General features: G+C 33.5%; 8 protein-coding genes across 16 annotated transcripts in view; 5 read left to right on the top strand and 3 right to left on the bottom strand.

Moving 5' to 3' along the window:
- Positions 1-7345: 7345 nt before the first annotated feature.
- On the bottom strand, positions 7346-13640 carry LOC108202944 (uncharacterized). Of its 8 annotated transcripts, XR_010287685.1 has the most exons (10): positions 13424-13639; positions 12924-13079; positions 12637-12765; positions 12427-12507; positions 12186-12255; positions 10787-10918; positions 10538-10588; positions 10369-10444; positions 8278-9858; positions 7346-7691 (listed from the first exon to the last, which is right to left on the bottom strand). XR_010287685.1 is itself a non-coding variant. In XM_064084679.1 (6 exons), exons 1-4 carry the CDS (start codon positions 12466-12468, stop codon positions 10280-10282), a joined length of 390 nt encoding a protein of 129 aa, XP_063940749.1. In that variant the 5' UTR covers positions 12469-12507; the 3' UTR covers positions 7346-7691; positions 8278-8368; positions 9678-10279. The 8 variants fall into 8 exon arrangements, 3 of the variants coding, with proteins under 3 accessions (XP_063940749.1, XP_063940750.1, XP_063940748.1); XR_010287683.1 differs by having other exon boundaries at positions 12186-12262; positions 12924-13640; XR_010287681.1 differs by having other exon boundaries at positions 12924-13640.
- A 769-nt stretch (positions 13641-14409) lies between these two features.
- LOC108202358 (uncharacterized) lies at positions 14410-15560 on the top strand. Of its 2 annotated transcripts, XM_064085024.1 has the most exons (3): positions 14410-14700; positions 14787-15042; positions 15137-15560. In XM_064085024.1, exons 2-3 carry the CDS (start codon positions 14929-14931, stop codon positions 15368-15370), a joined length of 348 nt encoding a protein of 115 aa, XP_063941094.1. In that variant the 5' UTR covers positions 14410-14700; positions 14787-14928; the 3' UTR covers positions 15371-15560. The 2 variants fall into 2 exon arrangements, with proteins under 2 accessions (XP_063941094.1, XP_017226228.1); XM_017370739.2 differs by having other exon boundaries at positions 14410-15042.
- A 3679-nt stretch (positions 15561-19239) lies between these two features.
- On the bottom strand, positions 19240-22255 carry LOC108200181 (uncharacterized). The gene is made up of 3 exons (XM_017368235.2): positions 21473-22255; positions 20372-20719; positions 19240-20290 (listed from the first exon to the last, which is right to left on the bottom strand). The coding sequence occupies exons 1-3, from the start codon at positions 21932-21934 to the stop codon at positions 19676-19678; spliced, it is 1425 nt and encodes a 474-aa protein (XP_017223724.1). The 5' UTR covers positions 21935-22255; the 3' UTR covers positions 19240-19675.
- Positions 22256-27868: 5613 nt separating this feature from the next.
- On the top strand, positions 27869-30688 carry LOC108201026 (uncharacterized). The gene has a single exon (XM_017369312.1). It carries the CDS (start codon positions 27869-27871, stop codon positions 30686-30688), a length of 2820 nt encoding a protein of 939 aa, XP_017224801.1.
- A 12466-nt stretch (positions 30689-43154) lies between these two features.
- On the top strand, positions 43155-44249 carry LOC108201988 (peamaclein). The gene is made up of 2 exons (XM_017370339.2): positions 43155-43395; positions 43874-44249. The coding sequence occupies exons 1-2, from the start codon at positions 43311-43313 to the stop codon at positions 44056-44058; spliced, it is 270 nt and encodes an 89-aa protein (XP_017225828.1). The 5' UTR covers positions 43155-43310; the 3' UTR covers positions 44059-44249.
- Positions 44250-44818: 569 nt separating this feature from the next.
- Positions 44819-47958, top strand: LOC108200436 (thioredoxin domain-containing protein 9 homolog). Its single transcript, XM_017368586.2, has 4 exons — positions 44819-45024; positions 45412-45687; positions 47315-47473; positions 47559-47958. Exons 1-4 carry the CDS (start codon positions 45001-45003, stop codon positions 47736-47738), a joined length of 639 nt encoding a protein of 212 aa, XP_017224075.1. The 5' UTR covers positions 44819-45000; the 3' UTR covers positions 47739-47958.
- A 779-nt stretch (positions 47959-48737) lies between these two features.
- Positions 48738-55271, bottom strand: LOC108202792 (uncharacterized). Its single transcript, XM_017371331.2, has 6 exons — positions 54979-55271; positions 52671-52876; positions 51939-52218; positions 50579-50686; positions 49836-50083; positions 48738-49038 (listed from the first exon to the last, which is right to left on the bottom strand). Exons 1-6 carry the CDS (start codon positions 55180-55182, stop codon positions 48915-48917), a joined length of 1170 nt encoding a protein of 389 aa, XP_017226820.1. The 5' UTR covers positions 55183-55271; the 3' UTR covers positions 48738-48914.
- A 5569-nt stretch (positions 55272-60840) lies between these two features.
- The window catches only part of LOC108202866 (pathogenesis-related homeodomain protein), an 8161-nt gene continuing 3274 nt past the window's right edge, over positions 60841-65727 (top strand). The window contains exons 1-6 of the mRNA XM_017371441.2: positions 60841-61010; positions 62643-63790; positions 63921-64086; positions 64203-64326; positions 64440-64552; positions 64635-65141. Coding sequence (XP_017226930.1) covers positions 62721-63790; positions 63921-64086; positions 64203-64326; positions 64440-64552; positions 64635-65141 — 1980 coding nt within the window. The 5' untranslated portion in view covers positions 60841-61010; positions 62643-62720. The remainder of the gene's footprint in view (positions 61011-62642; positions 63791-63920; positions 64087-64202; positions 64327-64439; positions 64553-64634; positions 65142-65727) is intronic.

Genomic DNA, 65727 nt, shown 5'->3' with positions numbered 1-65727 from the left:
TACATGTCAAGCAATGAAAAAAACTTTAAGAAATGAGAGGAAAGGAGGGAGTATTTGAGCTAAATTTAATATGGTTTGCAGTAATATATCTTTTTATATTTTTAAATTATGTTTTTACATTACATGTAACTATCAATTAAAAATTTGTGAAATAAGAAGAAAACGAACAGAGTAGAATGGTAGGAGTAATATACATTTTTTTTTGACTAATATGGCTTATAGCCTTACAAAGTGAGTATCTGTTCGAAGATATTCTCGGGGTGAGCCAGAGTCGAACCCATGACCTGGGACGACAGAGGATAAACCCTTAACCACTGGGCTATCCGATCGTGCTCAGGAGTAATATACATTTTTATTGTTCGTAAAACCGCTCCTCTAGCATGGATGTGTTCACGAAGTTGGTATGCAAAGTTAAAGAGTTATTCCGGAGAAAAACAAGTTGACAAGAAAATGGGAATTAAAGGAGTAAAAGTCATAATAAACTACTCACTCGGTTTTTTAATGTAGGATGTTTGACTTTTTGACACGCACTTTTTGATCGGATAGATTGGATAGTCAAAAGTATTATTTTGAAATATTTTTTTTCTGAATAAAATTATATAATGAAAATTTTAATTCCCAAAAAAAAATCAATTAAAAATAATAATTTTTACCATCCGGTGAAAGCCAAGTCAAAGTGTCACATAAAAAAACAGAGGAAGTCATTTTTATAAGAAAGAGTCGGGTTCGATTTTTGGAGGGTCAATTAGACCTAATATATTAGATAATTCAAAAAGGTAATAAAATTATATTATCCAAAAACTTAAATATGAAAGTTTCTAATTTGAAAGTATTAAAAATTTATATCAAAAATTAATATCTAAATATAAAAAAAGGTTTATTAATAGTAAAATATATATATATATTTATATCGCCGGTTAAATCGGAACCCACGAAAGCCTATAAATCATGTGGGGCATGCACAGTCTTCAAACTCGCTTCCAAATTTCACCACATACTCACTCTACAACTACAAGTAGAGGTGGCCAAACGAACGAGTTCAAACGGATCGATTCGTCTCGGCTCGCCTTTTAACTCGTTGAATACCGGTACGCCGCGAGACGAGTTAAAACTCGCCTCATCTCGTTAAGCTATACGAGACGATCACGAGCCTGGGTTTGAGAAAACGCGAACGTCTCGTCTCGGCTCAAACGTATCGGCTCGTCTCGGAGACGTCTCGCCCGCCTCGTACGAGCTCGTCTCGTCTCGCACGAGCTCGCCTCGTCTCGCCGTGCAGAGATTTACACCTTCATTTTCACCTTTTCATTCATATTATATACTAAAAATCATGCTTTAATTCTTTCATCTCAACATAACACATTTACTGTATATTAACACATTTTTTTATTTATCAAATCTTAAGTATATGATAAACTATCACTTTTACTTATCAGATTTTAAGTATATGATAGATAGCGTATATCTGAATATTTAATTATCTATTAGGCAGACAAAAAATATTATTTATTATTTTTGAAAAAAGAATCACCAAAAAACTACATGTGTGTATCTTTTGTATTTTCCATCCAGACTTCCAGAATGATCTAGGGCCATTCATAATGCTGTGACTAGGTAGCTACTAGTCTACTACAACTTCGCCCGTGCAGACTCGCCTCGTGCAGTCTCGCTTCGTAGCCAATTTAAATGTAATTTTTTATTTTTATTTTGTTTTGAATGTAAATGCGGTTTGTTCCGTTTTTTTGGAGAGGAGTCCTCTCAAATCAGTTGTAATTTTTTTTTAATTAATAAAATAAATAGAGGTACTGTCCTTTTTTTTTTATTCCATAATAAATTAATAAACATAATAAAAATGCACGGCTAAGCTACTGACTAAGCTACTGGAAACAAAAAAAACAAGTAAAAAGGCCCCTGGCCCACTACCCCTAGTCCCCTAGCCACTGCCAGTACTACTGTTGTCCAACTCGCAAACAAACAAACATCCACCACTAGTTCGCAGACAAGCTCGCAGAGCTCGCAGACCAACTCGAAAAAATATCATAACTCGTCCAACTCGCCAAACTCGCGAGTTGGACACGAGTTTAATAATTTGAGATTCGTCTCGGCTCGTCTCGTCTCGCTAGCCTTAAACAAGACGTCCGCGAGTTCACTTTTCATGAACTCGTCTCGCCTCCGACTCGTCTCGTCTCGTCACGGGGCACCCGTTTGGCCACCACTAACTACAAGTAGTGCAACATGGATGAACTCGCATTGGGTCTCAAGTTCAATCCGTCAAAAAAAGAAATTCACAAGTATCTCCGCAGTAAGGCCAAGGGAAAAGAAGAGAAAGTGGATCTCCGCTTGATCGAGGACTTGAGGCGGATCCTTGTAGGGGCAAGAGGTGTCAGTCGACCCTCTTAAATTTTTCTCTAATTTTATATAATTACATAATGTCGTGCAACGGTAAAAAAATACATAATCTAAATACTAAAATTTCGTTTTTAATGTTATCATTCCGATATCCATAATTCTAATCAAGATGGACATGATTTTTTTATGTTGTGAAACAGTAAAGAATTACATAATATGAATATTCAAAAAAATTTATGTTTATTCTGATTAATCATCGTACAAAACCCACTGGAGATGCTTTATGGAGACACAATTTTTTAGAGGTACTGATCTATGCACAACCTAGATTTATTTATCCACACACTACTCCCAGGTTTATACCAAATAAAGCCTCATTTGTTAACGGGTGAATGAAAGGATGATAGAATATATTTTTATATATATTCTATATGATTTTATTCTCATATTTAATTATATTTTGCACTGATTCGGATATTTATTTAATATATTTTCATGTTTTATTGTAAGAAATAAAGAATTCCAAGTTGAGAAGGATTTGGAGATAAATTAGCTATTTTGGAGCTAATTTCTATTAAAATTCGAATTTATTGGTTTCTACCCGATTTCTGCACTGTTTGGGCCATATCTTGAGTTCCAGATGTCGGATTTGGACGATCTTACAGCCCACGCGAAGCTCTTGGAATTTCCTTTAATTCAGAAGTGTTCCAGTAAGCAAAGTCCAACTGGAAAAACCCGAAAACAGAGCAGCAAATTCAGTGACGAATTTTGGGAGAGAATCCTTGTTGATTTTGGACTTCTATTTTGTATATTGATTTAAAATATTAGAAAGATTTTATTATAGAAATAGGATCAGATTTTATTATTAGAAGATTATCATTAGAATAGACATTAGGGACATACGCTACTCTTACCGAGGGTTAGGTTTTTCTTCATCTCTTCATACTTTGTTCTAAGCATTTTTTTTATAATGCTTTATTTTCATTAATTGTTTAATGGGTAATGTGTAATTCTAATCTATATGTCTTGATGTTTGATCTGTGTAATTGGCCAATATTATAGATTGGTTATATGCAAATAGGAGTACAAGATCGAGAGATGTATTTACTAGAGGCACACATAAGATTAGCGGGACTGAAATTGAGTGCGAGAGCATCAATGGATTCCTGAGAGTGTTAATGCTTGAGAGAGATTAACAATTGCTCTAATTACATGACTTGTTGAATTATTATATGAATAGCTAGTTTTGGTGTAAGCATGGTGCACTTGAATTGTCCTAGACTTTAGTTAATTAATACAAATCATCTTTATATATTGCATTATTTAATTAGTAAAAAATCTTAAATATTCATTTGTCTTGTGAAACAATTTGCAATAGTCCGATTAAGATTCTTGAAACTTGTCTCCCTGTGGATTCGACCCGTACTTGCTAGTATCCGTTTACGATAGACACCGTGCACTTGCGGTAGATATAAATTTACACATCAAAGGATATGGACTGGACCAATTCTTTTTGAGCGTTCATGCTATTTGTTTCACCTTGTGAAAGTCTGGACGAGAGAAAAAAAAACTCTGGACGACAGCAGCTTAAAATTCCATATGAATGGTCCATACAGCCTCTCCAACTAATTACATATGTGATATCTTCTCGCCTCTCAGTGTGGGTTTTTTATTTTAAGTTTTAAACTTTAATATTAAACTTGTGATTCTCTCAAAAAAAACTTGTGATTATTAATAAATATTTAATAATATAATATACATATAGATTATTAATCCTGTATGGATATTTTAAAATATTATATGATACTAGCCTATAACCCGTGCGAAGCACGGGCTACCATATTATTTTAATTTTATTATTTAGAAGCTTAATATCATTTTATTAATGTTTATTATTAATTAAATAAAATAGTATTAAATTATATTAACCGATGGGTTATATTTACTTTTGAAAGTTTGTCTTGTACAATATTTTTCTATATTATATAATATTAGTATAAAACAATCAATAACGTGTGGATGTGTTGAGAAATAAATTTTGCATTAGTTGTGTGACTGTATTTTTATGGCACAAAACATAAAAATCGCGCGAAATATTATAAATATTTTAGGACTCAATTTTTTTTTTGAAAATTAGGATTATATATACATATATAATATATCACATGTGGTTAATTTTTTATTCAAAATTTGGTCATGAATATTTTTAATACAGTTTTTCTTTTGAAATTAAATACTTTACGAATCAGAAATATCTGACATTTGGAAAATTTGAAATTAGATATTCTTGAAAAAAAATAATGGTTCAATAAAAAATTATGAAAAATGAATATGAAATAATTAATATGACTTTTCTTTTTTCTAATAGAAATTATGAAAATACTTTTAAAACAATTAATTAAAAAAGGAGCCAACATTCCTTGTAAATAATTCATTTATCTATACAACATTGAAAGTTTTCTAACAACATTGCACGGCAAGAACTTGTAAAATTAAATTGTAGTTGGAGATAAAAAAAACCATCTCTTTTCATCATGCCTTAATAAACCTATTCACACTACAATTTTCTTTATAAATCACACATTACATCTTGCAAGAGGTTGTCAAAATGACCAACGGCCGTATACACAACCATAAAATTAAGCAACTGCACTTAGGAGCTAGATAGATGATCCCGGGTACCCACATGAAAGAATTGCAGCTTTAGGTGTCAGCTTTATCCCTGAGATGGTCAAAAGATAGCAAGCTTGTCTAAATTTCTCAAACCCATGCTTCTTAAGCAGCCTCTGAAAGATAAAGTCATCAAAAAAGTAAGATTGTAAAACAAAGAATAACAGTTAATACTAAAACGCAGAAGTATATTCTCCATCGCGGATGACAAAAGGACCCAGGGCTTTAAAATGCCATTAGGTGGCTGACGTTATCTTAAACTAAAATTGTTTTGAAGACCACTCTCCCAATCTGAACAAATAGTAAAAGCAGCAAGCAATCCATTCAAACTGATGCTTATTCTAGATAATCGGAATTTTCATAAGCACAAATGTACTTAATAGTGAACTAATTATTCCAAGGATTAGACTGATTCAACCGGAAATAATAGTTATATCATAATCACACCTCATTTTTTGCTAAGCATAATCAAACTTTTTGACATCAACAAATCAATATTTGTCATTCCTCTTGCTCCATAACTCCAATTTAGTCTTTCTTCTCCAGCTTCTTAAAAAAACAAAAGCTTAATAAAAGAACACCCAAGATCGCATAAACTTCAAAGTAACTTAGATATGCTCTATAAATTAGCAAAAAAATAAAATTTCAATATTCTTTACATACTTTGTGCATATACAGAAACAATTTATGGTCTTTCACTACCCTAATAAAAAAGAATCTTATAGTTCACAAACTTTTTGAGGGAAAATTAAAAGTCTATTTTGTTCCCCAATTTAAATCCTTTTATGGCTGAAAAATTAAAAAGCAGATTTCACAATTCAAATCAAACAATTTTAACTGTAAAAGCATGCTATAGTTAGGCATTTTTCACATTTCACTACCATTTACCAAGTATAAAAGCAGAGAAATATTTCACAATATTGCGGATTCAACAACCTAACTAAACCACGAGTATGTTTGTCCGCTCCGCATGAGCCTATAAAAATTTATCTTTTAAAATTTATATGTTTACTTAATTTTGTATTTGATTAATAAAGAAAAAAAATGTTTTTTCGATTTTGTAAATGATAAGTTTTTAATATATTTTTTTTGTTTGTTGTTAATCGTGCGTATTTAAATACAAATGTAACGTACAAATTATTTTTATAGTTAGTGTAACAATATTACTCTTCAAAAGTAATGTGTCTTTAAGTGTAAATTAAGTTGTACTGTTGTAACTATGTCATTTTTAAAATATTAAATTTTGATCTAATTATAATGAATTGAATTGTGTAATTTAATTTATAAATATGTTAGTAAAAATAAGACGAAAATAAAAGATTATATTTATTTACTAAAAAAAAAGATTATATTTATAAATCTTTTGAAGGAAGACAAATTAGTGCAAATATAATATAAAATTTGTAAGATTTAATAAACTTAATTTAATTAAAAAAAAAATTTGTTCCGTTGATATCCAATATGGACATAGATCATTTAATACCAATTCGATAATGATATATATATATATATATATATATATATATATATATATATAAAAAGAGAGAGAGGGGGGATTTACTTTATATAAAGTTTTTAATTTTAAAAGTAAAATTAAAATTTGTATGAGTGGAGAGAAATTTATTTATTTTTAAATTAGTAAAATTATCTGTACGGATCCGTTATATTGACTTTGTATTTTTATGGTGCCTCCCACCTAATTATACTTTATTTAAAATCAAAGAACAGTAACCATTACATCTCCATTTTTTGTTTCTTCTTGCACAACCATTTGTTTTCCTCTCGGGCACAAAGCTTAGTATGTTTGTCCGCTATGCATTTATTTACTCTCTTTTTTTCACTACTTGATTTTATATTTTAAAATATGTGATCTATTAATATTTTATATATGTGTGTGTAAGTACATGAAAGAAATTAGTAGCTGTAAATAATTTTTTTTACAAAATTCTATAATATCCTGTGAGTTTTAAAATACAAAGAATTAAAAGAAATAGTTTTAAAAATGTTAGAATTATTTTGATTGCTTTATTTAATATAACCTATTTCTAAAATATAATTTAATAATCTTGATATTTAATGGTAATATAGTTTAATAATCTTCATAGTTAATGATATAATTTAAGTTTTTCAATTTCTTTGCCCAACTCGTTCTGATATTTTACATAGTTTGATGTATATAATATATCCTTCAGAGGACTTTCGTAATGCGTGGACTTGAAAATTAGAACCAATTAAAATTATAAGAAAGCAATACAAATAGCCAAGAATTAACAAAAACATATATCTCAAAATGGCTTCATTTTCTAAGATATCTATGTGATACGTGGACTTGAAAATTAGAACCAATTAAAATTATAAGAAAACAATACAAATAGCCAAGAATTAACAAAAACATATATCTTAAACTGGCTTTATCTTTTTAGATACCTATTTCACATATTCATCTCACTAATATTGAAGACTAATTTTCTAACATCCAGAAATAAAATCACAGATAAAATAATAAAGACTACTTCCACACCATGATTCTGCTTTCGTTTGGCACCTTTGCTTCTTTATGTTTCAAGGACACGGTCTTCATTCTCTGAACCATGTACTCCAACTCATCTGGTTTTCCCTTTGAATAAAGAGGTGTGTAGTTTGAGGGCGATGCCCATTGCACCATAAAAGGGTACCTGTATTACAATTTAAGCGTCAGCAATCAGATGTCTTATGTCTGCCAGTTCAATCAAGCAAATCAGGGTGGAGATGCATAGCAAATTGAGTACAAATGCCATATTCATTAGCTGCTAGACTTGATTATGAACTTCATAATTTTATATTTTAATATGTAAGCTCTCTGAGTTATTGTGCTGTCCTGTTGTAGCCTGTGTAGTCTTATGGCTCTTTTATTGTCAGTGCTTTTGTGTTTATTTTCAATGTTGAAGTTGGTTTTTCTCTCGTGGGGTATGCCCCTTGATTTGTAACTTTCTGGTTCAGTTTTAATATATTTTATTTAGTAAAAAAAAACATATAGCATAGAAGAGTGTGTAAGTCATTAATTTAAGTACACTTCAAACAATTTGACAACATCACATTAGCTTTAAAAGCTATAAACTCAGCACAAATGCTAGGGATGCTTTCGTTTAGATAAAGTTAATTATTTACGAAAACTCAGCATTTTTAATGTGCTGAAGAATTCCAAGTCTGAAGGAACACAACATGATCAAATGCGATTATTTCTTCAACCATTAATATTTGAGAAAGAATGCAGTACTGTACCGAAAAAGCATGATCAAACTTGCAGAGAAACTTCTGACCACTTCCTATTTCCAGTAGTATGCTTCCACTTAGGTGAGTATCTGCCAAATTTCTATGGGAAAAAGAACAATAATAATTAGAGATTTTACGGTCATACAGCTTGAATTTGTTTTCAAAAAAAGACATTGTTGCACATATAGCCTTTCTGTCGTAAAAGAAGGAATAATATTAAAATAATAGGGGGAAAAATATTATTTTTTTTATGAAAATGTCTCCATTCTTGCTATTTTTATCTACTTTCTTTCCTATACTTTATTCAGGCATGGAATAAGATAAATAAACAAATTCTTAACATATATTTCAACTCCAAACTCTATGATTGAATGGAAATCAGTGAAGACAACCCTTTTTCTCCACATGTGGTCAAACATGAAATTATTCCCTACAGTTAGCAAAGCTGTGAATACCTTACCTTCGCTAGAGGTGGTGCTGTTTATGTATTATTTTCTGTCAGAGGATGCAATTTATACATGAAGCCCTAGAAAGTTTGGTTCAGACTTTAAGTCTTTGAAATATCTATATAAAATGATACATGGTGCTAGGGTTGTGTATCTAATTATCCTTCTGTACCTGTTAAGTAGCTCCTAATGGTTTATCGTTTAAAAGTTGTCCAGATTTTACTGAAAATATGGATGCAAAAAATACCTATCTTGATGCATGGCATTTTTGTTTGGTTTCCCACTTTCCAGAGGCTTACCATAACTAAAATCTATTCATCCTTTATAATCAGGTTTGTTCGTAATGCACCACTACTTTGTTGCAACAGGGTTTTATTATGCTATCCGAGTTTTTATTGCACCAAAGTAATGTTGCAGTAATAAAATGTTTTAATTTGAATCCTAAAACAGATACGGATGTCCTTGAAGATAAGTTCATCAATCAGCACATGAATATTTTAAATATAATTATCAAACTGCTTTTTCTTGTTCACCTTGATTTGTACCAGCAATATGCAAAGGCATTGTGAATTTAAGCACCTGTATTTCGATAACATTCTGATTTTAGCTTTCGTAACTTATTTTTAACCCGATACGTTTTGATCCTGACACCATTCGAAGTTCCAGAGATCTTAGCTCCATTTCCCCTTCTCTAACACACCCAAACTCACCACAAACCTTAACAATAATCGGAAAACTATAATGATTAGGCTTGCACAGATCCCCCCACCATTTTCTCATAATAAAACCCCAATCCACTTAAAGGGTCATTCAAATTCACAAAACATCTTATAATACTATTACAGACAAAAGCATCAGCCTCATCAAAATGATCAAACAGCTCAACTGCATAATTAACTCCAGAGGGTAAGGAACAGAGCTTTTTAACCACACGACTAAAAGCAAGAGAGTGTTGAAACAGACCTGTAACTATGAGCTGGGCTTGGACTTGTTTGAAGTTGTGTAGAGATACATCATGTGTATTATTAGTGCTGAAGAATTCCAAGCCTAAAGGAACACAACATGATCACTTACAGAGTTGTTTCTCTGACCACTTACTATTTCCAGTAATATGCTTCCACTTAGTTGATTATCTACCAAATTCCTATGGAAAAAAGAATAATCATAATTAGAGATTTCAGTCAGACAACTTGAATTTGGAAAAAAAAAAGACATTGTTGCACATATAGCCTGTCCGCAGATTATATATGTGATTACTTTATCACCTATAATTAGCTACTTTATATTCCAATAATTATTCAGCCTTCTCTAGGAATGCACCGGCTCCATCAGAGACTCTTCTTGCGCTGGCTCAATTGACTCAAACTCTCATTCAATGTTTTTAAAATTTTCCTGTGGAAACGAAGTCTCAAAGCCAAAGCATTTCTCTGTGATTTTTATTTTTTCTTAGGCTTTATACAATGTCATTTTATTATGAAACTGAATAAAACATCTCTCGACACTCACAATAATCCTATCTTTTTTTAACAACATCACCATATTTTCAAGTTGTAAAGTGAATCAAGTCATATAAGAGGCAGCATAAAATTGATAATATAATGAAAATAACAAAATTCAGACATGATATATTTTGGAACAAACTCAGAGCTTGTACCAAAATCTATATAAACCATACTACAAAAGCACATCTGCCAATCAACCATCACTTCAAACCAATCAACCAAGTTCATCTGCAACGTGGGAATTAAATCAGTATGGAATAACATGGTTAGAATCCATATAATATAAGAAAGGACGAAGGAATTAAAACAATTGGTACTTACCTCTCTGGGAGCTCCAGTTAATATTTTACATAACAGAGCACATACACAAACCTGAATGTGGAAATAGTGTAAGATCCGAATTAAACTACGCATATTGATGGAAGAATATAGTGATATTAACTCGAAAGAGTCCATAATATAATATTAACTTAGGCATCAGATAGCAAGTTGTGCAACTGCTGAGAAATTTTATTAATTTGGGAAGAAGGGAGAAGTCAAATTTTTGTTAAGCAAATTGAGTAGTCATACCTTGCTCTTGTCAGGGCAACATTGATTCATTGAGGAGAGGACTGAAGGCAAACGCAAGTGATCCATCTTCTCTGAGATTGTGTTCTGCCTTTGTAGCTTTCTGCTGGTATATAGCTTGAAGCTTTCCAATAGCTGAAAGAAACATCATGGTTAGTCCAACTAAAAGTAAGACAATTTGCAAAATGTGAAGCCATCAAATTTCATTATTCCTGTGGAGATTATAACTGTGGAGAGATTAGAATAGTGCATGCACATTCCTAGTGAAGCTCCTGAAATATTCTTTACATACTTTGTGCATATACAGAAACAATTTATGGTCTTTCACTACCCTAATAAAAAAGAATCTTATAGTTCACAAACTTTTTGAGGGAAAATTAAAAGTCTATTTTGTTCCCCAATTTAAATCCTTTTATGGCTGAAAAATTAAAAAGCAGATTTCACAATTCAAATCAAACAATTTTAACTGTAAAAGCATGCTATAGTTAGGCATTTTTCACATTTCACTACCATTTACCAAGTATAAAAGCAGAGAAATATTTCACAATATTGCGGATTCAACAACCTAACTAAACCATAAGTAAAATATGCATATAAATATACATGCCAGTATACGTGCCTATACTCCAGTTGCAACTGTGGAGAGTTATTCAAAGTATTTTAGCATTTCTCGTATATATAAAGAAAAAGACGATGTGCTGACAACGCAATAATAACCAAAATATTAAAATATCAATAGAAAACAACAATGCAAGTCTTAACTTGAAGGTCTAAAGGCAAGATCAAATATTAACAGAGTCTAAAATAGGAACACAAATGGTGGCCTGTTATCAGTGTAGCTCTCTGTCCCTGGATGATTAGTAGAAAAGAGTTGCACCGAATGAATGCATGCTAGAGTTATAAATTAAGTGCTACACTGACATATCGTTTACAGTTTTTTCGTGGTGCAAAGAGGCGGTCACGCCATTGGCCACCTAGTTTCCATCATTAATTTGTCTAGGCACGTGTGCAAAGCCATCCCTTTTGTGGAACACAAAACCACCAATGCTTTAGCCTTAGCAAACATGGCTGGTTAACTTTGCAAGAAATCTACAACTAATTACCTTAATAAAGCACTGGCATCACAACTCAAATCTAAATACAAATGTAGCATCCAACAATGTTCTAATCACTAATAAACATTTGTTGTTATTTTTTAACCATAAAGAATGAGTTTGTCATTTGGTTTTTGTTGTTCAAAATTTAAGCATAAGACTGACTCTAGTACAAATCCCTTAATTAACTGGAATAGTATTAGTAAGACCAAAGCTTGTAAATAATACGCAGTGCAAGCAATTCAGGCATGCCAACAATCTCATCTATTTCAATTTCTCCAAATTTTAGTTCAAGCAAAACAGTTTACCATGCAGAAGTAAGCGGCCTAAGCTGAAACAAACAGATCACGGGGCTAGACAACATGCCTATGAAATAGCCTGCAACCTTGAAAATTTAGGTATTAACATAAACATTCAACTCCATAAATTGAGAGGTTGTACTCCCACAAGAAACATCTTAATAAAACACATAGAGACAAACACTCTCTTAAGAGAAGAAATACCTAACCGGAAATTAATTTAATTAAAAAAACAGTTAAGAAAGCCCACCCGCTGCGCAAATGCGTTCAAATAGTTTTCCACCAGATGCATACTCCATCACAATTGCCAGGTGCGCCGGTGTCAGATCACCTAATCATCAAAATCACAAAAAAAAATTCCAAAAATGAGAACAATTGCTCTGGTGAGGGGGACAAAACTATCCAAAAAAGTTCAATACTGTTTCTTGCAATGCTCGGGAGAAAAGCTTATCACAGGAACCTCATTATACATTTGTTGTGCTAAGCTCGCATTTGGCTCCGGTGCTGTGGTCAAACGAGGTGGAGTGAATATAGGAGCCAAACTTTCACCATCACGATCAGGAAAGCGTATACCTCTGGACCTCAAGCTCTGAAAAAACCAAGGGCCCAAAAAGAACATATTTCCAAGGTGATAAGTTAAGTAAATAAAACAGAGGAAACAGTAAAGAACACGAAATCCGAAGCATTGAATTAAAGATTCTGCATGTTTCTGACACTAAGCAATCATTTTTGGCGGTACGAACATACCTTGTACGTCTCCTCATAAACACGCAAATAGCGAAGCTCACTCCCCCCACGCTTCAATCAGAATCAAAGCCTTATTGCGGTTATTAACAACTGTCTGAGGATCATGATGAAACTTTCTACAGCCCAATCAAGCAAATACAAAAACAACATTCCAATCTAGCAAAATAAAGAACCAATCTTTACTATCATCCAGCAAAAACACAATCAAAGAAACTCAAGTATATCAAAGAACGGCTCAATCTTATCCTTCTTCCCACTGAAAACCCTTAAAATGACCAGAACCTTGACAAAAGATTGTAAAAAATTCTCAATACACATAAATTTCAAATGGGTCTTTCAAGAATCACCAACAACAATAACCATTCATCTATAAACACCCAAATTAACTACCAACAATCACAATACATACACACAAATATATATATCTTAAACCCCATTTTGAAATATGGAGATTCAGTTTAGTATATGAGAAAATAAGATATAGATGTAAAATTGATTACACAGAAGAGGAAGATTTTAAAGAACCCAGATGGAATTGAGGGCCGGAAGGAGAGTAAAGAGCAGCATCAGTCTTATCGACTCAAACTTTGCTATTAGGTTTTGATCAATTCACTTCAAGCGGCAAGCTCGACTTGTGCGAGAGAGAGTCCTAATGGGAGAGAGACCCCGTGGGACACGGTTTTTAAACAACAGCGCGACGAGACGAAACCAAAAAACGTGAAGGAAAAGTGGGACTACAAATTATACCCATGTTGGCTTTTTATAGTATAGTATAGATTAGTTTGTGTTATAAATCGGTCATTGTTAAATTGATGAGTTCTTAATTAAAAAATTTTATTATTATAAAATTCAATATTTTTTAAAATTATAATATTAAGAATAAAATAGTTATTCAGAAAGTCAATTTCAATTTTAACAAATGAACCATAACTCAATCGTTCAAAACACTATTCATCTAGAAATCTCATCACAATCAGTTTAAACTATTAACCGTAATTGTAATGTTGTACAAATTTTTATTATTAAATTAAAATCCAAACAAAATCTAAATAAATTGGGAACAAAACTCAATTAAAATATTTTTATCAAACAAAAAATTCTATATAATGATTACCCTACCGTGAAGAAAAATATTACCAAGCATTTGTAAGAGATATTTTTGAAAAAAAAAAGATAATAAAAAATATCTAATACATGGGGTATATGTGAGGTGTATATATATTGTCCCCAGACGCAATCAGAGAATATACGCGGTGGGGTGTTGTGTCGACACTTCGTATTGTAACGTATTTTCTCATCTCTATTTGACTACTGAAAATTGAAATACTCCTGGTTAATGTAATTAAGATTAGGAATAATTAAGATTAATTAATGCGGGTGATTTTGGGTTAGAACAAAACGAGTGGGGTGTTTTGTGTTAGATATTGAGCTGTACCAATACATTGACTTGTCGTTGTAATAAACTCGATCTCACGTCTTCTTGTTCCCGATAATAATATATATATGATCGGTTCATGGCGCGGTACTCTTTTATTTTTTTCAAGAAAATGTTGTTTTACAAGAGATTTGGATGGTTTGAGTTTTGTCACGCTTTATGAAATGTCAAGAATTCACCTGGGCTGGGATGCAATATATTGTTGTTTAAGATTAGGTTAATTTGTTGGGGTCGTTTCTGTTTAATTTCTTGTTTCTTGACGCGCGATTATGTTACTTGATTTGAAGATTGAACAGTCTTGAAATATCAAGAATGTAGTGTTGTTTAACCGTGGGTTGGTTGGTACGTCGTATTTGTTTTATTTCGAAGATTAGGGTATGCTTGAAACTCACGATTATGCCTGGGTCGGATGTTGTTGGTTTGTACAGGCCTAGAGGACGGAGAAATGTACAGATACTTCTTTTCCAAGAGATCTTCCAAGAATGCGTCGGACAAGAGGGCTGTTCGTCAAACGAAGGATGTTAAAGGATTTTGAAAGGTTAACAACAGGATCGAACTGATATAACCGGGATGAGCAAGCACATCCTTGTATACTGCAGCAAAGATGTGAATGTGAAGGGTAGAGGGCAGCAAAGTCGATGGATCATGCATGAGTACGCACTGGTCACAAAAACAGAGGATAAGGTTTGAATCTTGTTATCAATTCGACTTCATGATAGTGGTCAGACAATTAGTATCGTATGTTTTGAGTATTAATTGACAATTGCATGCAATGCAGGTGCCGGTTATTGAGGGAAATGAAAATCTTGTTGTGTGTGGCATTTATCAGCGGAAGGCCAAAAGGGAGGAGAAGGAGGCAGCAGAAGAAGAAACTGCAGGTGGAGAAAACACTGGAGACAGGAATGCTGAAGCCCCTCTTTTGGATCTGATTGGAGGAGGGCTTGATCAGCCAAGCGGTGATCAGCCTCCAAACGTGGCAGAAGAGAATTTCAATCTCAATCTGGAGCTGTGATAAGTTGATCAGCAGGTCATTTAATTGTTCGATGCAAGGCTACGTCGCCTGCCTTTTGAATTTGTGTCAGTGTTAGTTGTTTACAAGGCTTGTTGCCACTAGCTACTTCATAAGTACAATGTTTCTATCCTGCTGTGTTTTTCTGTTTGTTGTTGCCAAATGGCAATCATAAATGTCTAGCAACTTAATACTCTTCAAACACGAAATACTAGTTATTATGGTTCTGCTATGAAGTTTCACTTTCACCATGCTCCTCTGTAATAATCATGCAAGCAGGCAAACAAAAAACCTTATATATTACCTCCAAGATTGCAGTTACTGGGAAAACCGAGCTCCAAGTAGTTGGAATCTGCAGTGAGAGTATAAAGATTCGCCTAGGTATAGGAAGGACCTGTGAATGATTATGTGAATTTCAGATCAATAGAGAGGACTAGGTCAACTAAGTTGATCAACCTAACTTCTATATGCAATTTATGTGCAAGTGAATCAGCTGTAACTACCTACCCATATAAACAAACTAAATATAATTTGAATAGTGTCACAACAGAATGGCGGCCTGAATGAGCAAGCATGATCCCTTCCACTGCTAGATTAGATGCGGGTAATTAAGGTGAGAATCTTCCACATATATGAACAAGCTGCAGCCAAATACATGCCTAATTATCTCTGCGTAGTTTCAAAAAAAATATAAAATAATGTGTCCAAGACCTAGTGAGTGTTCGAGTAATTTAAGGAATCCATTTTTAGTGTCAACGAATAGCATCTTTTTTTTCTTTATTATTATTTTAATAATAAATTTGTGGAAATGCTCGTGATTTAGGTAATCACTAAGATAGTGTTGGAGTGTCTTTTTTTTTTTCTACATTACTAAATGTGAGTTTGGGAGTTTATTTAGGTAAGCTATTGGACTTGCTCTAATACTTTATTTAAATAAAGGGTTTAGAGCAAGTCTAAGGTACCTATCTCATTACCAATTAATAATAAAAAATAATTAATCCTAGTAAGTCTTGGTGATTTAGGTAATTTACTAAAGTCAACTCCAATAATAATTCCTATATTTGTTCCCTTATTATTATTTTAATAATATATTTGAGAGAAAGAAGGAGAAAAAGGAGGAAAAAGATAAAAAAAAAAAAAAAAAAAAAAAAAGAAGTGAGATCTACTTCTTATATCATAAATATTAAATAAATAATGATTAGAGGTTACTTAAAAATAGGTAATGATCAGAAAATTTGAGTATGTGCCGGTAATTTTGGATTGCCTCATTTTTGTTACATTTACCTAAAGATGAGTTTGGACTTTGGATGTCATATTGGGTCAGAACTGATGTAGAATACAATTTTAGCTTAAAAACGGGCTTAAATCTCAATTGCCTAATAGATAGCCCTGCTTCAAAGTGGGCCTTGAGCCCATGCTTAGTGATCTCCCAATTTTATTTTTGATAATATATAATCCATATAATGAAATTATAAATTGCTGCCCATGGTTAACACCTTCACTAAAGTTGTTTTGGTGTTGTATTTCATTTTTCGATCTTAGAAATAACTTTGTATTTTTGTACTTAATAATTATTTTTCTAGTTATATATTTTCTGAAAACGGGATGAAATATTATATTATTTTCTGAAAAAAAAGTTTTTCAGTTATGAAATATAATATTTCAATTTTTTTATATTTTTATTTTTGCACTTACAAATTTATTTTTTAGTTACATGTTTTCTGAAACGGGAGAAATATATATTATTCTTTGAAAACTGCCTTTCTAATTTAAAAAATAGTTTCTCATTTATGAAGTGTAATATTTGGTTAACCTCCTTTTTTTAAGAAAAACATTATAGATTAATCCGAATTTGAGGCGAATGGGAGATATTATCGAGATTCACAAAGAAAAATGGAAGTGAGTTGACAAAATAAAGCAACTTGGACAAAAATTGATGAATAATGTTCACTCTTCGTTTTTATTAAAGGAAAATGCTATATCTAGAACAAAGTTTTAATTTCCAGAGCAGAGAAGCATAGAAAGAGAAAACTGACCCGTGCATATACACAATAACAGCAAAAGAAAAAAAAAAAATGTAAGGATAATTCCGTATTTTCATGCTTTTCCAACTCTCTATACAAAAGTTTATACGAAAATGTGTATTGCATGAACTTATTTCTAAGCATACATGTGTATACAAAAATATATGTTGAGTTCAATGTAAACCTAATTCTGTAGCAGGAAAGACAAAATTAAAGATATCTGATAATGACTTGTTCTAAGGGGGCCTCCTCACCTAATAGTAAAATTTTATTGTTCTTTGTCTTCGTCTATCCAAATTCAGAAGCCATAACTGTTGTAACTTGTAATCCTAACTTTTAATGTTCTGGAGAACTGCTGGACAATTATTTTGTATACTACATTAATATTTGACAACTATATCAAACATGACCTTCGAATATTAATATTCTTGACCTTCTATGCAATTATTCGATAATTTCTGAATGTGACACAACATATATCATACACCACATTAAGATATGACAATTATATCATACACCGATTTTCATTTAATAAACGTCTATGTATTAATCACATCAACGCTCGTAGTCTGATAATCATGACAATTACGACCTTCATATTAAACGAGCTTCATATATTAAACGTTCATGGAACAGTTATTCATAAGGGCCAAGATTTATGAGAAAATAAAATTGGGTCCATAGTTCAAGATCCTTCAAACCCAAATCTCTAAAGCAATCACTTAGAAGTATTGAATGCTCAAGGACCACCATGAATGTGGCAATGCATGATTGATATAGTGGCATAAATGAGGCCTAGATTTCAATATAATTGTGAAACTGAGAGTTAGATGAAGAATTGGTAAGGCTATAGTATCAACATTTAAGTGCATGGGGGTTGGTCTATTATGTTAACCTCTTTCACACTCTCTATTTATTATTATCCTTCATTGTAGGGCAAATATTTGACATTGCCATTGCTAATTTCTCATTTATTTCACATATGTTAATTTAGCTCAACTAGAAAGTCTCAGAACTTGCCTTAGGTTTGGATGTTCTTTTTTCCCATTTCAGGATGTTGTTCAAACAGAGGAGTGTCTTCTCAATGTTGATACTGCTTTGACAGTATTGCTAAAAACTTGCACGTCAAAAGCAGTCGAAACTCGAGTAAATATAGGCAATATCAGAAGGCAGTGATGTGGAAGGCCCTCGAATAATACTTTAACACTATTCCGAAACTAACTTGTATCCGAACAAAACAATACAAAACAATTTGGCACCAATGTTTCGGACACTCCAGCACTAAGTTCTTAGAGAAGAAACGAAACGATGAGCTGGGAAACACATGAATTTTGTATAATGGGAGAGGGTTAACCAGCAAGGCCACACCAAGCATTGGATGGAATTAGCTCCAATGGTTTGTGATTGAATAGCTTTGCAAGTAGAAGTACTAAGAGTTGGTAAAATAACAGGATAAAATAGCTGTACAACAAAAAAGATGCCTAAAGAATCTTCCACACTGAAATTTCCTAGAACATCACATTGATGCTTTAGCTAAAGAAGGAAAAAGAACACCAAGTAAAGAAAGGATAATTAAGGATTAGGATAAACAATTGTTTATTCCCTGCGAAAAAATCCAGCTTTAAATCTTTATGGTTCTGAAGAGTCGAAGACTAAAAGTATCCGCAAAAGATAAAGAGCTCAGACTAAACAAATCAGGGATAAATTCCCTTATACTAAATAACTATACGCATTCAATATCTCAGAGCACATTTAAAAGATAGAATCATAATGTTAAAATGGATGCCAAAGACATGAACAGATAAGATAACAATGCAAGTAGATTAATAATAAACAGCACGCCAGATCTAACACAAAGAAAACATGGATTACAAGGATGCTAGTTTCAAACACGAAATAGTAGTTATTATGGTTCTGCTAATGACCCATACACTAGCAAGAAAAATAGTAGAAAGCCATAAAAGGGACAATGGTGGTTCTGTATGAAGTTTCACCATGCTCCTCTGTAATCATGGAAGGCAAACAAAAAAATTATAACCTCCATTTGCTCCATCCGTTACTGGGAAAACCGAGCTCCAACTCCGTAGTTGGAATCTGCAGTGAGAGTATAAAGATTCGCCTAGGTATAGGAAGGACCTGTGAATGATTATGCTCTATGTACAGATCAATAGAGGACTAGGTCAACTAAGTTGATCAACCTAACTTCTATATGCAATTTATGTGTAAGTCAATCTGTAACTACCTACCCATATAAACAAACTAATATAATCATGCTACCCTCGCATTAGACTTTGACCTTCCAATTCATGTCGTCGTCATGTGTGTTTTCTAATGCTGCCACCTTTGCCCGATGAGCTGCAACCCCTGTTGTGCTCTTTTCTCTTCCATCTTGAGGGAGTTCACGAGCTTCGCTGATGGATCCGGATCGCAAGTCTGCTGGTGGAATGAAACAATCCAGAGAGAGCCCTGGAACGTTAAAGGCAACCTCTTCAATGGTCCAAGCTTCTTCCATCCTAGTTTTTGTATGGCTCATTGCCATCTCTCCAAATCTGAATAGTGTCACAACAGAACGGCCTGAATGAGCAATCATTATCCCTTCCACAGGCCGGTAATCCTCCATATAAGAATTAATAGTAGTTTCCCAATAAACAGCATCACCACCACTAGATTGGATGCGGGTAAGGTGAGAATCTTCCATATGAACAAGCAAACCTGTCTTTTGACTGAAGTAGCCAAAGAGAACATGCCTAATTATCTCTGCTGGACCTTCACTCCTGGCCTTTAATGTTTGAGGATCAGCACAAAGCTTAAGGATGAAGCATTCCTCCCCGTTGATCTTTTTTTCTCCAATACACCTCGAATCAGCAAACAAACTAGCAGTGGTTCTCGGATCAAGACCCTGCAAGTGCAAAGAATGTATCTTCAAATTGAGGCCTAAAGCAAAAATCATGAGTACACAAGCATTATAAGAAAGTTTTACCTGAAGGGCACGACGCAAGGGTCTAACAGGACCTTTGGCGGTGTGAGCACCAAGCCAGGGAGTGTGCCTCCACACAAGCTTCCCGTTGCAGCCAGCATGCACCTTGCTTCCCCCAACTGCAAGCTCCACATACCACATATCTGGATTCATCTGCCACAGAACAAAACCACCCGATTCAGCGTCTCTTGAAGCATTCTTGTTCTTAGTCACTCTTGTGGCAGTTTCAAACTCCGAAGCTAACATCTTCACTTTCCCCATTGCATAAGCATTCCTGATTGAGTTCTGGACCTTCTGTCCACCCGATGCCGCAGTATATTGCTGCAATATGTACTGAGCAGATGACGTCTCCTGTAAGACATAATAACATACATGTATTAATTCACATGAGACTTACCCTTACTGCAAGTCCTCTACTCGTGTTCTATAATAATACTTAAAGAAATTAAAATTCAATTTTTCAAACCTAACCCACTATCTTAAGTCTTAAACCAATCAGTAATCAGTTAATCACAAACTGAACCTGTGACTTCATGGATCCATTTCTAAAGTCTTGAAATCATAAAGGACTAATAGTACATTACCAAACAAGAAACAAAAGGACAAACATAATTCCTTCAACAAACACTTAAAGTCAAAGTTTACACATTTCTTTTTTACAGAGCACACTCCCTAGTAAAACAAATCAACACAACCAACCCAAGTACCACAACTACTGTCAAACACTTACAGTAACTCCCAAACTCAGTGCTTTAGTCAACAAAGACTTAAACTCATTCACACACTTAAATTCATGTGTAAGTGTCAGTGTGTGCAAAAACAACCAATCACTTAAAACCCATCACATATATTATACTAAAACACACACACACACACACCGATTATAATTAAAACACAGAAACAGGGAGGGAGAGGGGAGAGAGGGGGGGGAGAGAGATTAATAGATTATACTAAAACACACAAACAGGGAGAGACAGAGAGAGGGAGAGAGAGAGAGAGAGAGAGAGAGAGAGAGAGAGAGAGAGAGAGAGAGAGAGAGAGAGATTATACTAAAACACACAAACAGGGAGGGAGGGAGGGAGAGAGGGGGAATTAGAACTTTACAATGGGAGTGTCTTTGATGGAGAGATGAGGCAAAGGATCAGTAGTAGAAACATAAACAGGAGCCAAAGGAGCACCCATAACACCAAGAAGCAATCTCAAATCAGACCTTTTATTACTATTAGTACTACTACTAAACCCATTTGAGGCAGCCATTGATGGAGCTCTAGAAAGCTGACCCTTGACCCACTGACCCAACCCGACCCGTTTCGAATCCCCAATTTCACCTCCATTCGGATCCGGACCCTCAATCAACGGCGCCAACGTCCTCAAACTCCCGGATCTCGCTACATAATTTTCTGGGTTTTCAAAATTACCATCATGGCCGTGATTTTTTCGACGAAAAAGCAGACCCGACATTGATGACCCGATCCGACCCGGACTTTTCGCTCTTGACCGACCCGGTGACAATCCTCGCACCACCTCTTCTCGCAGTGCTGAGAAGAACCCTTGTTTTCTCTCCATGTGTTGTGTGTAATGTGATGGACTAATGGGCTTTGTTATCGTGTGTGTGAAAAAAGCTGGCACGGTGTGTGAAAAAGCTGTAGTGTTTAGTTTGTTGCTAAAATTTCGGGGGTTTATTTGGTGGTATAAGGTTGTGTGTGAGAGAAAGAAGTCATGAACAGGGAAGTTTTCTGTGTATTGTTCAGGGAGAGAGAGAGAGAGAGAGAGAGAGAGAGAGAGAGAGAGAGAGAGAGAGAGAGAGAGAGAGAGAGAAAGAAGCAGAAGAGTTGTAAAACTGGTCAAGGAAATAGTGTGGAATTTTTATAGGGAGAGAGTGTGTATAAGAGAGGGGAAGAGAGTGTGAATAGCGCTTGCAAGTTGCCACTGGGCTAAAAACTGCATAATATATGGTAAGCAAATAATATCAATTAATTGAGTTGTATTACAAATTTAAAATTGGTAACTGAAATGTGTACACTCTCAATGTCCTAGGCTCCTAGCTGGGGGCGGTTCAAATGTTGGTGAGCTATTCGAGCTCGGTTAGTAAAATATTCGAACATAATTCGGTTAAAATCTAGTTAAGCTTGAACTTGAGTTGTTTGAATATTTTATTGAGTCGAGCTCGAGCTTTAAGTTACTCGACTCGTAAGGTTCACGAGCCTCAATTATTTTGAACATTTTATTATAAAAATATTTAATATTTTATCTGTTTAATCGAATCGAACTCGAGTCGAACCAAGCATAGTTCGAGTTTTTTTCAATATTTGGTGCCTCGATTCGAGCTTTCGAGCCGAACTCGAGCCTATCTAACTATTTACGAGCCGAGTTTCGAATTTGAAATTAAAGGATCAGTCGAACTCGAGCCCGAGCCCCGAACTTTTAATTCGAGCTCCAGCCGAGTCTGTCGGTTCGGTTACACCCCTAGTCCCAGGATTTAATTTTTTATACGTAATAATTTGAGGTGTCTATACGTTATTTTTAAAATTTTTTAATAAAAGATTAGTGTTGATATTTTTTCAAGAAAAGTTGGAAAATGATAAATAGAAGCATGTATTTTTTACACCTCAAATTACGTCTAAAAAGTTAAAATGGGACACAGGGAGTATCAAGTTTTAAAATGATTGTATTAAAGAACCGGTCAGACTCAAAATAAACATATAAATAGATTATAAACATAAGTATATTATGATTTATAACTTATTAAATTATTTAAATAATATCATTTACAAATTACTTAAGTGTTTGTATAGTTTTCTTAGAATAATAGTTTCAAGAGTAATTGAAATATGATTAGAAGATTGTAATGAAAATAATACAAAAACAAAAATCTGCAATTTTGGAGAGTATTGGTTTCTGAATCTAGTATAAGTGAATACAAAGTTTATGTTTTGAGAAAGACATTATTTTTTACACTCGTTCTTTATTTCGTATTTTTTTATATTTAAATCAAAATAGAAAAATGCATGAATCAAACGTAATATGTTTTATTAATAACAATAATTTCTTAAAGTAAAAAAAATTAATTTTAAAATTATAAACAGAATTGAAATATTTGAAGCATGACAAGTATTTTTTTGACCGAGAACTCGTAAAGTATTCGGTAGTAATCTGCAACAAAAAATCATAATGATACCATATACAAGTGAAGAACCACTGCATCATGGATCATCTATGCTTCATAATAATTGTGTGATTAACTGAGAAACTCTTTGTTTTTCACATTATGTTGCTAGTCCCTAATTATCAAAATAATTAATGGGACTTATATGAAATAATGAATGAGATTAATGGTAGGGCCAGCAACCCGGGGAACTGGATACTGCTGGGCCAGCTTTAGAAATTGACCCAATATGGAAGTGGACTACTTTTGACCATTCACTGGGTTGTTGCTCTTTGTTTATTTGGTGTAGAGACACAAATGACTCACCATTTTCCCACGTATTTACAAGCGTGTCCAAAAAAACTAGTTTCAGCCAGAGTGGTTTAGTTTGTAGAAAAAGTTTATGTTCATGTTTATATGTATGTTGTTCAAAAAATAACTCTCTAAAGAGTTTGATACTCTTTTATTTAAAATAATAATATATATTCATTCGCAAAGAATAAAACTAATATATATACATACGTAAGTAATTATTCAATTATAAATCACCAAAATAAAAATTAAAATACAATTCAAAAGAAACTATACATAAACGACATCTCCGCTCTTGTATGTCTATCACACCCCCTTATATGTCATTACCCCACTTAATCCATCTCCGGCCCGTGAGAGCCTCGTCAAGGCTCCGCACAGACCTGGCTCTAGACAGTCTTAAGAGTTAAACTTGGTCCCACCATGATCGCACTGCCCCCACTTAAACCGTCTTCGCTCATATCAGGATATCTCCGGTCGCAAAACCCTTGTCATTCTACTTGATCGCATTTATGTGTATTTAGTTTGTATTTTAATAGTTCGTAGGGAATTTACTTTGTATACAATTTTTTCAATCTTATTTTTCAAAATACTACCTTCTCTAAAATCTTTCAAATATACTATCTTTTTGAAAAAATTTCCAAAAATACGGTGGTTGCATATGCAACCATATATGCAACGCAATTCCTAATTTCAAATTCCAGTTTTCAAATGTCATTTTCGACCTTATCAACTGGAACTTGAAATCATGAATTCAAGATCCAAAGATGAGGTATATAGATTCTAAAGATGAGGTATATAGATTCCAAAGATGAGGTCGAAAATGACATTTGAAAACTGGAACTTGAAATCAGGAATTCAGTTGCATATATGGTTGCATATGGTTGTATTCAGTTGCATATGGTTGCATTCAGTTGATTTATTGTAACCTAATGGCCCCGTCAGGGGCACCCATACATCAGTTGTAACTTACAGTTTTCAGTTGTATTTAGTTGCATATGAGGTTGCATAAGAAAATGCAACATCATATGCAACTGAAAACTGTAAGTTACAACTGATGCAGTTTTCAGTTGCATTTAGTTGCATATGAGGTTGCATTTAGTTGCATATGAGGTTGCATAAGAAAATGCAACCTTATATGCAACTTAATGCAACTGAAAACTGTAAGTTACAACTTATGTATGAGTGCCCCTGGCAGGGCCATTAGATTACAATAGAATCGACCTAATACAACTATATGCAACCGCAATTCCTGATTTCAAGTTCCAGTTTTCAAAAGTCATTTTCGACCTCATCTTTGAAATTAGGAATTGCAGTTGCATATGCAACCACCGTATTTTTGAAAATATTTTCAAAAAGATAGTATTTTTGGAAATATTTTCAGAAATATAGTATTTTTGCAATTTGTTTTAAAAGGTGGTAATAGTTTCGAAAAAATTCTTTTAAATTTGGTTATGAATAAAAAAAAGCCCTAGTTTGTATTGGAGTAAGACGCTAAAATGAACACACAAACAAAATATGATCTTTTTGTTTGTGTTTTTCTATTACTCCAAAATTAATAGTACTAATCTGTGGTCAAATCAACCAAAATTGGATCTCAAAAAATATATATTTAAATAATATATTTAAAAAGATTATTATTAAATAATAATTAATCTACTTTGACATATATTTCCAATTGTAGTAACCTAATAAAAATTATAGTTATAGTCAAATTTTGATAAATTTAATTATATAATATTCAAGATAGAATAGTATTATGAAATGAAAATAATAATAATTTAGTACCAAGTACATAACCGAACATGTTTGTTTCATACAAAAGTTAAAAAACAAACAAATGCCGACACAAAAAAAGTGGAGCAAAAAACGCAACTAGGAGTAATATTTAATTAGATAGACCGTACATAACATATACAAATCTGCTTAACTATACAATTCTCTATACAATTCTGAGCGTCATTTTCGGCAGAGTGTCTTTTGTTTGTGTTAGGGACAAATAAAAAGCCTTGATATATAACGGCGGTTTGTTTACCAGAAGCATAAACCGGTTCTGGTTCTGGACTCATTTATATAAATCAGTACAAACATTTTTTTGACGAAAAAAGATTTTATTAACCACATAAATCACTTAACAAGATAAAACAAGATAAAACGTAAATTGATAGAAACAGAACTCCTATTAAACACTCGATCATGAAACAAACTTGACTCTAGCTATAAAATGAGCAGCCCCGTTAGTGGATCGTCTAATAAAAAACAAATAAATGTCGTTAGTGGATCGTCTAATAAAAAACAAATAAATGTTTAATTCCTTGAGCATCTGACGACACTCCATCACTATCTTCCCAAAAGGTGAAGACATGATAACTGCACTCCTAATACTCCCTCCGTCCCAGTGAATTGTATACAGTTTCCTTTTTGGGACGTCCCATCAATTGTATACATTCCAAAAGTAGTAAACTTTTATAATATAAAATATCATTAAACCAACTACTTTCCTCCACTATCTCTATTCTATAATAATATAAACACTGTTACACCCACTACTTTCCTCCACTATCTCAAATTTATTATTAAATATTAATGGATCCCACCACTCTACCCACTTTTCATCCAACTTTACTCATTTCTTACACAATTTATTGGTCTCCGTGTCCCAGCCATTTGTATACAAATGACTGGGACGGATGGAGTAGCTTGCACCACCGCTAAGCTTGGTTTTAATCCAGCTCAATGAGTAGAAGCATTTTTAAGTGGTTGAGTATGTTAATTTCTCTCTCAGAACTCCTTTTTCTTTTTCAATTTAATAATTTATTTACTTTTTATTTTTACTTCATTTTTTTAATTTAATTAAGAAGTCACTTTTTCTAAATTAACCCAAACGGTCTAATGATATAATAATTTTATTGGTAAGCTGAGAAGTTGTAGACGCCTTAAAAACACTTTATTTTATTTATTTCTTATACACAAATTTATAAGTTTATAAATTAACATTTTTTATTCTATTATTAAGAAAGTAGTAGCATCATATATTCTGAAACATCTGAAATCAGACTTTGGAAAATTGTGTAAAATATATTGGATATTTGAATGAAACCGATTATAATGATTTGTTTGAGTATCTCCGACCATCTAAAATTATTTAAAAAAAGATTGTCATATCATAAATGAAAAATCCAGAGAATACGCAAAAAGCTTGCACTTCAATAGACCACTTTATTAGTAAAAGATATGACCAACATTTTATAGGTTTAACAAATTTCAATTTTTGAATCATCGTAGAAGAATCTGAGATAATTTATCTGAATATAGATTTTTAATTGCGGCTGTATTTGTCCTAATAACATGAAAATGCTTCTTAAAAAAAAACATGAAAATGCTATTACGAATCTATCAATTAAACTTTTGTTTATCACATACCATTCCGAACCCAAAAATATCACTGTTGGATTTGTCATGACGAAAAAGTTACTATGAACCTGACGAATACACTTTTATTTATCGCACACCATTCCGGATCCAAAAAATCATTTACAGTGTGCTGTTTAAAATACACTGTGATCTGATTTTCATAGTACCTCGGAGCTCGTAAACACGATTGCTACATACAAAAGTAACAAATGGCTTTATCCTGCCCATCAGTACTTATTAGATGTACCTCTGCAGATCTCAAATACTTTAATTTTTCAAAAAAAAATATCAGTAAAAAAAATGCAAATACTAAAACAATGCGAATATTTGGAGCAATGCCCATTGGTTTTATTTTCAGAAATTTATAATATCATATCTCATTTTAAGTCTATTTTTTTGTTATTGATTTTTGGGAAATTATTTTAAAAGTTTACCCAAACATCACACTGGTTTAACAAAACAGTTTTATTAAAGCAGCCTTGCTCTCCCATTTTAAAGAAAGGTTAGTTTCCCCTAGTGATAACAAAGTTTTCAATCTTGGCGATGTGTTTGAATGCAAGTTAAGTGATGCTCAAAAATACATTCTGGAACAAGATTTCTTGTTGGAAGAAATTGAGGAAGCCTTGAAAATGACTGATAAAACAAAGGCGCCGGGGCCGGATGGGATAAATGCCGGGGTGCTAACAACTCTTTGGCCAGAGATAAAAATGGAGGTCTTAAAGGTTTTCAATGACTTCCATAGAGATGGGAAACTACCTTCAGGGAGCAATTCTTCGTTTATTGCCTTGATTCCAAAGTCCCCTAATGCACTGCACCCATCTCAATTTCGACCAATAAGTCTCATGAATGCTTTGCTAAAGCTACTAACCAAAGTCATGGCTAATCGACTAAAACCTTTTATGCCACATTTGGTCTCGCAGCATCAAACGGCGTTTATTAAGGGACGCCAAATAACTGATGGAATCCTTATCACAAGTGAATTGGTAGCTCTTCTTAAAAATCAAAAAACTTCGGGTCTCATTTTCAAAATAGATTTTGAAAAAGCTTTTGACCGAGTTAAGTGGGATTATGTTTATGAAACGCTCTCCTCCATGAATTTTGGTTCTAGATGGATTACTTGGATCCAGAAATTATTTGAATCATCTCGTATTTCGGTCCTAGTAAACGGAGCCCCTTCTGAAGAGTTCATCCCGTCAAGGGGCCTGAGACAAGGCGACCCCTTGTCTCCATTGCTCTTCGATTTAGTGGGAGAAGGGTTGTCAACCCTTCTAATGCAGGGGATTCGATGTGATATTTTTCGAGGAATTTCCATTAAAGGAGTGCCAAATCAGATCTCCCATCTGCAGTTTGCAGATGATGTCATTTTATTCATAAATAATGACGACAGCTCGGTTGTGGGAATTAAAAGAATCTTGCAGTGCTTCCAAATAATATCAGGTATGAAAGTCAATTTTACTAAAAGCCAGATATTTGGGTTTCATGCCCCGGAGACTCAGATACGTAGATGGGCTTCAGTTTTAAATTGCATGCATGGTGAACTACCATTTACGTACCTGGGTGCAACGATTGGTACCTCGCCTACATCAATTAAATTCTGGGACCCACTGTTACTCAAGCTTAAAAGGAAGCTCAATGCTTTTGAAGCATCAAACATCTCTATGGCTGGGCGATTAGTGCTTCTTAAAGCAGCATTAGATAGCACACCTGTCTACTGGCTTAGTTTGTATAAACTACCGGTTTCAGTTGCCAACAGCATAGAAAGGATTCGTAGGCGATTCTTGTGGGGAGAATCCTCCGAGACACACCGAAAATTGCACTTGATTGGTTGGGATCGAATATGTAAAAATAAGCAGGAAGGTGGTCTAGGGATAGTACCAGTGAAGCAACGTAATGATGTTCTTCTGGCCAAGTGGTGGTGGAGGGCTTACCAGGAGCGTGGTTCCTATTGGAATAAATTCTTTGTGTGCTGCTATGGACCAAAATGGAATTATGATTTGGGGGGAGTAGATTTAAGTGTCTGTTCTCCAACAGTTCGTAGTGTGCTTTCCATACGGAATGCAGGCCAATGTACTTTAGTCTCGGATAGGACTAAATATCGCTGGTCCTGTGGAAATGGAAAGAAGGTGTTCTTTTGGGAAGATATTTGGTTGTCCGATAAACCTCTTGCAGAATGCTTTCCAATTCTATACAGTAAATCAATAATGCAGCACTCCACTGTAAATGAAATGCTAACTTTGCTGCACTCCTCCTCTTCTGAAAAATCTCTGTGGTTAAGTGAACTGCTTCCAGAGGAACAAGGGAGTTACTCTATGCTCCTGATTCTAACAGAAGGGATTGTGTTACAGGACAAGACGGACCGGCTTTGCTGGGTCCCATCGGGTGGAGCTTTTAGTACCATTGTGGCAAACAAGATAATGTTTTGTCAGTCGAACAGCAGTGGAGAGCACTCAAAATCATGGATTCTGATCTGGAAACTAAAAATTCCCCCAAAAATCTCTATTTTCTTATGGAAGATGAACTGGGGAGTTCTGCCGACAAAGCATTTCCTCAGTCAAAAATTGAAAGACTTAGTTCCTTTGTGCTCATGGTGCGGTCAGAAGTCAGAAACTTTAGTCCATCTGTTTATGGAATGTGAGTTGGCAGTTTGGGCTTGGAAATATATTCAACTGTGGTGGAGTCTAAAGCACTCTACAATATTCAAGTTTGGTCTATGCCTGCCATATATCTTCAAAATTTACAAGGATAAGTTTGTTCGAAGAATTTGGCAAATTGTTGTGGCTGCAACCCTATGGTCAATCTGGCTTGCCCGGAATGAATTTATCTTCAACAAAGTTAAGATCAAGAAGACGGAACTTCAGCAACTGATTTTTCTCAGAATTTCGAAGTGGGGGTTGGCTTCAAAAACAATATTGTTTACGCATGTACCGTTATGGAGGGTGAATCCTGTGGGCCTTATACATGTGCAGCATTATTTGGACGTGTCAAACTTCTGGACAATTCGACGAGAAAATTTCAACACAGTTTGCATGGTTGACGCTGCATGGAAAATGTGTGCGCGTGGGGGTATAAGGGGGGGTATTGGCGGAGTGATGGTAAATAAAGAGGGGAAAAGGTTCTATCGTTTCTCTGGCCCCTCTACTGCTCAGAATATTCAGGAAGCAGAAATTTCTGCTATATTGCATGCACTTTCAATTATTAGGGGATCCTTCATCGATATGGGAAAGGTGGTACTGTGCTCGGATTCTTCTATAGCCATCAATGCGATATATGAGGGCCTGGACAAGAATTTCCCTCTACTGGAACCTGATTTTGACGTCAAATGCCTTCTGCATGGCTCAGTTTGTATTCATTTTGTCCCCTCGAGTATTAATGAAGAAGCAGATGGCTTGGCAAAGAACGGAATAGACAGGCAGTTTTTATGGGAACATTGGGCCACATCTTTTTCTTAAGCCCGTTAGCTGATATCTGGGTTATATGAGCTGGCCAGTCTTATTTCCGTTTTAGTTCCCAAACCTCTCTCTTACTTTGTTTTTTAAATTTCAAATTAATCCAGGCATGGGTTGGGTTATAGTATTGGTGGGTAAACAGTTGATTGGAAATTATAGGGTACAGTTGATCTATGGCTGTTTTTCTTTAGGTTGGAAGGCTAGGTCTCAGTTTTTTACAGCTCATCTCCTTTCCCCGAGGCTTTATCCAGTGGTTCGCGGTGATACTCTCTAGGCTTTACCTGCGGTTTCCTCTTTTCCAACAAATCTCTGCAGTATGAGGAGTGTCCTCTATTATACTTTATCTATATATCTATCACTCTTCCTGCCACATTTTTTTACACTCCTCTCTCTGTTGGCTTCCTTGACACTCTTCTTCTATCTCCCTTTCCTTTTCTTGTGCAATGGAACATATGTGGGATGTACCGGCGGTGGGATACTATAAGATCAATGTTCATTGTGAAATCTCGACCGTTCCCTCTGCTGTGGGAAATTCGGTGGCCGCTGGTGTCATTATCAGAGACAGAGGTGGCGAGAAAGCTTGGGGGGCTCAAGGTCCTATGAACCATCTGACGGAAGAGCAGGCCATAATGGCCGGAATCCAAGCTGCTGTCGTGCATGCTAAGGAAAAAGAGTGGGAGCTTACCCACATCGAAACCACTCATAGAGGCATCTTTGAACTCATCAGTGATCAAGATCAATTCATCATCCCGGAAGAGCTGTTGGAGGCATTCCGTCTGTTCAACTCGGTCCATGCCAACCACCAGGTGCAGGAGGCGCAGGACCCAATTGTTAGGAAAATCTCCTTAATTCCTGATCACATGAACTCGGTGGCCATTTATTTGGCAGATTATGGCCTGCATCATTCTCATGATCTCGTGGAGCTCCCTGGAAAAACAACGGTGGGGAACCTGCAATATCTCTTAGACCGTGATATGGGTCTAGTGTTCGCGGAGCCAGGTATAGAGCTAGTAGAAAACATGGGGCTGGGGGAGGTGATAGATGATGCCCCCCCTACGCCCCCTCCAAATCGGAAACGAAAAGCTGAAGCTCTATGCATTGAATGTGGCTCTGTGGGCATGCATATCCCAGCTCGAGCTTTCCGAGCTTCTGAGGTTCCATCAGTTGCTCTTAGCCACCCTGCTTTCGCCCATGCTCGCAAGGGTAAGGCCAAGGACTACGAAACTTACTCTTTTTATGATAATGGGGCCTTTACCCGTCGTGCTATTGAGGTCCTAAATTCTGGAGCCCTTCTGCAATTTCATCCATCTTTTGGAGAATCGGAGCTAAACTTGGAAGCCCATGTTATGAATGGGTTTTGTGTCAAGGATATCTTGCACCATGCATGTCTTGACACCTTGGGAATGGTTCAGTTCATGCTGGAAGATTCCTTCGCTCAAGCCCCTGCTGATGGAGATCATGATTCTGACCTCATGCCGTATGATCAGGTGGAAGCAGCGTTGGACTTTGATGACGCTGTGGTTCCAGTGTTGGTCGAGGCTGGAATGCCTGGTGCATCTGTAGCAGTTATCAAAGAGCCTGGTTTCGGGGCCTCATGCTCCTGATTCTTCTGATTGTTGGCATATTCTGGCTCCTGCGATCTATATATATATTAGGTTTATGTTTAGTGCTAGCTTAGTAGCTTATTTTGGTCGTGTTTCTCTCGGGTTCTCTTGCATTTCTATGCCTGTTAGTTAGGGTTGGCTTAATGCCTTTTTGTAAGGGTTCTTTTGAGCCCTTTGTAAGACATTCCGAGATTAATATATTACTTTGGCTTATCAAAAAAAACAAAACAGTTTTTCCGTTTAAAAAAATAATTCTCTGATTAGGAAGCCAAAAAACCACTAAATAGCTATTTTCTCAATTTTACTTCCTTAGATTTAATAACGAAATTGAACTGAGAAATTTTGAATCTGACGATTAAATGTAAGATTCAATTTTTAAAATTAAAACAATAAGATCCGAATACAATTTTATCAAAACAGTATCAAACTGATTTGTGTTGCATTTGACTTGTCCTAAGAAATTATCTTGTAAATATTAATTATCAGTAAAATAAAAATTGCGTGTACTAAATTTTGTGGGTGTTTGGCAAACTTAACTTATTGATTATTTGGAAGAGAAGTTGCTTCAACTTATTTATGCATCGTTTGACAACTTAAAAGTACTTAAAATAAGGCTTAAAAGCTCCAGAAAAAAGGTTAGAAAACCTAATTTTTTTGGGTTTGGAGCTTAATATAACAAAATAAGTTACGAGTATTCAAACACTTTTAATAACTTATAATTTCAAACCAACTTTTCATTTATTATCTATTTTTTCACTTTAAATAATAAATCAATTCTTTTAAATTCAACCAAACGGCCCTTTAGTTGTTACCAATTCGATCTAGTGTTCAACGTGAGAAAAATGCACACAAAGAGCCCTACCTAGTAGCTATAGTTCTAGATATACATATATAGGAAGCAAGCAAACAAATCGTAAATAAGAAGATTATGATATCACATGATATCACATGTGAAAATGCGTGTAATATGTAAAATCGTACCCAGTACCGATATTATTTTTGTGATGTAGGATGTTGTATTGTTTAGTCCCGTCATACTTTTTAGAAAATATCTTTGATTTGATTTAAACGTCCATTGAGCACTCAAAAAATATGATATTTTTTTTCCCTTCCAACTTCTTTGTCCTAAACAGTATATTCAACGCTTTCATGATTTTATTTTTAGAAATATCATCGACTTACTTATATCATACTTCCTTCTCAAATCACATATCTTATTATTGACTTTTTTGGTGAGCATTTTTTTACTAGAAATTTTTAAATATATTATACAAATAAAAAGTATAATACTAAATAATTATATAATTTATACATTCGGTTTATTAATCTCAACAAATACCATCCTATTCAATTTTTAAGATCCGATTAATTATTATAAATTCTTTTTTAATGATATGTTATATAGTAAATTAAACTAATATTTTATATTATAATAATATATTCGATATTCATTCCAATTAATCCTTCCGATTAATCCTCGATTATCCGACTAAACCCTAATCAGCAATCCACCGATAAATCCCGAATCCCGATTTTTACAAACATGAATTTATTATAAACATATATTTTAAAATTTTAAAATTATATCAAATTTAACTATAAAATTCAGCCAACATTACATTAATTTAAATAAATAAAAAAGAAAACTTAACATAAAATTTTAATCAAAAGAAATATATGAGATTCTTCTATATATGTAGACGCGTTTTTCTCATTTATCTGACTAATAAGATACCTCAAACGACCAATATTTGTATGATTTTGCTTTATGTGTAGCCAGGTTTGATAAGAAAAGGAAGGTGGTGGTACTTGAGGGTAGACAAAAGGAGCCTGGTGTTGCTTAACAACCAAGAATACTCCATCACCCTCTCTTCAATCTTTATTAATTTCTTCATTAATAAAGTGAACGAAGGTGATAAGATAAGAGTATGTTTGTCCAATTCAATATTAATTTTCAGGTCTTAATGCGAATGAAAGAGTTGTATTCGTATCTAATAGTACTCTTTCCGTCCCCTTTTACTTGTCCCTTTTGAAAAAATAACGCATCTTAAGAAAAAGTTAGTTGGATATCTTATTTTCATACATATTCCTAATAAATGTAATGAATTAGATAGAATTGTATGTATATATAGGTTAGTCAAACATTGGAAGTTGTTACTTTTTGAAAAAACATACAAAAAGTTGTTTTGAAAAGATAAGTGGACAAGTAATTTGGGACAATTTTTTTTTCCAAAAGGGACATGTAAAAAGGGACGGATGGAGTACCTTGTAAGTCTACATTCATTTTTTTATAGTTGAATATAATTCTAATCAAAATTTTATTTATATTTCAAGATTTTTTTGATCACAGAGCTTTCGCATTGTACGGAAAGATCGCGCTCAAAAGAAAATCAGTTTTTAATATGGAATCATAGAACCACTGAGGTTCTGTTGCAGAATTCTAAATTTTAAATAAATTTCCTGCATCTAAATCTAAATATATATTTTTTGCATCGTTGTGTGTGTTCAAATATAATTTTAAAATATAATACATAAATACGACATTTTTGCATGTGTAGTTCTGCCGTGGAACTCTTGTTAATCCTAGAAAGTTCTGAGAGTTCTTAGGCTAATGGCTCTAAGTGGAACATGATCCTTATACCGAAATATGATATCGAAAATAAGAACTACTTTGATATATGAAAATCATTCATCTAACCAAAGGGTAGGCCGAATATCTCATAGAAATTTAAATAAAAATCTTGATACATGATAATCATTTTCAGGTCTTGACGTAAATAAAAGAGCTGTGATTTTTTTTTTTTTAATTCTAAGATAACAATCATTTTGATTTTTCACACTTAATTTGATATGTGAAAAAACATACTTGTACAATTATTATTTTGAAAGAGGGAAATACCTTGCAATCTTGCATGACTACATTAAAAAATTTATAGCCGAATATCCTTCTATTAATTGAGCTTTTAATTTATATTTCAAAATTAAATATTGATAAAACTCTTTTTTGCCGCAATATTGATAAACATTTTATATATAGAGAAACTTCTTTCTATAATATGGAGCATCCACGCCAGTTTCACGCACTTCAACTAATATTAAAAAACGTCATCGACCGTCACTCGAATCTGTTTTTATTTATAAATTTGTCTAGTTTGTACTCATGGGCACATTCTAAGCGCGAAATTTTATATATTTTGGGAGATTTTAATTAATGTGGTTGTTGCATATGCAGGGGGTCTATCATTATTAAGACATGAGAGCCAGTAAAAATGAGTCAAACTTATAAAATTTCGCGTTTAGCATGTGTTTATTGACACACTCTAGAAAAACCGTTTATTTATCGAGGATTTTACCGTTATGAATACCTAGTTAAAACATTCAATATAAATAATCGAAGGGGAGTATGGTACAGAACTGTATACAATAAAACTTCACTGATATTGTTTTATCATATCTTATAATAAACTCTGAATATGCATGCAAGGCTGTCCCCTAAAGTTGAAGCTAATAATAGTATATATCGTGAGCCATTTCCTTTTGCATATTCTTGATCTGTTCGAAACAAGTGGACTACTAATTTATAAATTACTTAAAAGTTAAAACCTGCGCAAACAACCTGTAGTCTGTAGATAATATATATTATTATCCCGAAATCAGGAAATTGTTGGTATTTGTTGTTATTATGTCTGTTTGAGAATTGTTATTCTATGTAGCTAAAGACACATGCTCGTATCTTTATCTGCCTCCAACAATATTAGTGAACTGTATTCTGAAATTTTCTTTCGATCCATCGTACAATATTAATTTACATTAGATATATGTACAGACTCCGAGTTCTGAATCATATAGATATATTAGCAATTTTGAATCATCTAATTATAATTAAATTTAATATGTAAAAGAGAAAATATAAAAGTCGAATCCAATATACGTGTTTGTTGAGAATATATTTATATTGCGTCTTTTAGCAGATGTATATTAGAATTTTAAGGGATGTAAATGATAATTTTTATTTTGGTCTTTCTTATAAATGAAATAGGACGAAAGTATTGGCTTAAACTGGACGTGTAAGTGGTTATAAAATTTGTCTAACTTGTAACATATTGTTAATTGATTATACTTAAAATAACATGTAATTACAATTTCAATTGTTATAACAGGATATATTATTTTAATATGATAATGAATTAGCAGGCATTTTACTATTGATACATAGCTTGATCAAGTATAGTCGGTCATTTCATGTTTACTTTAATTTTTGACTAAAACAAATCGTATGTCGACTGTCGGGTACACATTTTCTCATAAATATTATATATATTTTATTTGTAACTTGACATCTACAATTTTTTTTTTGTTATGAATTTTATTGAATCAGAGATGCTTTAAGTGATTTTACATTCGATGTAAGATGTGTTTAATTAAACGACGGATTATTATAAATATCTGGAGAAGTTTGTCATAGCGGAAATTTGGTCGAACTGAGCTGTGTTTTTATCGTTTCTAATGTTGTTCACTATTTTTACTTCACTGAGTGTGTGTTGCTAGCTGGTTATACAAAGCGATTGGGGCCTGACTCATTTTGTCAAAAAGGAAGCATGATGGCATCTTGGATCACCATGTCAACAACCTTCTAGTTTACGCGGCATCGCACGTGCATGCATCACCAAAACCTAGCACCCTTTATACAGCTCCGCATTGGAGATCTACGTACATGTACAATTAGGGGCCGAATCGAGTAGGTTACTTCAGACTAATTTCAAAAGATTCGGTCCCGATTATTTTGAAATCCTGATTTTTCGTGAAGACATGACCGTGGTTAATACTTACATGTTATTTCCTCCGTCCCAGCTATTTGTTTATCTACGATTTGGACGTTAAAAAATATATACTCCCTCTGTCCCATTTAATTGTATACGTTTCTTTTCAATTGTTCGACACGCATTTCAATGCTCTTATAAAATATAGTTCCGTGACTTATTTTTGAGATTTTCTTTTTCTGAATAAAAATATAACATCCAAACTTTAATTCAGAAAAAGAAAATTTTAAAAATAAATTACACAACTACACTTTACAGGAGCATTAAAGTCCGTGCCGCGTCCCCGTCCCTCAATGTATACTACTCAGGGGGACGGAGGGAGTATATAATAGTGTAAAAGATAAAAGAAAAATGGTGAGATCCATTAATTTCTAACATATAAAAAAAAGATGGTGGAAAAAAAATGATGTGAAAAGAGAAGTGATAGAACCCATTAATTATTTTTGATAAATTTTGACTTTTAAAATGTAAAAGATTAAATGATACGGAAATAAAGCATTGGATCGAGCTCTTCTTCGATGTCGATGTAATAACTATGAATAGTCATCGACTTCCGACATAACAAAAACCGTAAATAAATGATTAGAACGTATTAACCACTGCGCATCAGTCGAGTCCAAGAGTTTGAGGAAGTTAATTTCTTCAAAATATTGTGGTACTTTAACTGATTAAAACTGAGTAATTAAAGATAGATGAGTGCAGTACTACCGGTGTAGTACTATATAGAATAATTAAGGTAATGTTCGGAAGTTAGAGGTTTGTGGTAAAATTAGAGGTTTGAGGTGTTTTAGAGGTTTGACCAATAAAATAAGCTAATATTAGTGTTTGGTAGTTATAGGATTGAAATAGAAGTTTGGATCCAAAAAGCTAATTTTGAAAAAGCTACTTTGAGTAGCTTTTTGGATTAGCGGTTTTGGTTAATTTGTTTCAGAAAAAGCTAATCAATCAACTATTTACCGAATACTTTTACGAGAAACAGCTAATTCAATCCGCTAATCAAAATATCTAATTCAATCAACTACTCAAGACATATAATTCGATCCGCTAACCACTAACAGCTAATTTCCAAACAGACCCTAAATCTGTCGCACAGGGCCACAGGGGTCCTATATCTTGAAGCTTTCTTTACAGCTTTCACTTTGAAATACGGAGTGAAAAAGAAGACACTGAGCCCGTACATAGAATGGGGCCTTATAAAATGGAAGCCAGCATCTACTTTACATGGAAACTTATCATCACCAACTGGGTCGTTAGAATTGAATACTCAATGGCTATTCACCAAATTCGTTACAGTAGTTTTTAGAGGCTGATTTTTCAACCAACAGTTAGAATCGAGGAAACAAGAACATTAAATGAAAAAGACATTTCATTTATCATTGATGCAACTCTAAAACCATTACATATAGTATGATCCAACTATTTTCCTGTATCGAAAGAACAAACCGATGATTTCTGACAAGTAATTACAAATAATCATCTCTATACATGATTAAATACTGTTCATATTTTATAAACACTTATTTAAATAAAGTCGATATGAGAAATAATCTAGACCAAGATGTTGGTGACGAATAACTCTACACACATGTTTTAAATAAAATGGATATAATAGTAATTAAAATCATCAAGAATTATTGAATTCTATCTGTTAAACGATCAGGAAACAAATCATCTAATTGTTTTTAGCATGCTTTTTGTTTTACCACCTGGTTGTATCGACAGTTGGGGGTTTGTCCCGACTGTATTATATTCAAGTTAATGAAATCTTCTTGCATTTGTCAAAAAAAAAAAAAAAAATCAGAATTGTAGGACGATAAATTAATAACTCTATGATAAGTTATTAAAGCCATTTGAATTATCTCAAAAGAAGTAGTAATTATTACTTATAAACTAGATTTGAATTATACGTGAGATAATAATTTTTGGTATTTACAGTTTATTGGATAGAAAAATTATTAATATAATAATATTTTATTTATAATTTTTTTAGTGGTCTTATGTATTTTGATAAACTCAAATTTCAAAAATAAAAATAATACACTAAAAATATTGAAGATTTTTAATTCCTCACCTTCCAATTTATAAGTCAAAACATGACTTAAATTATTTACTAATTCTGATTTATAATTTGAAAGATAAGCTCGACCAAACCGTCCATTATATGCCTGTGTTTTGTGTATGTTGAGCATTGTCATGAAATTACATGTCAACAAACATCAAAGCTTAAAGAACCTAATAATTTATTATTAGCTTGAGAATGGTAATTTAGTTTGTGAGATGTCGGAGAATATTGCACATATATAGTAAGGTAGGACTAGAAAGAATAGTGTGAGGAGATATTTTATGTAATAGCAACATCACTTCTTTGTATGAATGGATGGAATTCACTTAATTATTTAAGTGGCTTTCGATGTCAAAGAACATTTGATGTGAAGCATGGACTGTCACTTTCAGCTTGGCTGGTTTTGTTATAACTAGTTGAAAAGCCGCGCGTTGCGGCGGTCCATATAAATTATATTAATGATTCAATATTAATATTTGAAGAATAAAATAATTTTATGACTGTTTATAAAAAGTATATTAATGTTTCAAAGTTAATATTTGTAGGATAAAATAAATTTATATCATAAAAATCTTGATGTAATACCAATACTAATATATAAAATTGCAAAATGAGACTATAATTTATGGTGAAAAAATGAAAATAAATTTATACACGTAGTTAACAATTTAAAGTATGACGAATCTTAATTTTATTTGTTTTTTTAAAGTAATCATGTTCTTATATTGTCACCTTCCTCCAATTTTTTTGGATTGATTGTGCACAAAAACATCTAACTTAAATATAACTACCCTCTTAAAAGTTGCTTGAACGGAGCAAACAGATAATGCATGAATAATTTTTTTCATGTATACAAAGTAAATAATATATAAATTAACAACAACAAACATGTCCGAGGAACAAAACAAATATTATAAAAGAATAACCAACAAACATACATCACTAATAGTTAATTTATTGACATCAACAATCAATATCATGTCAAGACTGTATTCTTTTCCCATGTTTGGATTTGTCGACTCCAATATAACGGTTTATAACGACATTTGCTTGCAATAACCTTTACTGTATAAACAATCTTCACTTATCTTTGCAGAAGAACGACACCTCCGAGTTAGAAATCGAGCAAGAGAATGGTATTTCTAAGTTTTGATATTTTTCATCCAAAAATTTCAGAAAAATAGAACGGAGCGATGTGAGAGGCGTCACCTACACGCCCCTCGCTTCTCCTTTAAAAATCGAAAATCGAGTAAGAGAACTATCAGGTAGGTTTGTGGTATTGAGAGAGGAGGTTGTGTTTAGATGATCCAAAACCCTACGATCTATACGGGTATTTATAGATGCATAGAGACTTGTTTGCTACTCTTTCCCATAATTAAATAATCTGAACAAAATCAGATTAAAATTTTCAAGCTACTATATTCCATAAATAATCTGTCTTTCCCATAATTAAATAATCTGAGACAAAATCAGATTAAAACTTTCAAGCTACTATATTCCATAAATAATCTGAAACAAAATCAGATTCTGAAACTTGCTTCTAATATACCCGAAACTAAAAAAGGTAGTTCTAATAACAAAATCAGATTAAAACTTTCAAGCCAATATATTCCATAAATAATCTAAAACAAAATCAGATTCTGAAACTTACTTCTAATATACCTGAAACTAAAAAAGGTAGCTCTAATTTTTGATATTTTTCATCCAAAAATTTCAGAAAATTAGAAAAATAGAACGAAGCGATATGAGAGGCGCCACCTACACGCCCCTCGCTTCTCCTTTATATAAGTATATTGATTTGTGCGATATTTGCGGATAAGATACTATAAAAACTAGATTAATAATAATATATTCGATTTTATATTTATTAACTTGATTTTTTTTCAGAAATTCGTATACTTTTTATCATTGAATTAATTCCTCATTAAAAAAAGAGTTTAAGTCGTTACAAAAGGGTCATAAATTCATAAATAGTTTGTGATAAGAACCTAGATTTTAGCATAAGAAAATAAAAATTGAAATTTTGAAAAATTATTAATGATCAAGATAGTTAATTTTATTGATGATAAGAGTATCTCCAGCAGTTTTGATTATAATGATCGGCTAAATTGGTCCTGTAAAGCATCATGTAAAATTTGCTAAACTTAGTAATGTCTTGTGTTCCTATAATTTGAAAATAATTTTAAGAGAAATTCTTGAAGGTACACTCATAAAATTGACAAAGTTTGAATATATCTCACTCATTTTGACTCTGTTTTACATGATTTAAGGGTCTATTTTATGTAACTTTTCGCAAGGATTTCACATATACAATTTGTTTTACGGTTTGAAATCAATAGAGAGTAAATTAAAAGTACACGAGGGTACCATAGAGAGTAAATTAAAAGTACACGAGTACCATAGAGAATAAATTAAAAGTACGGTAGAAGTCAAAAATGCGATGGTACCATTGAGAAAAACCAATTTCTAAAAGGTATCATCAAAATTTTCCCTAATTTTAAATTTGCTCAAGGATAAAACTTTGTACTGCAATGAGGTTATCCATAATGATTGGCTATATTTTGAAATGAATATATTATACTAATTATTTCTAATTTAAAATTATAAAAAAATAATCTATATTATATTATATTATTAAGGAAAATACAAACCCTAATTAAACAAACTCAAAGTCATTCTCCCTTTCTGAAAACTCAATTGTAATGGACATCACCACAAAAATTATTCTAGACATTATGCAAGCGGAAGAAGAAGAACATGAAGCAAGAATGAGAATGGCTGCCGTTTATCTTCATCTTCATCGTCGCCAACACAAAGCCAATTCGATTTCACGTCCCAGTGGTTCAGATGCTAAAAGTGAAAACAGCTCGGTCCAGATGCTCACTGGGCAATCAAATAATCAAACACAAAGTAAGCCAAGCCCCAAAATTGATCATTTGGGCCAGTAGGGTTGTGATCATGAATATGTTTTGGGCCCTGTTGGGCCACCTATGATTTGCAACCGAAGCTATTACAAATTTACAATGTTTTGCTATTCTCTTATGTACTGTTTCTCCCCTTCTTCTTGTTGGAGGAAGGTGGTTATTAATAAAATCGTGACTTATTTAAAAAGAAAATTATATGTTTTGTATAATTTTGTTGTTCTCTTGTGTAATTATATTGTTTAATTTTACTCACCAGTGGATTTTTAGGGTGATGGTCTCTAGTCGTTACTGCTCGGAGACCATTAATTGGCCAATTATTTTTTGATCGTTTGATCTGAAAGAGCGCTTTTTAATCGCTTGACGGGACTTGTCCGGCGTTTAAAGCTATATTTTTTCATTCAGTTAAGGGGCTAAGTCAACCTCTTAATCACGCATTCTACGATTTTTATCTTTTCAAGATGGTTGCAAACAATCGCTTGTCAAAGAACAACTTTCTGTATATATATAGATAATGAGAAGGATCGATGATTATTTTAACCGATTTCTTGGGTTGTTTATGAACCCTGACAGAATCTAAGATGAAAGATGTCGTATTTTTGCTGCATATCATTAGTCGGAAAAGTTGATTGTCGATCTCCTGAACTTCGCCATTTCAGAAGAAATTTTTCGCAGCTAACGGTGCATTTCTCAGTAATATATGAAAATAAAAGGTTCAGAAGATATCGAGGTTAACCTGGGACCAGTAGTTTACCAATTCAGAACAATCAACTTTCCGATGTACAAGTCCCTCACTGCAGATTGATTATAAGAACTGTAGAAGCCATGTGAATTGTAACAATCTTGGGTCACAGACAGCTTATAAGCCTTTCACATGTGTTCTATGTTGTTTCTGTACTATGTACGTGTCATTAGTCTCCCTCCCCACCCTCCGACACTCACCTACTACAATTATGTCTCGACTCTTGATATTTTGTTGTACCCGTGTTTGACACTTGAAAAATGAGGAAACTTGCAAAAAACAAATAATTATATATCATCAAGTCCGACACTTGCACACTAGGCCAGTAACCCTTCTCGATCGCTCTAAATTGACATCTATAAATTAGTACCTTATTGCTTTCTTGGCTGTAGAACTCTCATTTTGCAGGGTATATCAGAGAGCAATAAAAACTGGCATTCAGCATCTTAGCATTTGCCAACAAACGAGCTAAAACGATGAAGATCTTTCTGGGAACTCTAGTAGTTTTTGCTCTTCTCCTCGCGGCTTGTTTCACTGAACCAGCCCTGGCTGAGGACTCATGTAAGACCTACACTTATTATTAGTAATGTACTCTGTAATTGACTTGAACTAGTGTTAACCGATAGCTAGCAGACCCCTTCAAGCTATTTTTCTTACTGGTGGAAGGTAATCAGAACCTTCTGCCAGACGGAAAAGAACTGTTTGACATTGTTGTTGCAGATAGTAACAGTAGTTTTTTGCTGAAAGCAGGTAAAAGACTGTTTGGAAAATTTAAAAGCTGTTTTTCTGAATAACAGTTTTTAACTGAAAAGCTGTTTTTTGGAAAAGAAGGTTCTCCATGCTTTTACAAAAATCTGTTTTTCAGCTTTTGCAGTCATAAATTTCCCTATCAAACCTCATCAACAACATTTTTTCTGACAGCACAACAATTTTTAACATTACTCTCAAACATACCCTACGCGCCTCATAGACTCTCGTAGAAAATGTATGTTTTTGTCTACTTCCGTGTTATGAATGTGGCTGAAAACATTGTTGACAGTGAATTGTGGAGGGAAATGCAGCAAAAGGTGCTCGAAGGCAGGAATATCAGGCAGGTGCTTGAAGTACTGCGGAATATGTTGTGCAAAGTGCAAGTGTGTGCCTTCTGGGACGTATGGGAACAAGCACGAGTGCCCTTGTTACAGAGACATGGTGAGCTCCAAAGGCAAGCCCAAGTGTCCTTGAATAGCCTCCATCTCTGCATCTTCTGCAGTCTGTCGAGACTCACGGTTTCTCTGGAGAGTGTCTGGTTACTGGTGTGAAATATATATTGTTATGTTCTGAGGATCCTTGTAATAAGGTGTACTGTACTGCTCTGTAGTTGCTACCACCACCATGGATGAATAAAGTTTGATTTTATCTTGTTGCATGGACAATTTTATTGATGACCAGTTAATTTAAAGCTTCTTTAAGCCTAGTTGAATTTATCTCTTCAAATTAATCTTTATTGATTCTACTAACTGAATCTACATATCAGAGTCAAAAGGCCATCTTGTTAATACACTAATTAGTCAACACAAAACCGAGATTAGAGGTCTTCGGACACTTATCAGTGCACACAAATCTGAGATTAGAGGTCTTCGGTGTCCGATTTGCTTGAGACTTGAGACGTTCTTTAGCAAGAGTATCTCCAAACTTATAAAATCTTTTATATTTTAAACAAATAGAGATTACATAAAAAATTAATTTTAATAAGCATTTTTCTTATCTATAATTATAAACAACCGAGACCTTTAGCAAGATTCCGCATTATCTATTATCATATTAAAATAATATATTATAATTTATAACCACTTGACATAATGATTATATTCTACGTATTTTCAAAATATATATTTTCATATTAAAACAACATATTCTAAATTATAATCACTTGAAATAATAATTATATTTTATTTTTAAAATATAATCAATTAATATAGACATTACTTTTGAAATTCAATCTATTACGAGTTGGACAAATTTTACGATATATTCTTTTGTAAGGCAAAAGAAGACGACGCCGTTCCATATAAGGGGTAATTCAGATTATAGCAGCGTATCATGATGAATCTCCCTCCGGCCTCCATCTCGCTCTTTTAAATTTCATATTTCCGGAGAGAGATTTGAAATTTCTTCGATTAAAACATGGACAATCCTAAAGTTCAAGAGGTACTTAAATCGATCTCTCCATCTCTGTGTCTACTACACTCATTAAATTGTATATGTTCGTGTGTAATTGTATGTATAGATTGCTTATTTGTACGTGTGTTGATGATGATTATTGGGGAAATGGAAATGTTTATTTTTTTGTGAGTTGATCTGATTAGAACTCTCTCTCTCTCTCTCTCTCCCTCTCTCTCTCTCTGTGCGTGTTGTTGATCTGAAACATACAACACTCACTCTCTCTCTCTCTCTCTCCATCTTTCTGTTTCCTCTCTCTCTCCATCTCTCTGTTTCTTTAGAGTTTGCTTATTTGTTATTGATTTTAATACATAGAAGTCTCTCTCTCTCTCTCTCTCTCTCTCATGTGGTGGTGATAATTGGGGAATTTGACAGATCTTGGAGAAGCAAGTGTTAACAGTAGTGAAAGCGGTGGAAGATAAGATAGACGATGAGATCTCAGCTCTCGATCGGCTTGATTTGGAGGATATTGAGGTTCTCAGGGAGAGGAGGTTACAACAGATGAAGAAGATGGCGGAAAAGAGGCGACAGTGGGTTGCGTTAGGTCATGGTGAGTATACAGAGATTCAGGCCGAGAAGGAATTCTTTTCTGTTGTGAAAGCTAGTGATCGTGTCGTTTGCCATTTTTATCGCGAAAATTGGCCTTGCAAGGTAATAAAATTTGACATTCCGTTGTCTTTTGAAATGTGTGTAGTGCATAGAGTCTAATAGCATGTGATGATTTTGTGGTGGCAGAATGAAATTACTTAATTGTGATTGTATCGGTTTTTCTTGATATATATCAAGTTTTGGTTTTAATTAGAAATAAGTGATCTTACTGTTGGAGCAGGTAACAATCTACGCAATGATACATTATATCTAGTAAATTGACTAAAGACTGCATTTTTATGGTGCATTTTTTTCTCTCCATTTCAGTATTTTGTGGCTTTGAATTTTAGTGCTTGTGTAGGAGTCTAAGTGCTAGTCAATTAATTAGTGGCTGCCTTGTTGTGACAAATATGTAGTCTACGTTTTGAAGCTTATTATCATAATATACCAGGGAAGAAATGGACTTGTGTTTTCTCTTTACACATTTGAAGTAAGCATATATAACTTAGGCAAAGGCGCATCTGAGAACTAATTTCAACCTGCTAACCTTTTAGCTACTTGTTGCCCTTTGACATATTGTACTCACAATGCAATTCACGTTTTCTTTTAACATTTGTAAAGGAGCTACAAGGGTGTGTCTTTATTTATTGCTGATTATTGTGGACAACGTAGTTCTTAGTTTTTCATTCACATTGGCCCTAAATTTTAAAGCTCTCAATTTTTTCATATCATGGGACTGATCTAAAACTCTCCTTAGAGTATCATCCTATCAACCATTCATTTGTTTGTAACCAGTATCGTCTTTTATCTTCTCTGTTCTATTTTTTCATCATTAAGTGGCGTTTAATCAATCTGCAATTTAAGTTGTGATTCTGCAGTTCTGGAGTTGCAGAATCACCAATATGGTGAAGGATTATGAAAACTAAACATGTTTTGTTTAATTTTCAGTTCTAGCGTTGCAGAATCATGATCACCAATATTGCTTATATGAATATATGCATACAAGTTTTGCAGAGTAATTTGAAGAGAAAATGGATTGAAGTTTTTGGTCAAATGAAAAATACTAATATAACATTGAAAGAGATCATGTTCTAAGTTATAAATATAATTGCAAAATAATAAGTTATAATTGTGTGTTTAATCTGAATTATTTATTTCAATTGCCCGGGGGGTTGCATTTGGCTAGATATACTGAACCATGGCCAAAAGGCTTTGGCTGGTTTCTAAAATCCCCCGACACTGAAGTAAGGCTTGCCATAAAGTGGGCTTTGACATTGTAAAATTGGGTTCCATGTGTGTGAATATAAGATGGAGCAGAATTTTGAGGAAACTTGTGCAAGACATAGAGCTCGTTTGGGTATGCTTAAAATAATGATTGTGGCTTATAGTGACTTAATCGACTTAATGTGACAAATACTCAGCTTAAATTGTTTGTTTGGGTAATTTTATATTATAGCTTTAAGTCAGTTTTGACTTATTTCTAACTTTAAGCCGACTTCTGACTTGTTACACAAACAGACATTTTAGAGTTTAAAGTCAAATATGGCTTAAACCCCAGGAAAACACGCTCAATGTACTTGTAAAATGATAATAATGAACCATAAAGGAGATTCATTCGTACACAGAAAATAAATGATGTTTAGAGTGGGTGGTAATTTAAGTGGGGTTGATAACTCTTATCAAATTGCAGGTGATGGATAAACATTTGAGTATATTGGCAAAGCAGCACATAGAGACACGCTTTGTGAAACTCAATGCAGAAAAAAGTCCATTTTTGACCGAGAAACTGAAGATTGTTGTACTTCCTACCCTGGCCCTTGTCAAAAAGGCCAAAGTGGAAGATTATGTGGTATAGCCTGTGTTGTAGTAATCCTATCCTAATTTCAATTTCGCAATTTTGGTAATGTGCTAAACTACTCTTTCACAAAATTTAGGTAGGATTTGATGAACTTGGTGGGACAGATGACTTTGGCACAGAGGAACTTGAGGATAGGCTGGCCAAAGTTCAAGTTATCATTCTCGAGGGTGAATCATCTTTAAGGCCATCCAAGTCCAGTGCTAAAACCAGAAGTGTGAGACAAGGAACAAATCCAGACTCCTCTGATTCAGAGTGACTGTGGGTTGGTGATCGTAAATCCAACATCTGTTGAAAAATCTGTAGTCTTTAGTATCTTGCTTCAAGCCCCGAAACTTTGTTGTATTGAGTTTCATAATGCAAACAAATGTTCTAAGATCACAAGTGATGCAGAGTTAAATCACATCCCAGTACACCAGGTCTTGTGTATCCTATCATAACTTTTAGATCTTTATCAAAGCATTTCGTGTTATGCTTCATTTACGATGATCACAGGGAATTTATGCTTATAATTCTCAATGAGTTTTGCACAGCATGAACTAAGCTAATGATAACCATTTCATAAAGTTACACAGCAGTTGCTAACTGAAATAATCATCATTAGCTCAATAAGAGAAATATCATACAATTAACATTTCCGTTTACTGTACAGTTGAACCTCGATTAAGTAATAATCGATAAAGTAATAGCCTCACTAAAGTAATATTTTTTTCTAGTCCCAACATAATGTAAATAGTGTATTTTTACTCTCAATAAAGTAATAAACTTGATAAAGTAATTTTTTTCATTGGTCCCAACGTTATTACTTTAAAGATGCTTAATTGTATTGTATGCTGATTTATAAAATAGTTCATCAAATATCATACAAGACGCAATAAAAAAGCAAAATTTTTGCTTAAAGTCTGACATTATTTAGAGCCGGGTCATGGCCTAATGGTTACTCCCTCCGTTCCTTTTAGTTGTCACATTTGATTATGTGCCGGTCAGATTGACCAAAGAGCAAAACTGAAATTCATTAATATTTTATCAATTAAAAAAATAAAAATAATGTCATCGGAAATAATTTTTAATCTACTTTAACATGTAATTTTCAGTTTTTTATAATAATGAAAGAGTGACTTATAATTTTTGATCAAAAATTATTTAATTTGACCAATAAAAATAGAAATGTGACAACGAAAAAAGGACGGAGGGAGTACTTTTAAACTCTTTAACTGGATTTAAAATTATGATTTTCCATAATTTAAAAATGAATATATTAAAATCACAAATGATTTTGCTGTGTTCATTATTGGGAATTGGATGTAATATACACTCGGTAAGAGTACAAGTAGCATCTATACAATTTGAAACCAACCTTACATTGTCAAATAATTTACCACATAACGATTTAACCATTAGAGACGTTGATCTGCCAAAACAAAAGACGACTTCTTCAGGCAACTTGTCCGTCGCTAGCAGTAGAGGTATCTTCTCTACTGTCATTGGGCAATGCTAAAAGTTCCATAAGCTCTAAACGATGCTCTAAGCCTCTTACATAATGGCCCAACAGCATACACCTAAACATCGAGGAATAAGATGCAGGTTAATATACAGAAACTGAAGATGCTGTTGCTTAGTGCTTACAATGCAATAACTGCACAGAGCAGAGTACATTTGACAGGCAATTTTATTAGATGTGGCTGTATCAACAAATTTACAAGAAGGTGACAATCAGCCCAAACTATAGGAGGGAAGACAATAATGCAATAATCCCTCAAAGACTTATTTCTCAGGATTGAGAAACTAGCATATAGAATATTTAATTATTAGAATCTTTAAGTCAAACAAAACAACTCTTCCAACAAACCTAAAAAAGAAAAGAGAACAATACTAATAAACTGCACAAGACACAAATACTCAAGCTCGAGGACTGTAATCTAGCGAATTCGCAGACACAACCAGATACACCTGCAGAAGAAGCTGGTGGAAGGGGCTTATCATAAACTACAGGGGCTAGTAAAACATTTTTCGATGAGGAGTTGTAGTGTATGGCAACTCCACTCCAGGTATTTATAATCAATTTTTTAACTTCTCTAGTAAGCATCTATTTGTTATATAATAATCCCGACTTCATATAAAAGAGAATTCAGGTTCAAATAAAGCTACTACAACTGAGACATAATGTCTTCTGTTCTCATCAATGGTAATAACTATTCGAAGCTTTTCCAAGTATATTCAACACAACCAGAATTGTACAGAGATAATAGCCTACAGCAAAGTAGCTATGCTATGGAGGCTTGTGAATAATAAAAGAAATGGTAGATGTGCAGCACTAAGTTCATAAAATTCAAAAGGCATAGAGAGCATAACTAACCAAAAAAGTAGACGTGCTAGATAATCCCGGGTCAACGAAACTAGGGGATGGAACTGAAGGGATGTGTTCTCAACAAGATCAGTATGGTCTTCCGCAATTCCACCATTAGCAGTTCCACTTGAAGCATTGTCTGGCAAATTTGGTGCCTTCGAATGTACTTTAGGAGATAAAGTTGCAAGGAGACCATGGACTACAGAGTGGATTATCTCTCTCAACTCGGGGGATGTTGGCTCTGATAATTCAGCTACCTGTTAAAATTGCGATTTATATCAGAAAGGCAGGCCACAAATGATACTGTAAAAGAAAGCTAAAAGCAGAAAGCAGCAAGTACAACCAAATGCACTTGATAGAAATACTTTTATTTTGTTGACATATTTTTGACAAAGGGCATACCAAAGTTGCAATAGCCAAATGATTAGACCCACTACACCTGGGCTTAATATCAACTAAAATTAATACTAGAAATTGTTACAAATAGGAAAATATAAAAATAATAGGCATCTTAAAAGCACATACAAATTTCCAGGGAGAACATGCATTGAAACTGTCTATATAAGCAAAACAATGCAACTATACAACAACGAATATATAAACTTACAATATACAACCCAAGGAAGCAGCAATTCTTAACCAGTGCATGCACTTCGCACATATATTAAATATGACATTACTTCCTCAGACGATTCAAACTACAACAAAATTTGAATATTCCTTTATAAAAATTTCAGGTGTGCATAATAAACCTTTTCTGGCTGCAATGATCTTAGATAATCCAGCAAATCATTTTTTTCTTCCCCAACAAACTGCTGCATCTGAAGAGCAGCACTTTTCCTCTTGACTTCACGAAGCTCCTTCAATATGCAAACAGTATAGTCTATAAGATGGCATGTTAAAGAGGATATGTTACTGAAAAAACATGAGTGATACTGCATAGAGATATAATGTCGAAAGAAACATTAACCTTTAAAGTTAACTCAGCAAAAATTTTACGATTCTCTCCTCATAAAACGACAATAAACTCCATATCTTCCGTGCTATACTAACCACAACCAAGCAACTCGAACTTGTCACTTGTTAGTAAAATGTTAGTCATTTTGGTTGGTAATACCTTCCACATTTTCAGTTTTTGTTAAGCACTAAATCACGTAGTAGAAATATCATACTAGCAACACATAATTCAAGAAGATTGCATCTGCCCAGATAAGGAACCATCAATCAGTTATAATATCATCGATTCTAAAGGACAGCTCTTAGAATCAAGTTGCAAAGCTCCTGCACTTTAGCTTTGTTGCTACGTCCAGCCTTTAATTTCTCAATAAGCCGTTTGTAGACACTCTTAGTAAAATAAAGTCATTTACTCTCACTGCTACAAGCTTTCAGTTTCTTTTTCTCTGACTTCTCCACAATCTCGTATTAAGACTTCTCAAGCAACCTCAAGGACCCCCACCTTCTTGTTCCAGCATAGAGTTATTTGTAACTATCAGAAAAACACTAGCTTGCAAGTTGGTCGCACACTATCTGTCTGATGCCTGATGCAATTAGGTTGGCTAATCTTGTTTCCAAATGTACACTTAAGGAAGATACAGAACAATGATCACATCTATGTTTCAATTATACCACCATCCCAACAACTTTTCTGTTCTCAAATACATATACCCTAACTCATACAAAACAAAACCATGAAGCCATCACATTGCACTTTTAAGCAAGTCTGGTATAAAATCCAATAAGATACAGGATCTATCGAAATCAATTTGCCTTTTAAGTTATTTGCTATCTGCCTCCAACTATCACGATTATATTTTATATAAAACAGATTTTAACCTAGTAGCAATGCAAAACAGAAGAGACCACAGCGATAAACAGTGCTCTGCTTATTTACCACGTTTATCACAAAAATAAACAAATATTATTAAAACTAACAGACTAAAACATAGATAAAAACTTGTGCAAACTTGCTCCAATATAGTAGCACTCTCAAAAGGTAATTATCAACCTTTTTTTATGCTTAGAAACATAACTACATAAAGTAAAGTACATGTGAAATGACTTAGATTTTATACTTGCTAAATTTAATAGTTGTACTGGCATCTTTCACTTTACCTTCTTGACAGATGACAGACTAGACTGCAATTTGGAAATAAGTTCTTTAACTTGCGGGGACGTTTCCCCAAGATCAGATATATCAGTAATGTTCTCATTTGTGTTTGTAGAGTCATGAACTTCGTCATGTGTCCAAATTTTTATAATGTCATTGTTATCAAGCAATAAAACTTGATCTTCAAGCTTGGAATCTTCAAGTTTTTGTCTATCAGTGTCTTCCTCATGTATGTCAAGGTTTCTCTCAAGACAAAGCCTATACTCCGCATTTCGTAGAGTATACCTGCAGTCACAAGGCATTTAGCTTAAAATTTTGATATTTCATGAAGTAGAGAAAAAATACACACCGCGTATGTAAATTATACGTATACACACAAGCATTCTTGCAAAACATGGGCCTGTTTTATATTATTCTCAGATTTTAAAATTTTTAATTTTCATTTCGATAAATACATTAATGAATAAAAGATAAATTAACAAAAATTGTTGATGAGTAGTACATGTTTGAATGATACTACTATTCAAAACCATTTTAATTAAACAACTCTATATTTGTGGCCAGATATTTTCTAAGATACCAATATACTATGAAGGATCTTTTTTCAGGAGACTGTCCTCTTTTTCACTCCATCATATGTAATAGAGGATCCACAGTTCACGTACTTCATATTCTCATATGTTCCTCCATTCTAATGGCAAATACAACTAGAAGACGCTGCAGGAAAATACACATACCCTGTCATCATCGAAGAAACCAATAACTTGGAGAGAGGTCCCCATAAAGATTCTATTAATACTTCAAACTGGTCTGACGGAAGTAAGCCTAACATCCCTGATATGGTCCTCTTCATAGCATCAACGGTGGTAGCTGGGACATCCTTTTGAATGACACTCACATCCAACGGCTCTATCTCTTGAATCAAATCTGAAAGAACCGATTTCTGAAAATTAAACAGTTAAATAGTCAAATGATTTGCTCAACATACTTACCCTTGATAAAGTCCTGGAGACTACCCTGTCGAAATCTAAGCTCAGTCTCTACTCTCTACTGCCTTGACAACAGTGTGCACATGAGAATTCTAACAATTCGTCCAATGTAATCCTTGTTAATTACTTGGTGAGATATGTTTTAATGCATGGGCCTGATTTATTTACTACCCAAGGCAACATGTGTAACCTTAATAAAACTCAAGCAAAATTAAGACTTCTCTCATTTCCTCTCTATTAATTAGTGCTATTAAATCAAAACTGTAAGAGACATACAAACTACGATAGCAAATTACCAGCAAAAAACCTAACGAGAGTAAATGCATACTTCAACATTCAAGAGAAAGAACTTTCACCTCCTTTCAGCTAATCCTGAGTTTTATCAAGGAAAATATCAAAAAAAGTTTTGAGCAGGATAATTTACCAATTCAAGGTGCAGTTTTATATAACTAGACATGTATGGCTTAGACTTGAACAACTTTTAGATTCAAAATTTATCAACTTAGTCCATAGCTTTCGAACTCTGTATCAATGGGCAAAAGACAAATTTAGGTGGGTCCATGCCCCCTCCAGCACCAGAGATATGTGGTGTATACATACATACATACATATATATCTCTATATATTGAGATGTTAATTTATATTATTGGGGTAGGTAAATTGGGTATAGGTAGGCACGTTAAAAATGCATCCCTTTTATTATCTCCTATTGCGAAATGTGTCAGTTTACATATGAGATTTCAGCTGATGGTGATGAGTGTTGAGTTAAATTGACAACACAAATGTAGAAGTTTTAGACACCCCCACCCCCTCTACAGAAAATATGATGTATGTTACTGCACAAGTATCAGCCCCTTTGTTTTCCTTTAAAATCTAGCTCATCCTGTAAAACGAACTCAAATTGAATTACACCTCACAATTACTTTACCAGCTTTTATTACACACACACACACATACATATATTTATATATATAATATTAGAGTAAGTAAAAACAACTAATTAGCCAAAAATTACATAGCTTATCCGCGAGCACTCGAGGAGTACATCTATGGAAATATTCACCAAGAGTTCGAGTTAGTTAAATCATTTTGTATTAAATCACCTCTTTGAATATGTACGTCTGTGTGTGTGTGCCTGTGTATTATAATCAGTAAGCAAGAGTCTGACATAATCCACCAAAATCAATCAGTAAATAAACCAATAACATCACTCTAGCCTATCACAAGAAACCTATTGTTATAACCATTAATAATCAGCTAAGCAAAATCGAAAACTTCTGAGCTTTGATAAGTTAACATGTTCCTCAAATCCCAAACACATCAGAACTCAAACTTCACCGCTTAAATAAACCAACAGAATCTCTCTAGTCTCTAATAAAGAAACTATCATCCTCACGAAATCGCTAATAAAAGCTAAGCTGAATCCAAAGTTATTGAGCAACAATAAGCTCACTTAAATATAATCAGAACAAGAAATCGGTAATATTTAACCACAATCAATACTTTCCATTTCCAACTCAAAACAGTTTCAAATTGATTTCATCTGGATAACAAAAGCAAGCTAAACAAAGTATTTTGTCTAACTGGTAAGCTAAACTACTTTGTACTCGATCACCTCTTCGAATATATACACATATATGCTTGTGTGATAAGGTAAGCACAACTAGTTCAACAAAATTCACCCCGACTTGAAAGTATCCGTAAAATCTTCAGCAATAAACAGGTATGCTTAATCCAAATTTTATGATATTCAGTAGATTCGCTTTATCCTCTCTAATCCTCTCTCTCTCTCTCTCTCTCTCTCTCTATGTGTATATGATGTTGATTTTAATACATAGAAGTCTCTCTCTCTCACTCTGTCCTGTATCTCTCTCTATGTGTGTTGTGTTAAATTTAATACATAGAAGTCTCTCTCCCTCCCTCCCTCCCTCCCTCTCTCTCTCTCTCTGATACACAAAAACACCAAAACTTAAAAACCGACAACACTTTCCAATCAACTTCATTTCAAACACAAAAACAAGCTAAACAACCTCAATTCAACCAAATCAACACACACCTGCGAGCGCGAATTACCGGCACCGAGAGGAAACGACGACGACGACGAAGACGCCGATGAAGCCAAAACCAAAGAAGTGGAGAAGCGAGACTTCGTACTGATGGCGAATCGGAGCGTGAACGGCGGCGGGGAGAGACGGCGGCGCGTGATCGGAGAGGCGAGAAAGTCGGCGAAAACGGCGGAGAAGGAGGGGGAGGTTGCCATGAAACAACCGGGTTAACTCAACCCATCCACCAGCCTTCTCTAGCCTCTTCTTTATGTGACTCACTCCACCTCCCCAATCCACTTATATTTCCCCACGCATTTTCATTTCCAACTCATAAATAAATAAAAACAATTTGTAAATAAAATAATTTAAAAATATTTTCACTTATATTTTAAAATAAAAAGTATTATATATTATTTTAGTTCGAAAAATTCAACTGCTTATGTAATTGGGTTGGTTGAGTCTGATTAAAATTTTCTTAATGCTGTATACGATTTCAGTAGAATCAAAATTGAATTTCTCAACTAATAAAGAATTGTTATTTCCTAAGGACGTATTGAATTGGGATTACAAAACATTTTTTTTTCATTCATGAAGTCCGAAGGTATTCGAATGGTATTGTTTGAAATCCATTAAAATTTTAGAGGGGTGTATTGGATTGGGATTTTAAAACATTTTTTTGCATTCATGAAATCCGAGGGTATTCGATTGGGATTGTTTGAAATTCATTAAAATCTTGAGGTATTCAATTGGGATTTTAAATTATGCTACAAAATTTGGTGGTATTCAATTGGGATTTTAAATTATGCTTTAAAATCCGATGATATTCAATTGGGATTGTTTAAAATCCATTAAAATCTGATGGTATTCAAATGCTGATGGGTTTTTTTTTCATTTCATAAAATGATGGATTTTGTGGCATTCTTCAGTGTATTTTAAGTTTTTTGAAATCCCATCAAAATCAATGGGATTTTGAAGCATTGTACTTAAATCCCATCAACTCGGCGACATTTTATCAAGAATCCGCACAAAATCAAAATCACATACAATCCATTAAAATCCATAGACTAAAAACAATCCATTAAAATCCCAATCGAATACACCCCCCCTTAAGGTATTCAATTGAGATTTTAAATTATGCAAACACATCTGGTAGTATTCAATTGGGATTTTAAATTATGTTTTAAAATCCTATGGTATTCAATTGGAATTGTTTAAAATCCATTAAAATCTAATGGTATTCAAATACTGATGGATTTTTTTAGATTCAATAAAATGAAGGATTTTATGACATTTTTCAATGTATTTTAAGTTTTTTGAAATTTATCAAAATCATTGAGATTTTGAAGCATTGTGATTAAATCCTATAAACTCTGCGACATTTTATCAAGAATCCACACAAAATCAAAATCACATACAATCCATTAAAATCCACAAGCTAAAAAACAATCTATTAAAATCTCAATCGAATACACCCCGTAAGATTACTTGATTCTTAAATTTGTGAAACACGTGAATGGAAAATCAGATAATTAGAAGCTAATAATAAAAGAGTCATGTAATTTCATTATATTCAACAAATAAATGAATAAATATGTTTTGTGTGCCAATTTTTTTTTGAAATTAAGGGAGTATTAATCGCGGTCACGAGACAGAAGAATGATGTAAGACATTAAGAGAAAAATAAATATATCGTGATACATTTTTTTTATAGAATTAAAAAAATTTAAAATAATTATTTTCAAGATAATTTATTGTATTTCAAATGATTATCAAATATGTTCATTCTTTTGTAGAATGCTAGTCACAATAATGTTTCTTAAAACATAAAAATTGCTAGAACACTGATATATATTAGTTATATGGTTGTGTTTGTGGAGTTTATTTATCAATATGAAGAATCTGAGGGTCTCGAGGATTTTAATGCTGAGTTTGTTAATGTTGATAATGTTTTTCTTGGCTCATTTGATTTGTATGGTTTTGGCATTCAGGCGGCCACTCTAATGGAAGTAGCTAAAATAATATATAATGATTGTTAATTAAAATTTTACGAATCTATAAGGGATTGTACTTCAATAATGTAAGTTATAATTATAAAATAGTATTTATCATTATTTTAAAATTCCAATGGTTATATTTTAAAACTCCATAATGAACCACATTATTTCTTATTGAATCACATTATTAGTTTGAGAACACAAAATAATACTCTATGGTTATACTCTGTGATTACCAAATACGGAGTAATAACTTATCAAATACGGAGTAATACTCTGTCGTTATTTTCAACAGCAATGCATCTGGTCCATGTATAATAAACAAACAGAAATGTTGGTTGATCAAAATATAATCATCTATTTCAGGCCAACTATAATTAATGTGTTTCTTTTGACTTTAATAAACTTACTACACAATCCAATATGTATCACTGCACTTATGCAGGCTCCTTCATATTTGGCTTGTACATACCTATAGAATTTCATATACTCTAAGAGGGAGTCTCCAAGAACTCATATCTTAGGTCATGTCCTCGGCTAGGACTTACTAATCACAATATTCGAATCTTAAAAATAACCAAATGTTACAACAAAGCGCAATTGATACATATTTTTTCTTGCGGGATTGAAACCATTCAAACCGATTCTCGTAATAAATACCAACATGATTATAATACCAGTGATACAGCTGGATGATTTTTGTTTCATCAATTAAAGAGCACATACACAAATAGCAGAGAAAAGAAGTAACAAGAGAGGATGAAAAAGATAAGAATTTAGCGGGAAATGATGTGACACATATAGAAGACATGCTTTGCAATCAACTGAAATAGTGTGTAAAAATCGGATAGGTGAAGGTCGGATTCGTCTAAAGGAATAAAGGTAGTAATATGTTTTACTATTTGTTGCCAGCTTGGTGGTTATAGCTAACATACACTTTATGTTAGAGTTGTTCTTATTAGTATTTTCAACATAACTTGTGAAGCTTAATAAGCTCTAATGCCGAGTTATATGACTCTTTCATAAATTAGACAATCATGGAGCGGAATTTTAGCCTAGGGCACTCTGAAAATCGGATTTGTACCTCTGCACTATATCTGGACAAAATCACCTTGGATCAAATTAGTTGTTTAGTTGTGTATACAGGTGCTGCAGTAAGTAATATTAAAATTTTAGGCTTTATTAACCAAATATTCTGGCCTGATACTGAGAAGTATTGTGTACTGCATATAATTGTGAGAACATCTCCGATGGTGTTGGTTATAAATGACTGGCTAGATTGGACCTGCAGGATATTATGTTGAATTTGTCGAACCTGTAAAATAATGTGCTTCAATATTAGTGGTTATATTAATTGACTATTTTTTTAAATGGTATATAATTATTATTTAGAATTGTTATAAATAGAATATTTAGGTATCAGCCTATTATAATGGTAGCCTGAACTTTCTGATCCAACACATATATTAATAATAATTATATGTTTAGACAATTATTATAAAAAATATGTTTTGGTCATAAATTTGGTGATCCAAGAGGTCTTGCTTACTTCAAAAAAAGCTTTTAGAGCAAAAGAGAGAAAAGACTCCTAACTTTATCAAATAGATTTTACTTATTATCTAAGTCACTCCTGATTATTTGTATACAAACCAAAAATTTACTTTTAAATTATTATTTTAAAAACTAAATAATTTCGATTATTTAAACCCTTCTGTGACCGCCTCCCCCCCCATTTTTCATACTTCCCTCTCCCCCAAACCCCTTTTCTCCCCGGGGAAAGTCAAAGGCGTGGTGGTGGTGTTCGTGTGGATCTTTGTTTCTCTTGTTGAATAAGATTAAGAATTTTGTTCTTCAATTTTGGATCTAATCAAAAACGAGGGTGAGGACGATTATATATATTTCTTTTGATCTCCTCTCCATGTGACAAGGTATGTTTGAATTATTTTTAGTACAGTATCATGAAAATTGATAGATTTGTGGACACATCAATTAATTTCGATTCAGATCTCATTAGAGCGAGCAAGTTTTTCATCTCTCAACCATACCCTTGTTTCAATTACCTACACGACTAGTCTCTTCTATACGTATCTGCCTGCAAATTCATGTATTATACATGTTAACTCTCTTGATTTTAATTGAAAAATCCAATTTTTAACTTTAATAAGATATTTTAATATAAATATTATGTATATGTTTGTGTGATCTATGTGCACAATATCTATTTGATTAATTAATAAGATTGTTTGTTATTGGTTTGAATGAGTTTCAGAATATGATGAATTGCGGTAGATGCATAGTTTGTTGATTTATCTGTTAAAATTTTGTGATTTGTTGAATAGGGAGTGTTGGGAGTTCTGATATTTGTTGGTTTTAGTTTTTGATTTGTGGGTAAAAAAGTATTAAACTAGTGAATTATTCATATCATTATTCTTCATATTCTTGAATCCTCTTGAAAATTGTTTTGATATTGAAAACCTTATCTTAATTTTATTAAACTATTTTGGAGATTAAAATTATTTTTTTAAATGAAAATAATTTAATTATTTAATTTTTAATTGTCTACATCTAAATTCATTAATTTTTTTTTGACCGAAATAAATTCAAATTGTATGGTGAGATATAATATTAAGTAGTGATTGACTCCTTAAATTCATAAATTGTATTGTTTGATTGATGTCATAAATGTTTTTTAATCAATTTAAATGTTAATTATACTTTGATTAAGACAAATTTGTACCATTCATGGGTTGCCATAAATGATGACGTATATTTCGGCGAAGCAATTAACCAAATCTTGATTACTTTACTGTCCAATCAAAGATCCTCTTTTAATTTAGACTTTATTTTATTTTTACTTTAAAAAAGTTATATACATACACACTTTAGCTATTTTTTTATTACTCAGTTATCAGGGTTTGGTTCATGTTTTTCATCTATCAGGAATGGGTTTGGTTCATTCCAAACCCATACCTGATGTTTGATTGTAAAATTTATTCATTCAAACCCATACCTCAAACCCCCAAAGTATGAGTTTTTGATACCCTAGGGGGAGATGGTATGGAACATGGGTATGATGAATCAATTTTTTTTTAATTTTATATACAATTACATCAAATGCTTGACACAAAAGTAAATTAACAACTCAAAATTGGATAAAATAAAATTATAAAATTAGTTTTCATCAATAAAAATAATTTAAATTATTTAAATTCAATATATTATTCATTCCATCACTCAACCAAACACATGATATCAAGAATGATACCTCATCCCCATACCACCTTAACCCGATACCTCATTCCAACCCCATACCACTCCCTTAACCAAACGACCCCTAAAGTTTTATGTGTCTAACCAAAAGGTTTCCTTATAGTTAGATTTTTTTTTGATTAATTAATATTTCTGCGTTATTTTATTTCCCCTCTATTTTTGATATATACACTCTTTTGTTTTTGCTTTTTTATTAGATTTATTATTATTTATTATCTTAATTAGATATATATATATATATATGATTTTTTTGTATATGATTTATATTTTGTTTGGTTTGTTTATTTTTCAGGATATCTTGGAAGCAAACTGTTATACGTTTTATAGGTATTTTTTCTCATTCATTTAAATTATATTATCTAAACTTCTTGAGTCATGTTTGTATGGTTAGATCATAAATTTTTTTTAAAAAAAGAAATTTCGGATGCGATTCAATGTGTTCTAATATAATTCATCTATGGATACGTAGATCTGAAAGAAAATAAAAATAATAAACTCCTACGAAAAGCAAATTTCCTACCAAATGAATTTCTACTCTACACCCCGGTTTATTTTTACCGGCGGTGAGAAAACGTCTCGGGAACACCAAATCAAAACTACTCTCTGGCCTCTGCCCACCTTTTTTTTACCATCTCTCTCTGTAAAACAAAACAAAAACACAAAATCTCTCTCCCTCCCTCTCTCGCTCTCTCTCTCTCTCTGACTCTCTCTCTCTCAGCTCAACCTAGCTCCTCACTCCATTTTCTTCGATTCTGCGATCTCACTATCTCCACTATAAGGCAAGCTCAGCTCCCTTTACACACATATGATACAATGTATTTGTGCATCTATTTTTCATTTTTTTTATGAATAAGTAACAGATTCTAGGGTTTTCTTTGTTATTATTTGTGTTCTGCTTGTGTATAATACATACGTGTATGTGTATATTAGGGTTACAAACTGAGTGTCGATTGTGTGTGTAGTTGAATTGTTGGTAATGTTGTTAGGGTTTCGAAACTGGTGTGAATTGTAGTTAAGTTGTGGCGTTTACAATAATGATAAATGAATAACCTCGATGAATTAATACTTTCTCGGTCACAGCAGAGATAGTGAGGGATTGTGGCATAATGCGAATGTTTAGAAGGTCGAGTGTTCTAATCCCGCCTGATTATAATAAAAATTAAACCTGGTTTACCCCGAGTTTTAGGTACATGTTTGTGATATATAAAACTAAAGTTTAAATAGCATAGTGGTAAGTGCAGTGCGTAGGTTTGGATGGTTTAGCCTGAGGTTTTCTTAATGTGGTGTATCCTAGAGCTGTGTAATGACACAAAGCTTAAAAGAAGTTTACCGAAAATGTGATATCTGAGTTGGTTGAATATTCTTATATCCTTGATCGAGTATTTGGTTCAAATGGTATTGTTATTTTATTGTTAAGAGTATGCTGCACTTACTTGTATGCTTTTTATTAGTTTTATTGTCTGAATATGAACTTCACTGGTGGGTGAGAGACAAGTTTTTAAGATTGTAAATTTTGATATGGGTGCACTGTGTAATTGGTATGATCAGATTTTTGGTGGATGAAGGATGCACGTTTGAGTGTATGACTACTTAAAAAGAGTTACAATTGCATTTACCAATACCAAAAGTTTTTTTAGTTTTTCTTTATTCTATGTATTTGGTAGAGATGTGTTTGGTACAACGGCCCAAGTTCCCATTATCGTTAGTTCTTCATAGAGACTTGAGCATTCTTTTCGGGTGGTTTATGTTTATTAAACTATTTTCGTTTGCTAGTAACCTGTTTAACAGTATTTTTGATTGTTAGCTCCATACGGGTGTCCGTGGTATACAAGGTCATTCAGAAGTGAAGCTTTTACTTGTATTAATTTCACATGCATGAATACTGAGACTTCATTATACTGCTGTTATCAGCCTTATGTCACTGCTTTGCAATCAAGATATTGTGAAGTTTTCAAATCAGATTTCAAACGTTTGGCGGTCCCTGTTGATTGTGGGACTTGTCTACGTATGCAATCTAGCAGTCCCTTGTACTGATCCTCATTTCAGTTTAGAATATTGAATTCCCTTGCACTCGAGAAAACCAAGTAGACCTAAATAAAAGATGAACGCGGTCAATGCGATTGCTGTTCTATGTATGAAATTTAAAATGAATGACTTGGCATTATGATTCATCTTAATTCACAAGTTTAGGGTTGACTTGATCTGGATGTACTTTTGTTTTTAATCCTTTTCTGGCGATTTCCTCTTCTAGTTCTAGTTGCCATCACGCACTACATATTTCTTTTCCCATCTGATACTGCTACCTTTTTATATTGTGATTACTCGGCATCAATTTTTGAAGGTATTTAATTGTTATATTCAGGGAAGACATTATAATGAATGTGGCTATGTATTACATATATCTGCTGCAGGAAGATTAGAAAGATTGCATTTGGATTAGCATTGAATTGTAAAAACTGTGGAAGCGCTCTTCAGTTTGAGCTATTCACATGGATGCATTTTTAATGCAACAATGCACTAAAATGGAAGAAAGATCAAGCACGAAGCCAAAAGAATTAGAACAAGTACATAATACTTTGACAAATGGTAGATGTACTCCACCAGGGCAAATGGATAATGTGACAGCTGAAGATGTACAAAAAGCATCAGCCGGAACAAAAGTTGGGGTAAATGTTTCTGTTGGTGATAAGATAGTACCGTCTGCAGATGACTCAATCAAACTTCTGCCATTTGGAGAATTGCCACAAGATATGAAAATGTGTAGTCCTGGTCCAGTCGAAGTTCAAGCTGAAAATCAGTCCAAAATATCACCAAACTCTATAAAAGTTACACCAGACCATAATCATAAATTTGGTTCTGAAATGGTCAATAATGAAGCAGAAGAAAACCATGTGATTGCCACAGAAAATACAGAAAATGGACCAATAAAAGGCCAAAATTCTGAATTTGGCCATATAAATATGGAACAGAAAGGAACACTCCCAGAAGAAGTGACCCCAAATAATTGTTTGGAGTCATCAATTCCACAGATAGACACCCAATCCAGGATATATAGCAGTGATCTATTAGGATCACCAACAGGTGATGCAGCAAACGATCACATCCATTTGGAACAACAAATAAACAATGCTCCAAACAGTTCAGGTCTTGAGCAATTGGGACCTGGTCAAGAGACTGCTGCTGAGGGCTCTAGCCATTTAGAAGAAACAGTTGAAGGAACTCCTGTTTTACCCAGAAACAGACCAATTTCCATGATATCTTCAGAGGGTAACATCAAGGTATTATCAGGAAAAAGAAAAAAGAATCAAAATCTATTAGTAAGCAGCAGCAGAACGTTGCGCTCAAGGTCGCAGGAAAAATCTAAAGCACCTGACACGAGTAATATGGTGACAGAAGGTGCTGACAGTCAAAAGAAAAAGAAGAGGAAAAAACGAATGGAGAAAAATAAAATTGATGAATATTCTAGAATAAGGACACATCTAAGGTATTTGCTACACAGAATACAATATGAAAAGAACTTCATTGATGCTTACTCAGGGGAAGGTTGGAAAGGGCAAAGGTTTGCATTTTTTAAATCATTCACCTTCATATTTTGTTGTTCTTGTGGCCTTATTGTTGGTTTAATAGTAAAGATTTCTGAATTCTTTTTAATCCTCATTCTTACAACTTACTAATTTGTAATGATTCAGCTTAGAAAAACTGAAACCAGAGAAGGAGCTTCAACGAGCAAGATCTGAAATTGTACGACGCAAATTGAAAATCAGAGATCTTTTTCAGCGCCTGGATTTGTTATGTAGCGAGGGAAGAATTCCTGATAATCTGTTTGATTCTGAAGGAGAAATTGACAGTGAAGATGTGAGTTATTGCGTCAGACACTGTGCCATGCTTCTCCTTAACTTAATATAGATTATGTTGACCCTATGAAGTTTGCCTATATGAATGCCCTCGATAAGTTTTATATGTTGCAACAGATATTCTGTGCAAAATGTGGATCCAAAGACGTGACACTCAGTAATGATATCATCCTTTGCGATGGTGCTTGTGAGCGCGGATTTCACCAATTCTGTTTGGATCCACCGTTGCTGAGAGAACACAGTAACATTCTAATCACTAAAAACAATATTAAAGTTTAGAACCTTTTTTTTTTTTTGCTTGTGATTCCTATTCCTCATCTTTTCCCGTTGCTTTGTTAATGTTAAATGTTTCAGTTCCTGCTGGTGATGAGGGTTGGCTTTGCCCAGGATGTGATTGCAAAGTTGATTGCTTAGAGTTACTTAATGATTCTCAAGGAACAAAAATTTTAGTCACTGACAGCTGGGAGGTCTAATCAAAAACCTAAGTCAGGCATTTCTAGTTGGAATTATGCATTTTGGTTTGACTATTCTTTCTTGTTGCATCTGCAGAAAGTCTTTGCAGAAGAGGCAGCAGCAGCAGCAGCTGGGAAAAATTTGGATGATATTTCTGGATTGCCCTCAGATGATTCTGAGGATGATGATTATAATCCTGATAGTCCTGATTTGGATGAGAATGTGCAGGCCGATGTATCAAGTTCAGATGAATCTGATAATCATTCGGGAGCAGATGATCTGCGGGTTTTACCTCAGAAAGAACTTTTCTTGGGCCTGCCTTCAGATGATTCAGAGGATGATGATTATGATCCTAGTAGCTTAAATTATGATCAGAAGTCTAAAATGGAAAGCTCAAGTTCTGATTTTACATCTGATTCAGAAGATTTGACTGTTGTGGTTGATAAGTGTAAACCTTCTAGTGAAGTTCAAGGACCAGTGACCTCATCCCCAGATGACGTCATGGAAGATGAAGAAGGATGTGGACTTCCTGAGGAAGGTGATTGTGCCTCCGTGTATCCGAGAAGACAAGTTAAGAGATTGGACTACAAAAAGCTACATGATGTAAGCACCTCTTATAACACAAGTGTCTTTTGTAATTTGTGATTAATATTTTTATCAAATTTGTATTTGTGTCCATGAAATTTCGTGTGACTTTTAAGACATAGCGCATGCTGTAGATGTGTGATGCATGTGGTGTTATGCAGTAAGATAATATGATGTTCCTGTTGAACTTAGACATCACTTGATCATATGTTGTCCCTGTTGAACTCAGACATTTCTTTAATTAACCTATTCTGCCTGTGCTCCAAAAAGCTCACCACAGTGAGCTTCCTCAGACATTAATACACTTAAAAACCGTTCTCCCTTAGGATTTGGGAGTTTACAGGTGCTGGGGACGTGAGTGAGTGATTAATGTCTGTATGGTATTATATTGTATCTTCAAAAAAGAAAGTATTTCAAACTGTTTATGATTTGTGGTAGCATCTGGAAGGAGATGAATTCAATGGATCAATCAATTTTTTTTAAAGAATTTTAGGAAGAAAATGCCATCAAAGGAGAAGATAGACTTGCAAGCATCATCTCATTCATATAACAATGATATTTTGTAACTAGCATTTTAGTTACGTGCAACTGTTTGTGCGTATAT

Source organism: Daucus carota, chromosome 9 (assembly GCF_001625215.2).
Source record: "Daucus carota subsp. sativus chromosome 9, DH1 v3.0, whole genome shotgun sequence".
NCBI lineage: Eukaryota > Viridiplantae > Streptophyta > Magnoliopsida > Apiales > Apiaceae > Daucus > Daucus carota.
This window is presented reverse-complemented; position numbering and strand designations above follow the sequence as displayed.

Bases quoted from the DNA above. Each gene is read 5' to 3' on its own strand.
- LOC108202358 (XM_064085024.1), top strand. From the start codon at position 14,929: ATGAGCAAGCACATCCTTGTATACTGCAGCAAAGATGTGAATGTGAAG. The intron at 15,043-15,136 runs GTTTGAATCTTG...CATGCAATGCAG, and splicing joins TCACAAAAACAGAGGATAAG to GTGCCGGTTATTGAGGGAAA.
- LOC108201026 (XM_017369312.1), top strand. From the start codon at position 27,869: ATGACTGATAAAACAAAGGCGCCGGGGCCGGATGGGATAAATGCCGGG.
- LOC108202944 (XM_064084678.1), bottom strand. From the start codon at position 12,468: ATGCATCTGGTGGAAAACTATTTGAACGCATTTGCGCAGCGG. The intron at 10,919-12,426 runs GTGGGCTTTCTT...TGTTTCTTTCAG, and splicing joins TGAACGCATTTGCGCAGCGG to CTATTGGAAAGCTTCAAGCT. The intron at 10,445-10,537 runs GTAAGTACCAAT...CCCACGTTGCAG, and splicing joins TAACTGGAGCTCCCAGAGAG to ATGAACTTGGTTGATTGGTT.
- LOC108202792 (XM_017371331.2), bottom strand. From the start codon at position 55,182: ATGGCAACCTCCCCCTCCTTCTCCGCCGTTTTCGCCGACTTTCTCGCC. The intron at 52,877-54,978 runs GTGTGTGTTGAT...TTTAATTTTCAG, and splicing joins CCGGTAATTCGCGCTCGCAG to AAATCGGTTCTTTCAGATTT. The intron at 50,687-51,938 runs GTAAAGTGAAAG...TGCATATTGAAG, and splicing joins GTCTGTCATCTGTCAAGAAG to GAGCTTCGTGAAGTCAAGAG.
- LOC108200436 (XM_017368586.2), top strand. From the start codon at position 45,001: ATGGACAATCCTAAAGTTCAAGAG. The intron at 45,025-45,411 runs GTACTTAAATCG...GGAATTTGACAG, and splicing joins ACAATCCTAAAGTTCAAGAG to ATCTTGGAGAAGCAAGTGTT. The intron at 47,474-47,558 runs GTATAGCCTGTG...CACAAAATTTAG, and splicing joins CCAAAGTGGAAGATTATGTG to GTAGGATTTGATGAACTTGG.
- LOC108200181 (XM_017368235.2), bottom strand. From the start codon at position 21,934: ATGGAGAGAAAACAAGGGTTCTTCTCAGCACTGCGAGAAGAGGTGGTG. The intron at 20,720-21,472 runs GTAAAGTTCTAA...TATGTCTTACAG, and splicing joins CCATCAAAGACACTCCCATT to GAGACGTCATCTGCTCAGTA. The intron at 20,291-20,371 runs GTAAAACTTTCT...TTGCACTTGCAG, and splicing joins CCTTGCGTCGTGCCCTTCAG to GGTCTTGATCCGAGAACCAC.
- LOC108201988 (XM_017370339.2), top strand. From the start codon at position 43,311: ATGAAGATCTTTCTGGGAACTCTAGTAGTTTTTGCTCTTCTCCTCGCG. The intron at 43,396-43,873 runs GTAAGACCTACA...CATTGTTGACAG, and splicing joins AGCCCTGGCTGAGGACTCAT to TGAATTGTGGAGGGAAATGC.